This window comes from Solanum tuberosum, unplaced genomic scaffold (genome assembly GCF_000226075.1).
Source record: "Solanum tuberosum cultivar DM 1-3 516 R44 unplaced genomic scaffold, SolTub_3.0 scf00630, whole genome shotgun sequence".
In the NCBI taxonomy this organism is placed as follows: Eukaryota; Viridiplantae; Streptophyta; class Magnoliopsida; order Solanales; family Solanaceae; genus Solanum; species Solanum tuberosum.
In genome coordinates, this window is record NW_006239566.1 from 117,951 (window position 1) to 179,261 (window position 61,311).

The 61,311-nt window shown below is 34.7% G+C and overlaps 4 protein-coding genes across 5 annotated transcripts; 2 read left to right on the forward strand and 2 right to left on the reverse strand.

Annotated features, from left to right (window-relative positions):
- Positions 1–18,363: 18,363 nt before the first annotated feature.
- On the reverse strand, positions 18,364–24,720 carry LOC102578763 (small nuclear ribonucleoprotein SmD3b-like). Its single transcript, XM_006366504.2, has 5 exons — positions 24,452–24,720; positions 19,580–19,632; positions 19,432–19,498; positions 19,290–19,346; positions 18,364–18,689 (listed from the first exon to the last, which is right to left on the reverse strand). The coding sequence occupies exons 1-5, from the start codon at positions 24,608–24,610 to the stop codon at positions 18,627–18,629; spliced, it is 399 nt and encodes a 132-aa protein (XP_006366566.1). The 5' UTR covers positions 24,611–24,720; the 3' UTR covers positions 18,364–18,626.
- Positions 24,721–26,979: 2,259 nt separating this feature from the next.
- On the forward strand, positions 26,980–32,519 carry LOC102579091 (peptidyl-prolyl cis-trans isomerase Pin1-like). The gene is made up of 2 exons (XM_006366505.2): positions 26,980–27,469; positions 32,096–32,519. The coding sequence occupies exons 1-2, from the start codon at positions 27,211–27,213 to the stop codon at positions 32,218–32,220; spliced, it is 384 nt and encodes a 127-aa protein (XP_006366567.1). The 5' UTR covers positions 26,980–27,210; the 3' UTR covers positions 32,221–32,519.
- A 4,275-nt stretch (positions 32,520–36,794) lies between these two features.
- Positions 36,795–44,382, forward strand: LOC102579421 (nucleolin-like). Of its 2 annotated transcripts, none has more exons than XM_006366506.2 (11): positions 36,795–36,972; positions 38,486–40,413; positions 40,490–40,579; positions 40,737–41,201; positions 41,528–41,624; positions 41,718–41,882; positions 43,160–43,386; positions 43,496–43,586; positions 43,673–43,725; positions 43,805–43,898; positions 43,997–44,382. In XM_006366506.2, the coding sequence occupies exons 1-10, from the start codon at positions 36,846–36,848 to the stop codon at positions 43,880–43,882; spliced, it is 3,321 nt and encodes a 1,106-aa protein (XP_006366568.1). In that variant the 5' UTR covers positions 36,795–36,845; the 3' UTR covers positions 43,883–43,898; positions 43,997–44,382. The 2 variants fall into 2 exon arrangements, with proteins under 2 accessions (XP_006366568.1, XP_006366569.1); XM_006366507.2 differs by having other exon boundaries at positions 36,796–36,972; positions 43,163–43,386.
- Positions 44,383–53,577: 9,195 nt separating this feature from the next.
- On the reverse strand, positions 53,578–56,479 carry LOC102580172 (BURP domain-containing protein 3-like). Its single transcript, XM_006366509.2, has 3 exons — positions 56,396–56,479; positions 55,638–55,749; positions 53,578–54,619 (listed from the first exon to the last, which is right to left on the reverse strand). Exons 1-3 carry the CDS (start codon positions 56,429–56,431, stop codon positions 53,820–53,822), a joined length of 948 nt encoding a protein of 315 aa, XP_006366571.1. The 5' UTR covers positions 56,432–56,479; the 3' UTR covers positions 53,578–53,819.
- Positions 56,480–61,311: the final 4,832 nt, after the last annotated feature.

The window sequence follows — 61,311 nt, forward strand, 5'->3', positions numbered from 1 at the left end:
AAAAACAAAGAGGCATGGACTAAAGCCATACATCTAGAGTATTTTGTAACAAAATATAGGAAAAACAGATAGACATATCTCTGAATTATTGAAAATAGTATACGTATATCCTTTGTTATACTATCGAGACATCAGAGTTCTTACCGTCCAAAATGTGAAATACTTTCTGTTGTGCCGTAATTTTCCTATTTTCTAGAAAAATCACTTTTTGAAATGTTCTAAGTATAAAACAATTTTTGAAAAATACTTAGAAGAGTCGCCACTTAATTTTTTAAAGAAATTAAGAAAACTTATAATTTTCAAAGATTTAAACAGAAAAAATCATTTGAAAATACCAAAGAGGGTTCGGGGTTCAATTTACACTTCGAGAAGGGTTTAAGCATTCGAAGTGTCCGCTAACATGCGGTTGACCTGCGACTTGACTAAAATATATTTTTGACTATTTTTTAGAAAAGGTGATTTAACATAAGAAAGAATAACTTACAATATTTGGTTAAAAAAGTTAAATAAATGACACATTTTATTTTATTTTATTTTTTAGAGAAAAAGGGAGTCAAAATGAAATATTTGACTTGAAAATAAGTGATTAGTATATTAATAATACTAGATTAATTAAAATTTATTTAATTCATTTTGACATAATAATTTAAACCAATTGAATAAATTAAATCATGAATGTCATTTTGAATTAATTGAACAACCCTTTTTGAGAAAATGACTTAAATAAGTATTTTATTTTTAATTAATTGAAAAGGCATTTTAAAGTTTATTTGGGAGAAACCTTAATTTGAAACAATTTTAAACGAACTAAAAGTGTGTTAAGTGAAAAATAAATGAATTAAATAACGCTTCTTTTTAAGAACAAAGAGTTTTAATTCAATTAATGATATAAGATCTTATTAGTAAAATAAATGAACACAAAAAAAATATTAAAAGTAAACCAACACAACAAAAATAACTCGTCTTTTGGGGAATCTAATTAAGTTAATTAAGAATTATAAAGTCAGAATTAAACAACAATAAATAATCGCAATTAAATAATTAAAGAGTAAGGGAGAAATTGAATTTGGGCCTCTTTTTGGGCCAAATTCGCGGAAATTTTGGGGTTTAATCCTAAACCCGTTTTTGGTATACAGCTGATGTATATCAGTGTATATCAGCGTGTATATCAGCCCTTTTCATGTATTTCTTGCTTCGAAACACATGTATTTCCTCTAAGCCCTGTATTTTCATGTATATAATTTATGTATAGCAGTGTATACAACATGTATACAGCTCTTTTTTGGAGCTTTTGGAGGCTTGGTCATCAATTTCCAGCATGTATATTGCCTCCATTTCACTCGATCAAGATGGTGCTGACTCGAAGAATTTCAACTCGGAAAAATGCAAAAAAAGGGAGTCCAAAAGGACTCAGGTTGATGCACATACAAAGAAAATGGAAGCAACATTAGCCAAGTCGCATGAGAATATTCTAGCAACGTTTCAAAGAGTAAACTATACCAGAAAGCATTTTACTAAATGTTTTCAGACATATCTTAACAAGAGTTTCTTAACACAAGGACATGTAAAGGACACGTATTTCATTAATTCAAACAATTATGCTATAATCAAATAATAAATTGTGAAGTAGCAACATTCACCAAACTAATCAGTAAAACATAATTGGAATCACAACAAGAGGAAATTAAATCTAAAAAAAAGAAGCAAATGGATCAAATTGTTGCCAATATTTACACGGGAACACTTAAGGGAAAAAAAAACCCACTACATGAAGCATATGTTTAAAGGAGAGAAATCACAATAAATATAAAGCTAATTAGAATCAAGCCATTCTGCAATTTTAACAAATAGACACTAATTACTATGTCAATTATTTAAAGCCAACCTTCTGTAACTTAAAGCAACAATGAGATATTAAAGCATTATTTAACATGATAAGGGAACGAAAAGAAAACACTAATTTAAACCAATATTTGTATCCTATAAGGCAGTGAATGTCTCATAACAAGAAAAATAATAAACACAGAAAAGAGAGGTAACAAACTTGAATTAGCCAATTTATTAATCCATTTCATACTTAGAGCTTCACTAATCTGGACAAAACTTCAAAATTTTAACAAAATCAACACAAGCTTGGGTCCATAATGTCAACGATATAGTGAGGAACATGATAAAGGCATTTGAGACATGATGAAATAGTGATGTTAGAGATCAAATTCGATACTTCAGATGCGCAAATGAGAAACTAAACCACAATGAAATCCATAATGGACTAAATGTCGAGAAGCCACTAAACAATAAGAAATGTAATCAACAGAGAACATTAAAACAGAAGCAAACCAAAACTGAACTCAAATCTACGAACTAAACAACATCTTGGCTAAGATAGATTAAGATGTTAAACGGAGTTTACCTCCTTAGGAGCAGCGAATCCGAGACAGAACGAGCAGAGGAACGACAACTACGAGCGATATCACCACCACACCGAGACTTTGCCGAAAAGCTTGGATGCAAGCTTAAAACTCTTTTACTATCTAAGTCAATTTATAAATCAATATTTCTCTTCTATCTCTCCCCACTTCTTCCTTGCTTATGTTCTCTCTAGTGTCTATTTTTCCTTTTGTTTCTTGACAAAAAAAATTTCAACTTTTTTCCGCGCCCCACAATGAAGAAGAAGAGAGTTTATATATGGGAAAAGAAAATCTTTTTTTTTTTTTGGGAGGAAATTGGATGGACAGGACGTATTTGAATTTGAAATTCAAGTTCCCTTTTGGATAAGGTTGCTGAATATCCGCAATTTGGTGGGATTTTCTGAATTTTCTGGGATTTTTGCTGAATTTCTGGGTTTGTTGCGTGAAGAAGATGATATTGGGGTAGTGGGGTCGCATGCTGGAATTGGGAATGCTGATGGGATTTTGTGGGCTGGGAAATAAAGGGAATATTGGGCTGATGGGTTGGTCTCATGGGACATGGGCCCAAAATTAGTTTGGGCTGCTGGAAAAGGTAGGAAAGGGGCCCAAAACTTGGTCTTAAATAGGTTTAAGGTTAGGGTAGAAATGGGCTAGAATTATAAAAGGGAAATGACCATTTGAGTTTCAACTATAGCCAATTTGAATTTAAGTAACAAAATTGGCTGAAACTTAAATAAAATGAATTAATATAATCAACTAACGAACTTCTTAACAAAATAAATAATTGAATTATAAACTAATAACTCGAAATTATGACTATAATTTATACTAAACTAATTTAATAAAATACTTACTAAAAGTTTAAAATCTTTTTGAGATGATTTTCGAAATGTTTATAAAATATACTAATTATATACAAATTATATAAAACATATATGTTACATAAAAATTATAAAAAATGATGAAATTGATTAAAAGTAACTTGGAAAACATTTTGAACTTTACAAAGTCAATTATTTCAAATCGTTTGGAATTTAAGAAACTCGATGATTAATATATATTGTGGAGGTCCAAAATTGGGTGTCAACATTCGGTGCACCTTTTTGTTGTATGCACAAGTCATCCTTTGCTGATAAAGCTGACCAAAACAGACGGTCGTCAATCGCTTCTCATCTATTAATGTGAGCTGCTCTAGTCGTGTTTTGACCCATTCAGTATCATCAATTTCAGCCTCGACAATAATTCGAAGAGATGGAATTTCGACTTCCGCAGGTATCAAAGCCTCAGTCCCATACACTAACAAATAAGGAGTTGCACCAATCGAGGTGCGCACTGTTGTGCGATATCCTAAAAGTGCAAAAGACAGCTTTTCATGCCATTCTCTAGTGCATTGAACCATTTTCCTGAATTTTTTTTGATATTCTTGTTGGCTGCCTCCACAGCTCCGTTGGCCTTTGGTCGGTCTGAAATAGAATTGTGATGCACAATTTTGAACTACTCACATACCTTCTTCATCAAATTGCTATTAAGGTTTGCAACATTATATGTGATGATAGTTCTTGGGATACCAAAACGACAAATGATGTTTGAATGGACAAAATTCACGATCGCCTTCTTAGTGACTGCCTTGAAAGTGATTGCCTCCACCCATTTAGTAAATTAATCAATTGCGAGCAAAATAAATCGATGTCCATTAGATGTTTTTGGCTCAATTAGTTCGATGGCATCCATTCCCCAGGCAACAAAGGGCCAAGGAACGGTCATGAGGAGCAACTCTGAAGGAGGTGAATGAATGACATCACCATGAATTTGACATTGATGACATTTTTTCACAAAGCGAAAGCAATCCCATTCCATGGTAAGCCAGTAATATCCTGCTCGGAGTATCTTTTTCGCAAGGACATATCCATTCATGTGTGGTCCACATTCCCCAACATGTACTTCATTCATGATCTTCTCGGTTTCTTTAACATCTACACATCTCAATAAGTTCATATCTGGGGTGCGTTTATATAAAACTTCCCCGCTCAAAAAGAAACCACTAGCCAGACGTCTAATAGTTATTTTTGGGCTTCTATTGGCATGTTCAGGACATTTCCCTGTTTGCAAGAAATTCTTGATGTCTAGGTACCACGGCTCACCATCTGATTCTGCTTCCACAGTCTTACAATAACCATGTTAGTCCCAAAGTTGAATCTCCAAGGGAGTAATACAAGTGTTTCCAGGTTATGGAAGCATTGAGGTCAAAACAGCCAAGGCATCTGCCAATTCATTATGAAATCTGGGAATGTATCTAAACTCGATGGTCCTAAACCTTTTGCTAAGATCTTCCACACATTGTTTGTATAGAAGAAGCTTGAGATCTCGAGTTTTCCATTTTCCTTGAGCTTGCCGAATAAGCAAATCAGAATCTCCCAACACAATCAATTCTTGCACACCCAAATTTATTGCCATATTTATTGCCCCAATCCATATTCCCTTTCTGTTGATTGCTCCATCAAAGTATAATTGCCAGGCTTGATTTTCATCTGGATCTACTTCTTCAACTGAGTTAATCTCTTCATCTGGAAAATATGTATATAATGGTTCGTAGTCGCCATCGACTGAATTCTCTGCCAAGTGGTCTGCCAGAGCTTGAACTTTCATTGCAGTTCGAGTGACATATAAAATGTCAAATTCAGTGAGCAAGATTTGCCATTTCGCGAGTCTACTAGTTGGCATTGGCTTCTGAAAGATGTACTTCAAAGGATCCATCCTAGATATGAGGTAAGTTGTGTAGGACAAAAGGTAATGCCTTACCTTTTGAGCTACCCAAGTTAGGGCGCAACATGTCATTTGCAAGAGGGTGTACTTGACCTCATAACTAGTGAATTTCTTGCTCAAGTAGTAGATAGCTTGCTCCTTCCTGCCTATGGAATCGTGTTGACCGAGAATGCACCCAAAGAAATTATCTGTCACTGAAAGATATAGAAAGAGAGGCTTATCAGGTTCAGGCGGGACCAATACGGAGGTTTGGACAAATATTCCTTGATGTTTTCAAAAGCTTGTTGACAATCCTCCGTCCATCTGACAGCAGCATCCTTTTTCAAAAGTCTGAAAATGGGCTCACAACTAGTTGTGAGTTGAGCAATAAACATGCTGATGTAGTTCAACCTCCCAAGTAGACTAATGACTTCAATCTTATTTTTCGGGGGTGGCAAATCTCGAATGACTTTTATTTTGGAAGGATCCAATTCGATTCCCATTCTACTGATAATAAAACCCAGAAGTTTTCCAGATGGAACTCCAAATGCACATTTTGTTGAATTAAGTTTGAGATCAAATCTTCGCACTCTTTCAAAGAATTTTCTCAGATCTGGCACATGGTCAGCTTGTGTTTTAGACTTGATGATTACGTCATCGACGTATACTTCGATTTTTTTATGCATCATATCATGAAACATGGTGGTCATAGCCCTCGTGTAAGTTGCCCTAGCATTTTTAAGACCGAATGGCATGACCGTGTAGCAATTTATCAGCATCCTCTTTGTCCATCAAGATTTGATGATACCCTGCATAGCAGTCCACAAAAGATTGAATTTCATATTTGGCACAATTATCAACTAGAATGTGGATATTGGGCAAGGGAAAGTTGTCTTTTGGACTAGCTTTGTTCAAATCCCGATAGTCAACACAAACTCTTGTCTTTCCATTCTTTTTCGGCACAGGAACAACATTTGCCAACCAAGTAGTATAATTAATGGTTTGAATCACATTTGCATTTAGTTGTTTCATGATTTCTTCCTTGATTTTTTCACTCACGTCCGGTTTGAATTTTCTTCTTTTTGTTGGACGGGTGGAAAATCAGGATGAGTAGGCAACTTATGGACCACTAAATCAACACTCAAACCTGACATGTCATCATAGGACCAAGCAAACTCATCTTTGTATTCAAACTAAAGTTGTATTATGGCATCCCTAATTTCCTTCTTGACATGAAGACTTATTTTTATTTCTTTGACTTCCTCATTACTTCCCAAATTGATAGCCTCAGTTTCACTAAGATTGGGCTTAGGTTTGTGCTCAAACTGTTCCAATTCCCTATTAATTTCCCTAAAAGCCTCTTCTTCATCATATTCAACCTTCCGACTCGATGATTCAAGAATAAACAACTCTGGGAGATCTGGGAGTGAATTCCGCATGCATGTCATTATCAAAGTCGGCATTTACAGAACTGAAAAATGGAGAACAATAATTAGGGGAGGGAAAAGACAAAATTTTACTATGAAACTGGAATTTCATTTCATTGAAATTAAAAAAGGATAGAAAGGTTGACATTAAAACAAAACACTTTTAAATATTCGGATCACAACCTTGACATCAACAAAATACAAAAGAGTAGCAAAACAAATTACCAAAAATCCTTCCTTATGGGGAAAGGAGTGGCTTCCCAATTGATTAGCTCAACACATGAGCCCACGAGCTGCACATCGGCATGACTTGTACCCTTCACCAACTTGAACCATGTTTACTTCACAGAACAACTGGATGAGATCCTGAATAACTTCTTCAATGTCTTCATGAGTAAAGGAAGCTTCCATTTCTGGTCCCTGAGGCTTGATAAAGGAATGAGAAATATGGGGAATTGATTGTGGCAGCGCCCAATCAGTCCTTTTGTGGTTCTTAGCCTTGTCTCCATTTCTCTTGCTTTGTTTGTATCCGAGGCCAGAGGTGTCTTGGTTATCTAAAAGAGTAATGGGATCCACAATTCCTTGCGAACATAGTCCCAAACCTTTACCAGGTTGATAACCATATTTGAGCATTGTTGTTGCTACCATTGAAGAGGAAGAAGAGAGACATGGTTGGATAATGGGGTCTCCTTCTCTAAAGCGATCGACTGATACAGCCTCAAAAGACTGGTAAACAAAGGAATCACATCCTTATTTTGCCTCAATATATGAAATGGAGGGATCTCTGTAAATAGGTAGATCATCTTCCCCATGCACAATGATTTCTTGATGGTTGTGTTCAAACTTAACAACTTGATGCAGAGTTGATGGGACTACTCGAGCCATGTGAATCTATGGCTTTCCCAATAGAAAATTATAAGATATGTCCATGTCCATTACTTGGAACACAATCATAAATTCTACCGGTCCAATTGTCATGTTTAACTTGATTTCATCAATGGTATGCCGCCTTGAGCTGATATAAGCTCGGACAAATACATTGTTAGGGCAAATTCTGTCATGGTTAATTTTCAAGCTTTGCAGCGTAGAGAGAGGACATATGTCTACCCTTGATTCCCCATCTAGCATGACTCTCTTTACATAGTGCCCTTCACATTTCACTATAAGAAGCAAAGCACTGTTGTGTCCAGCTCCCTCCGTGGGCAACTCATCATCAGTGAAAGTGATGGTGTTCGACTCAAAGATGCGCTTGGCCATTTTCTTTAACTGATTTTCCGTGATCTCCTTCGATACATGTGCTTCATTCAAAATCTTATTCAACACACGACGATGTCCTTCTGAGTGCAAAAGTAGAGACAACAATGAAATTTGTGCCGGGGTTTTCTTTAATTGTTCCACAACAGAGAAATCTAGAACCTTAATATTTCTTAGAAACTCTTCTGCTTCTTCCTCAATAACTGTTTTCTTCAATGGTACTTGGATGTTTTGAGTCATCTTCCCTTTTGTTTATTCTTCTGGAGAATAACATCTTCTAGAGCGTGTCAGCCCTCCTGCTTCATCAACCTCTTCAACAATATCCTTTCTTCGGTAAACCACAGTGATTTTGTTATAGTTCCAAGGGACAGCTTTGAATCAGTTACCGGAAGTTGTTGGACGGGCTTAACAAAGATAGGTCCATTCAACTTTGCTAAGCAATTTTGGTTATGTTCTGTTAATGAAAAACCCTTTGATACATACAACTTCGGCATACCTGCTCGAACTTCAATCCCCTTCAAAACCCCTGGGACACACAAAACTTTGGTATCAAGGTTGACACATTCCACACTCAAAGATGCAACTGGTTCTAAACTCTTTATCGACTTGTCTTCCTCTCCGATCTTCCTAAAAGACTTTCCCATTTTGCCAAGGAGTTTGTACTCTTGATCATCCCAGATCATACACACTAAATTGTTTTGACTTGAAAGTGGGTTATTAGTCACATTGGGAGCATTTTGATCATCCGTCACAACGACCACTCCATGATCGATTAGCTTCTCTATCTCCCCCTTCAAGGTCCAACAATTATCAGTGTTGTGTCATGGGGCCCCTGAATGATACTCACATCTTTCATTGGCCTGGAAACCTGAAGCAGTTGGATTCAAACGATGTGGTGGGATAGACCCAATCACTTATATCTTTCTTAACTTTTGAAACAAGCTAGAGTATGACTCTCCCAATGGAGTGAATTTCCTTTTCTATCCCTGATCTTGAGCATAATTTTACATAGGATGAGGGTTGTAAGGGACCTGATAGGGTGGTAGTTGTGGGCGAAGGTTTCCTTGAGTTGGGGCCCAAAAATGTGGGCGATTGGGAGGATGCACATATGACTAGCATTGAAGACCGTGTATGGAGATGGAGATACTAGAAATTGAGAAGGGTAGTAATGTTGAGGATAGCTAGATTGTCCCTGAAGTGGTGGGTAAGAACAGTTAGAATTCCTTTGAGCCCCCCTTGACCCTGATGCTAGCGAAGAAATTTCCTCTTTTCTTTTCGATTCCCAAAACTTCCTGAACCACCTTGAATGGCCTGTGTGGTAGCTTTGATTGCTGACTGGCTCACAATCCTTCCTATTTTGAGACCACTTTCAACCATTTCTCCAATTTTGATTGTTGTGTGAAATGGTCTTCCCATTGCGGCTGTCAGGTGGTGAAAGTAGTCAGGATCTTGAGCCTCTATGAAGATATCAACCAATTCTTGCTCATCGAATGGTGGCTTGACCCGGGCTGCTTGTTCCCTCCATTTGATAGCATACTCTCTGAAGCTTTCATTTGGCTTCTTTCTCATATTAGAGTGTGTATTGTGATCTGGCATAATGTCGATATTGTACTGAAATTGTCTAACAAAATCTTGAGTCATATCATCTGAGATGTGCCAGTGGGAGATTTCTTGGTCTATAAACCATTTTGAGGCAACACCAGTCAGGCTCTCACCAAAATAATCCATGAGCAGTTCCTCTTTACCCTCTGCACCTCTAAGTTGATTGCAGTATCTCTAGAAGTGGGCTATGGGATCACCGTGCCCGTCATACTTATCAAACTTAGGGTTTTTAAATCTAGGTGGCAGGTGGACATTTGGGAACATACACAAGTCTTTGAACGCGACATTTTTGTGCCCTCCTACCCCTTCCATACTTTTCATGTGTTGCTCGATGCTTTTCTTTTTCTTCAACATTTCCTCTTGCTCTGAGCCTTGAGTTTGTCTCTCAACATCAATAGGGGAGCCGAATTGTACAGAGTTAGGGCCCCCGAATGTTATCCCAGGAGTATAGTATTGCTTTGGATGGACGGTGTACTGTCCCTCTTGAGCTGCTCTTTGCGTCACAGTTGGTTATGGGAGAGTATAAACCGGTGCAGCTATCGCGACAGTGGGATTATTCCTGAGTGGCATGCCTTGAGGGTGTGTTGTTGATGGTCCGGCCCCCACAATTATCAAATGGACCATACCCCGGAGGAAAGAAAGGATCTGATATCGGGACCTGAGAAGATGAAGATCGGATACTAGTGATCTCAGGAAAATAGGGAATAGACGTTGGTGGTTCTTGGCCATTGGCCCAGGCTTGCCACAACATGCCTCAATGTCCGATTTTCTTCAACAGTGGCTGACTCTCTTGTCGTTAAATCAACTGGAGTATCCACTGGGTTAACCACAGTTTCAGTATTGCTTGTCATTGATGCTCTTACCTTAGACCATGTAAAGTACGGGTGTTCTGCCAGTTTACCACAAACCAACCACCGAAAGCTTACTAAATTAAAGAGAAATGAACAAACTTGTTAGGGGTTAGACAATTTTACACATCAATCACACATTTGTTAATCACACAGTAACATGAGTTCAGAAGGCCATTGTCTCCTCCCAACTTTGCTTTGGTCATTGTCTTCCGTTTTGGAAAAAAAAAGTTTTGATCGAACCCTTTAGAGGTTGCCTACGTATCATGTCGCCGCATGAATCAGATCATTACGTAGTTCAGAAATTTAGACAGCTCAACAACATTAATTTAGACAAGAAAAATCCAACCCTTTCATTCATTTCCAAAAAACTTAAAGCAAAACGACAAAATCAATGGGTTTAAACACAACCATGATCAACATGATCTCTTTGAACACCAAACTTTAAACTGAACCACTGAGTCTTAAACAAAACAAAATGAAACAAACAAACAACTAAACTCTTCTTCAATCTTCATCATCTTCCTTGGGCTTTTTTTGTCCTCTCAAGGTCTCATACAGATTCAACAACACCTTCGGTAGATGGGGAACAATGGCCCGTGCTTGCTCAGCCACTTCAAGATCATTCATACGACGATGATTTTTAATAACATAGGAGGTTTGTTCCGCCAGGTAATGAACTTGACGCCTAGCCCTTCCCATATTTTCATAGCAGTTATTCAACCAATCCTGATGATCACCAAGATTGTTCCTTAAGAGGACCTCTCGCTCCTCTGCTGCTTCAAGTTGATGGCGAAGTGTTTCTCTCTCAATGATCATTTGTCTTTGCCCCTCTTTGATATCAACACAATGACTGATTTTCCTTTTATGTTCTTCTTACTGTGCATTAAGTTGATCATGTAAACGCATCCAACATGACCTTTCTTATTCAAATTTCTCCTCCTGCCGCTTAAGTTCTCCCTTTTGGTAGTGCACGACTCTTCAGATTCCACTAAGTCCCTCTTTAATCGAAAAATTTCAAAACTCTGCTCCTTATTTATCTGTCGGGCCAAGTGAATTCTACTATCCAACTCTTCCTCTAACCGGGCAAATTTCCCCTCTGCATGTTTCAATTCCCCTTCCACATCTTGTAACTTCAACTGGTGATTTCTTCCTCTTTGGACTTGAACTTCTTGTCGGGCAATGGTGGCTTTGACCTTCTCCAACTCTTTTTCCAACTGTCTTATGATGTGCTGGTCTTTTTTTTTTTGCTGGATCCTTCAGGAATGTCACCAAATGTTACTGGATCACCAAACCACGATAGGTACCCAAACACCACTTTTCTTTTATCTTGCTCCACAACCATTTTACTTCACTTAGAAATTATACTCCCAAACCAGATCTTCAAAATATCAGTGTTATCAAAGGCAAAACCTGGCGGGGTGTCAAATACAAATCTACTCATATCATCATTTGGTGGAATTTCTTGAACTCTAGCTAGCTGACGTATAACCCGAAGTGGGGCATAGGGTTGAACATCTCTAAGCCATTAACACAAGAAACCAGATACCACTAGACATGCAAATAACATCCTTAGCTGGGAACCAGTAATAATTCCACACTATTTCATCAGACGTGATCACCGAAAGTTTCTCTTCACACGCTAAAATTCCTTTTGGAAAATTGATTTTTGCTTCTCTTTCCTTATGGGAGGAAACATAATTACACCAGTCTGGAGTGAACCTGGGTGCACGATCATGGTGATAAAAATATTCCAAAAACCATATTTGCAACAAGATGTTGCAGCCTTCAAAGTACATTTCCCCATTTATCCATTTAGTCAATGCACGAAACATATTAGTCAGGATCATAGGTATAATAGTAGGACTTTTCATTGTGGTCAACACCTTCACCGCCCCAGCCAGACGAATATTGATATGTTTGTCTCGTTTGGGGGAAACAATGAGGCTCTAAAACGCGACCATGAAGGCAAAACATTCATTCGCCTTCCAAGCCTCTTCACCCTCTTGGTTGCTAAGTTGGTTCCGATAGTTTTTAAATCCATCATTTTGGCCGTACCTTTCGTATAGAAAGTCCAATGAAACCCACCCATCTTTCAAACTCTCCTTCTCTATTTGATTGATCTTGAGAAGTTCCATGAACTTTTTGGCATCAACATTCTTTGGAATTATAGGTTTTTTACTGCGGAGATCAGCACCCCGAACACTGGACCCCTTCCCCATGAAGCTGGCGATTTCTTCCAGAGTTGATGTCATCTCGAAGTCAAAAAATCTAAACACATTATATTTTGGATCCCATAAAGAAATCAATGCCTCGATCACATCCCTTCTAGGGCTAATCTCCATTAGATGCACTAGATGTTCCAAATGTTCCTTTACTTTCCTTTGCTCATGATTCCCCATGTACATCCACCATCGCCATAAATTCCTTGGTATTGTGTCAACGATCATGAACTCTAGAATTCCTTCATTTCTAGGCCTTTTGGAACCCTATCCTTTGAATAGAATCCTATTAATGTTTTATGACAAACTCTAATCGAGGGAGGAAAGAAAAGTAAAAAAAGATTATTTTCAAAAACAAAAAAAAGACAAAATACCCTTTTTTACAAACCGAACCCGAAAAGGGATGCCTACATATCTCATTTTAGTGAGAATTCGGTGTGTGTAGTTCATACAAAAAAAAAAGACTCACACTTGAAATATCACCCTTTTTATTAAACATCTTTTTTTTTAAAGAAAAAAAATGAAAGATAAAGCTATTATAAAGTTGGTCAACAATGTAAATACCTTCTGAATAAATTATTTTCACGTATCACATAAAATAAACATATTGGTCTAGAGTGGTACATAGCTTAGATTTTCTAAGTCAAATGCACATTATGCAAATAAACATAGCCTACCATGGATAGTTTTGCTAGGTTTAGCACTTTATATTGAAGGTGTCTAGACTGGCTTTACTCGAGTGGACAACTCGAGCTGGGGAGGGTCAACGTATCGGTAGCAGAGCTATTTTGGCTAAACTGATGATCCAACCCCGCCTAACATGTGTGACAAACCTAGAACCAGGAGTGTAACCGCACACTGGCTCATCCTAGACAAAAGTCCCATGAAGTTTTCTTCGCACACACAATGTATAACAAAAATTCTAGAGACTCAGAGGGTATGTGAGAGAAAGCAATTTATATATAATCACACCATATAAAAACAATGATTCATTGAAATAGCGCAATTAGCCAACAAATAAAAAAAATTATCCAAATAATTAAAATAACCAAATATAGTCAATGTACAAAGCTCGAATTCTAAAGAAACTCACCAGCGGAGTCGCCAGATCTGTCACATCACTTTCCTTTTTTACAATTGTTAAGGATATAACGGCTTTTTTAAAAAAAAAAAAAAATTCTTAGTCGCCACTTGAAATTGGGTTTTTTAGATGTTTCAAGTCACCTGATAATTCCTAATTTAAAAGAGGAAAATTTTTATTTTTTATTTTTAGTCTACGAAAATAAAGATTTGGTAAAAAATTCTATTGATCGGAGGGAAGGTGTGAGGCACCCCCGAGTCCCGTGGTTCTAGCACAGTCACTTAATTAACTCATGTTTGGCTAAAATAATTTTGGATAAAAAAATAAATTTGTGTTAGTTACTAAATTTTATTTTTTTTAATAAAAAAATGATTGGCCTACGAGCTTAACCGCACAGAAGACCATTTTTTTAGAAAAAATACACACCAAGGATCGTAATCGAACACATTGTGGTATTTAATATATATATTTATTTATTTTTAAAAATACTGATAATTAATGAGTCAAAATTTATTTAATAATGAGAAAAAGAATTAATAAAAGAAATGAACTTGTTGCAACATGTAGATACGAAAAAAAAATTTGTTTTTTTTTTGCAAATTGCTAAAAGTTATTAACGATTTAAAAAAAAAAGAATCAAATAAATATTAAGTATCACTACTTGACGATAACAACAAAAAGAAAAAAATAATAATAATGACTAAGCTCATTTTAAAGCAAGTAGTGATATACTAATTTTATTTTATTTTTTATATAATTTCAAAAAATGACCACTTTAGTAAAATATTCAGTTTTACACAAAATGGTCATATGCTCTTTTGAAAGAAAATTGCAAAAATAGCTAATTTTATCTAATAGTTAAATTACTAACCAAAGTTAGCCGATTTTGTATTTTTGTTTCAATAACCATTTCATATATTTATTTAAGAGGAAAAAAAACAGAATTTATAAAATGATCAAATTTTCATTTTTTGCAAAAATGATCAAATTTACATTTTTTGTAAAAATGACCAGATTTACATTTTTTTTTTTTTTTTTTTGCAAAAACAACCTCTTTTTTTTTCTTTTCTTAAAATGACCAGAAACTAAAAAAAAAAAAAAAGACTTTGAGATTGTTGGTTTTTTTTTTAGCAAAAGCATAGGTTATGTATCAACTTCATAATGATAAATATATAATTAACACCTAGTTTAATAATATAACACAAATATAGAGAACAACCAAATACCCTCTCAACCTATTAACCAATTTTCAACTACACACCAATACTTTACGGAGGTCCCATTAACCCTTTGAAGTATTTTAAACAGAGATATTGACACCCTTAAGTATTGATATGGCACAGCAAGTGTGTTCACTTTCCTGAAGGCAAGTGTAAGACTAATAAATAAGTCAAAATTAAATGATTAAACAAGTGTCATTTTTTAATTGAATTCAATATAATTAATTAATAAATTTAATTAATTACAATCACATACTCTCTCTCTCTAACCATTTCCCTCCTTCAACATTTACACCTCTGCAATTAAATTTTGTCATGGCTGCCATGGCAAGCACCTATACAACATTTTATTTTTCATTTTTTCACTTTAAATCCACAATGAACTATTTCATGACCAACCCCTTCAAATCTTTCCTAAAAATAGACAATATAACTAAAAGAAAGTTAACGATAATCCTTTAATTTTTTCACATCAATGGAAAATACTCTCAATCCGACATTGAAAAATGATATTACAGCTTCCGCTAGAGAAATCTTTTCGATTATTGTAGCAACCCGAGTTTCTTGATTGGAACTGAAAGTGGGTTTTAGAATTTGAAATTTGTGAGTTTCTTGATTGAAATTGAAAGTGGGTATTAGAATTTGAAATTTGGCAAGAAAATTTTCATCTTCAAATCTATCAAAACAAAAGCAACGGATGCAGAACTAGACCATAATGGCAGTAAAATACCATAGTAAAAAGATTCAACATTCATGTCAAATTTATTGAATTCAACAATAACAAAAAAAAATTGTGTAAATAAATAATCGAAAAGATAGAAGAAAGACGTAGGAGGATGGATGTGATGGAGATGGAGGTGGAGTGGAGAAGATGAGACATTTGGGAACAATGGAGGAAAAGGGGATGATTTAGGACGATGAATGGAATGGTGGAGAAAAACTGAAAAACAGCTAATGTATTTTGGTGATGATTTTTTAAAAAAAAAATTGACTGAAAAAATAGGTGTGTATTACACTTAGCAACAAAGATTTGGGGGTGACATTTTAAGGGGTGTCAATATCTGTGTTTAAAATACTTTAGGGGGGTAATAGGATCCCCGTAAAGTATAAGTGTGTAGTTGAGAATTGGGTAATAGGTTGAGGGGGTATTTGGTTGTTTTCTCCACAAATATATAATAACAACAAAACATAATTTAACTGATTCCAATAAAGTTATGTATCACTTTATAATGATAAAGATAGAATTAATACTTAGTTAATAATAGAACACAAATATATAATAATAACAAAACATAATTTAACTAATTCTAATAAAGTTATGTATCACTTCATAATGATAAAGATAGAATTAACACATAGTTTAATAATAAAACACAAATATACAATTAACAATGAAACATAATCATATTAAGTATCATAACATATTTAACTAATTCAAATAAACTAAACATAATAATTTAATCAAAAATAATAAACATGCTTCATTATTTTTTGAAGTTACATTGCAAAATGTAAAGAAAGAGATATACCACTAAAGAGATGATAACAAAACAATGATGAAAGCAAAACTTAATTGAACTCCCAAAGACCACCAAAGATGAATTTTTTTTTTCTTTTAGAAGTTATGATTTTCCCTCTTCTAATTTTCTGTTCTTGTTCTTTTTTTTTCTTCCTCTGAAATGAAAGAAGAATGTATTTAAATAGGTAGTGAATATTAACACTCATTCTTCTTGAAAACTTAAGAGTCAATGCATGCAATGTTGGTTGTTTCCCCCTACGTGTACTTGGCACTGGTATTAAAGTAAACTTTTTCATCTGTTAGATGGAAAAATATAATCGTGTAATTGATAATGCTCCCGTTGACACAATTTCAAATTTGTGTGTTCCTGTATGTAGAACTGGCAGGATAAAATTAACAATGCCATAATTTGCAGCAACTTTTGAATCGTGTAAGAGATTTCACATCAAGCTTAAAGAAGATGGAGTTGACAATATCTCCAGGCAAATGGGGGAGGCCATCCATGTTGGTGATAGGTTTTTTCTTTTTTTTGTTTCTACGCTATAATTATATAGTACTTACAATTTAAACAAACCTAACTCTACTCCAAGTAGTAGAAGGTAAGTTGGACTCTACAATTAAATTATGAGCTTGTTTACCAAAAATACATTTGTATTTTCCATTCCTCGGTTATGCATATTTTACTTCATCAACATTATTGAAGTAAAGAATTAACAACGTAATATAATAAAATTGGCAAATTCCGTAGTTGATCCTTTATAGTTTCTCAAAGTAAAAAACTTTTGATTCTTTTTAATAGCCATTAAAATTGATGAACACAACATGTATTGATTCAACGCCCTCCTTTAAAGATATGTTAACCCCCAATATTCAAGCAGCGAAAACCAGAGTGCCCCGCCCAATTATTAATTATCTGGTGAATCAGATTGTTGTGGTGACATATTCCTATACTAAAATGAAATAAGCAGATAATAAGATAACATAAATAAAGGCATGGTCTATGAATTATTGATGGTGGAAGGAGAAAAAGTATTGAAATGAAAAATGACACAAGAACTTGAAAATACTGGTTAACATTAACTACTCATCATAGAGTGAGTTGCTGTAAGTATTGGCTATCCAGCTCCCCATTAAACTTTCACATCATTACATAACGAACTACTCTTGTTGGAGCCCTTTTGCAATTTTTTTGATTTTGAATGGAAGGGAAAGGTAAACTCATTATATAATGTCTGTGGTATAATTCACATTCAATGCTATTCCAAATATGTCATATTGCTTTCTCCATCAGTTTTTAATTTATGTGAACACCACATATTAGATGTGTTATATCAGTTTATATCCAACAAGTTTCCAAATGAATTAGCTGACTACTTTTGGCATGTAAGGAATTGGTTACATGAGGTTTTGTAATTGCCTCGTATATGGAGGAACTTCTTTCGAAAGAATTCTAAGACTTAGCTACGCAGAAGACCATTGTGAAGGACATTGAGGATTTCATTCCTCGACTCTATCAATAACGTCATTTGCTCTATCATATCGTTATTTTACTACAAGTGTTGTAAAGTATAGTTGATGGGAAAATAATAGTGTTGTAAAGTATGGTTGATGGTTAAAGTTTTTTTAAGTGGAATTTCATATTCCTTATGTCTATTAAGTAAAAATTGAAATGTTGGAAAATTATCCTGCATTCAAGGGGTTGTTAAATCATTCCTTCTGATCAAGAGCTTATACAAAAATGTTGGGTGAGAAGCTTGTACAAAAATGATGTTTGAAAATGATTCCAATGCCAATCATGTACTCTATTCTTTTAGTTATCTACTTGTCAAGCAACCTTTTTTCTAAAAAGTACTATACTACTATCAAATTGAAGCCATTCTTAAATGAAGTTAAGCATGCCAATCTCCTTGGAATTTCTAAATGATTAATTTGCTGAGATGGGGGTTAATTGGTTATCGGTAGGTTTTACATACACAAGTGTTGTATACAATTGTTGGTATCGTTGGGGGACTTTTCCCAACGAGATGAGTTGTAGTATTCATAGAGACTTGTGGACATTCACTAAACTGAGACACATCAAAATACTCATGACTCAATAAATGTTTTAAGAGCAACTAGACCAACCATCCGAAAGTCACTCAATTTATCAGCTTCTCTCAAGTCGTATCTTAGACCAGGAAGTTGAAATTCTAAACCAAGTGTTCCTTACTTCTTAGATTACAAGGGAACAGAAGTGTATGCCAATACAATAAACATAAGATATCTCAAAACCAGATCATATGAAATCCTGCATGGGTCAATCACCTTCTTACAGGGGGTACAACACCCCGACCAGGTGCTGCTCCACGACCTGTTGCCTGAGCCTGCAAACGAGATATAATAATCAGGTACATTTCATTTCTTCACTACAAGTTCAATTCTTGGCTAGCTAAAACACAACAAATACTTCATGACATCCTCCTATTTTTTTTTAGTAGCAATTCTACATAACATCCTTTCCAGGCGGATGAGAAATCCCACTTGAGTTCTTGGGAGGATCACAACTCCCAAAATCTAAAGCAACCAACAACAGACTCTTTTATAATTTCGGTGAAATAGAGGGTAGAAGTAAATGTATCAGGAGTTGACAACTTTCTTAAATTGGAAGAACCAAGAGATAAATAAGTAGAAGTAAGGAACATAGTAGAAGTAAATCAATCAATCTCACCTCCCCTCTCCCTTTTACCGTCAACTACCCCACCCCCCATTCAAATCTCCCTCCTTTTTTTGAACCAAACATGGATAATGGCCCCACCATTTTGCAAAAATAAAGCAATTGTTTTTGTTTTTTTTAAGGAAGTGCAAAAAAAAGAAGCAAATTAACAGCATATACCTAAATTCTACAAGAGATAGTATGTGGTTAAGTTTCAGTAGTTGGCCTCAAACAGAAAAAAATAAGTAGAAGGAATAGAAGCAACACTCACTTTAGCTCGCATTGCCATAGCACGTCCCCGTCCAACACCAAGTGATGAACCTTTGCCCTTTAAAAGTGAAATTAAACATAAGTGAAACACTTCAAATAAATGAAGAATAAGGATAAAACAAACATATGCTTCAGTGAAGTACCTTAATTCTAGCTTCTAGACGCTTGAACATGGGAGCATTCTTAAGCATATCTGGAATTATCATGAACCTGGTAGAAATTAAAGTTCAGTTATGCTTTTACCAGGAAACAGCCAAAAACCATGCAATAAGAATCAATAATTTTATATACCTGACTTTACTGCCTCTGATAAAAACATGTTCCAGTTGTGACACCCTCCCATCCTGCAGAACAAAAAACATTTTAAAATAGCCCATAGAAGGAAGGTCCTATACTGAAACCTACATTTCTTTTTCTATGAGTAACTGGAGAAAGAAGCTATTACAGCTTAGAAGCTGAATTATTTGTCCAATATCAGTCATGCAGTAACAAATGCAAAACAAATGACGTATTGCTAAATTGGCTTTTCCCGGCTAATTATTTGTTTACCAAATATCATCAACTATCCATAGGAAGCTTCAACTCAAGGATTGCAAAAATCACTCTTTTTCTTTGGCAAAAGTTCAATAAGATTTGGATGCTTTATGATATATCGTGATCATTTTCCTCACAGACAACGTTAAGAAAAATATCAAGTACAGGGACAGCAGTGTAAGACCATAGTATTGTTCACCTGTTATGCTAATGCAATGGAGAGCAAGTTGCACCCCACAAGAAATTGGAAGTGAAGACACTAAAAACGGGTGAACTTTTTTTTTTTTGAGAATGGTAACTTTTTCTTCTATTTATCCACAGGTATACTACATCAAAGTAGCCCCTCTCCCAAAAGTATTACAAACTAGACTGACTCCATCTATGCTTTTTGTCACAAATAGTCTAAAACATCAAAAAGTTCTTCTGCCTGTACTAAGACTTTCTGTTTACACCAAAAATAATAAAGAGCTATACAATTCATCTTGAAATTCTGCACATTGTTCTTCTTGCCCTCAAAACATCTTTGATTCCTTTCTTTCCATACTGTCCACCATATACATGCTGGGACAATCCTCCATCTCTCCTCCTTAATTGTAGTATTGCCAATATTGATCCAACAATTTAGGAGTTGTGCTATGTTTCTTGGTTTCACCCAAGTGATCTTTCTAAGGCTGCTGAATATTCTCCATAATTGATCTGTCCATTTGCAATGCAAAAAGAGATGGTTGACTGTCTCTTCCTGTTCCTCACACAGATAGCATCTTGAGCATAGTTGGAACTTCCTCTTCTTTATATTCTCTTGTGTCAGCACTGCTTCCTTTGCTAGTAACCATGTGAAACAGTTTACCTTGTATGGGATTTTAGGTCTCCATATCATCCGCCATGGCCATAGCTCCATCCTATCATTTGAATTTGATTGATTAAGATCTTTGTAAGCTGACTTGACACTGAAAACCCCTTTGCTACCAATCTTCCACACAACCTTGTCTTCTTCCCTAGTCAAATTGCTAAATTGTGCCATTGTATCATGGAAGGCCACTATGTTCCCCATCTCCCAATCATTTAGATTCCTCCTAAGATGTAAGTTCCACCCCTGTCCTGTCCACATTTCAGCCACAGTTGCATTTTGTTGAAGGCTTAGTGTATATAAGTCTGGGAATAATTGTTTCAGGGTTCTTTGGGCTATCCATCTGTCCTCCCAAAATGACACCTTCATTCCATTACCCACCTGGAATCTGATTCTAGAAAGAAACAGAGGCCAAAGATTTCTTATTGATCTCCAGATACCACATCCATATGGTGTAGTTACCATCTTTGTCATCCACCTATTCTCCATTTCATATTTTGCCTTGATCACCTCTCTCCATTGCATATTCTCTCCTGACATAAACTTCCAAAGCCATTTTAGCATTAGGCTTTTGTTTTGTTTCTTCATGTTCCTGATCCCTAGTCCCCCCTCTTTCTTATTTTTATGACCTCTTCCCATTTGACTAGATGAAACTTCTTTTTATCTTCATTTCCCTGCCAAAAAAAACTTCTTCTCAAAGCATCTATCCTCTGTATGGCATTGTCTGGTGCTGGGGTATTGCATCTAGGACACTATTAACCATGGTTAATCTACCTCCCCTAGACAGATATTGGCTCTTCCAGTTGGTAAGCTTCTTTTCGCATTTTTCTATCGCTCCATTCCAGATCCCTATTGATTTGCTCTTCCCCCCCAATGGCATACCTAGGTATATGGTTGGTAGTTCCCCTACCCTACCACCCAAAACCCCTGCCAGACCCTCCACCTGAGCCACTTCATTTATGGGATAAATGAAACTCTTCCCCCAATTGATATGTAATCCAGAGACTGCTTCAAAGATGATGAATATTACTCTTAGGATCAACATTTGCTCTGTCATTGCTTCACAAAAAATAAGGGTATCATCTGCATATTGCAGATGTGTAATCTCCAAGCCATTTTGTGCACTGCTGTCCACCCTAAAGCCCCTTACCCAACCCTTCCTCTTTGCTGTGTGAATTAGGTTACTCAAACCTTCCATTGCTAAGATGAATAAAAAGGGTGACAGGGGGTCACCTTGTCTCAGTCCCCTTCGAAATGAAAAGAAACCACTAGGAGTTCTATTAACTAAAATAGAAAACTTGACTGTGCTTATGCAGAATTTCACCCATCTAATCCATTTGGCTCCAAACTTGAGAACCACAAACTGGAAATGCAACAAAAACATGACAGCAAAATGTCACAAATTCTTAACCTCTTCTTAGCACCTTTACTACCAGGAATACACAGTTAATCAAATAGAACATCAGAAAGTCAAATAAATAACAAAAACCTCAAAAACTAGAAGTTAGATATACGAACCTTTACTAGTTTTGTGTTGTCATTTATGTATTAATTATTTACAATAGGATATGTCCCATTGTTATAAATGGATATGGAAGGGGGTCATATGGCTTTGCGCTAGGTAAGACCGCAACATGTGATGTGTAGGTTAGGTGCACATCACCGGCTTCAATCATGTTGCAGACAAAAGGGCTAGTATTTGAGTGGGAGAAGGATAGAGGGATGGACCAATGATACAGCGAGTTTCAAACAATGTACCAATGACCCTCTGGGATATCTTGATCATAAAATAAATAAATGGATATGAAAGGTGGTGGAGAAATTTCTATTAAATGTGCCCTTATTGTTTAGGACTAAGATCTAGTTATATTCATTATTTAGAAACTGATAACTCTGTACTCCTCAGCATTAAGAGCTATGTTGGCCACCTCCAAAAGTGTTAGTTACACAAAAAACAAAAGAACAGAAATACTTGCAGAGCTCCTATGAAATCCACTGGTTGAATTTATACCATTATTGTGAGGTATCTGAGACTTTTTTTTCATGAAAATCCGTGTTTTCATGGTTGGGTTGTGTTGGAATTCATTTCCTCGAGTGTGATGCGAAATGATTTGTGTTAGCATGTACTTTAGCCTTGTGGACTGCAAGTTCGGCTAATGACTTTTTAAGACCCATATGACTAGAAAAAGTTGTGATTGGAGCAATTTTAGCCACTATTCAATCAAACTATAAAAGGGTGACCTAACGACCAATGAAACTAAGAAGGATCATGAGTTAACAAGGTGCAAATCTCGACAAAAGACAAAAAGTTAAGTGATCTGTGCACACGGAGATAGCAGGTACCTGGATGGGATAAGTGATTAGTTGGGGTGTGTGCGAGCTGACTTACATTCCACCATATGAAAAAGAGGAGAAAAAAAACTGCTATTCTAGTGTCTCCCCACTATCTTGGTCTAAATTAACCTGCTGACCATGGGCAATACAGTATCAAATATTAGATTTTGGTAAGCAAAAGTTTTATGGTATATCAAAGCCCTCATATAATTAATTTTTTTTTTTGAAATTGTAATGGAATATTTGATAATCTAAAGAGAAAGGAAATTTTGGTAGTATTTTGTAGACTTCTCCTTGTCTTCAGCTATCCTTTGCCAGGAAAAGCGAGGATTTTGGAAAATCTGTTCATTAATAAAGGGATCAAGTTCCTGAAAAATCTTGGAAAACAAAGCTTGGAAGTTGTTTTTTTGTTATAATGAGAGCATGGGGGTTATTATCATTAATAGGTAGCTAGATACAAACTTAAACCCATCTATCCTGCCCTTACTCTCTCCCCTGCATCCCTCCCTTTATCTCTTAACAACCAATACGCCCCTGACAACCTCCAGTATGGGCATCTTTCCCCACCATGAAATATTTTTTTAAGGCACCATCACAGAATAGAATGAAATAACATCTCAGCTCTAACTCTATTTCATGCCTTTTTTCTCGAGATTTGTTTATCATAGGAGTAAGGAGAAGCTCATCAGTTTACATGGAATTGACAGAAGGAGGAGCACCAGATTATTTTCTACATTTACCTTGAGAAAAGATCCTGCAACAGCCTAACTACTGTCTACTTGTCCCACTTCCACGGCTCCATCTCTACTTGACATCCAAAGGCTCTCATTACTAAAATCAGATAGGTTTAACAGATGATTTATTTCAAGTGCCAAACTAAGCACTGAAGAAGCCATGGTGGAATTCTTAGCTCATTACACGACTAGTCATGATGTTATCCTTGTAAACACTTTCCAGTATTCTCTTATGGCTGGTAATCAATAAAAATGATTTGAACAATAAAAAACATATGCATTGAAAGTTTCTGCTTCTGTTTAGCTAATGGAAGATGATTGGAGATCATCCGGAGAGCTATTTATACCAACAACTTTTCCAATAATTGCAGTGTGAAAGGATTAAAAAAATCATGCATTTCTCGAAGAAAGAAACAGAAAATATTTCAATAAACCAAACAAACCAAAAGGTTTTTCATTTTCATAAAATAGAGTTGTTTGGCAGTAAATACACTTAAAAGCACAACACAATCCTTCATTTGAACACAACATACATTTAACAGAAAACAAGAGATTAACTTAAATTCTCTAGTTTAGCATGATCAACACCTAATTTTTCCATCTGAATGCAGAATAAATCGGAATCACGTGAAATTACAAGAACTAGGGTTTTAGAATATAGGAACAGCAAACACGGCATTGACAAAAAGTTAACCTAAAAGGAGAAATCCATACTTTAGCAGTGTAAGTGATGGTTTCGAGCTGGCAATTCCAGTTGTCCTCGCACTCGACCATACTTCCTCTATAAAGCTCGCCGCTTTTCATCTCTACAGTCACTATATGCCCTGTTGCCTCGTGTAGAAGTTTCACCGGTATGCCTAAGCTCCGACTCATCGCTGTACTTTCTTCCAAAAACCTAATGCTACCACAAAATTGTGAATCTGTATCGAGAAATCAAACAAGTAGAGTGCCGCCAACTTATTAATAAAACTTTAGGGCAAATTCTTCCAGCTCCTCTGCCGATGGATCGAGTTTGATCTAACGGTTCTTAAGCTTTTCTTTTCTTTTGTTGAAAAAAAAAGACCAAAATTGCCCTTATCATTGCCTTAAGTAGGTGGGCATAAATATCGGAAAATTAAAAAATCGAATCGAACCAGACTTATTCGGTTTATTGGTTTTGATTTTTCGGTTTGATGTCAATGTTATTTTTTCAATAGTTTGGGTCTTCAATGTAAGGGTCTCAGAACTTCGGTGCACCGAAGAACCGAACTTTTATTAAAATATTTTTTATAAAAAAATCAACTAACAATTAAATCATTCATGCACAAATACAATTCAATAGTTAACTTCAAATATTAATTCCCAAGAGAAACCAAAACAGATTTTTATCAATGTACGTTATGTAAAGGAATTTGTCTTCGTTCTTATTTTTATCGAGAAGTAGTTGGAGGCACAATGTTCTTATCAAAGACAGTGGCGGAGCTAGACTTTTTATGAAGGGTGTGCAATTTTTTTGAAGGCAACGAACAAAATTTTCTGGTATGGATTTATATCCATCTTGTTCTACCTAACGACTTTACTATCAACATCGTCAATAAAAAAAATTCCACTAAACACAACGTCTGAAAAAAAAATCTCTAATTTGGTTTGCTTTCAAAAATACATGATAAGTTATATCAATTGAAATAATAGTTTTATAATGAATGGGTCGAGATTTTATTGAACACATACACATATTCAAAAAAAATTTATTAATTTTTACTTAAATTTAAGGTTACTTTTCAACCTATCGACTATGCTACTTTTTTTATTTCAATGTATGTATATTAAATTTCTTTTATTCTAATAGAAAATGTGTGAAAATTCTAATTAAAAGTTCCAAATCTCCAAATTCAATTATGAAACTATGAAAAAATTAACCCCTTATGAATTATTTTTTTCAAACCTCCGGATGACCTACTTAGAGGAAATGGAGAAATGTAATTGCATATAACCTTCTTTTCTAATTCTTTAAGTAGAAACTCATTTAAACTATTATTTTATATTTACAAATATATATATCCAAACTAAGGTTTGAGTTAAATTTATTATTTTTCCTTTTTCAATTTATGTAGCACACTTAAAATTTTGAGATTCAAATTTTTAAACTTAGACCGTGAATTCTAAAATAATAGCTTTTGAAACAAAATTTATATATTTATATATTTAAAAATTAAATAAAAAAATAATATAAAGCACAATAATTATCAATGTCATATAAATTGAAATGGAGAAAATAAATATAAAATAAATAATATGTAATGACTCCTAAATAAGAAAGTAAATTATAACTTTAATTTGCAAGAGTAACTTGAGATTAGGTGGACCCACAAAGGATTGTGTGATTTTGACAAACAAAAGAAGTAAAATAATAGCAACAAGATTCGAACTGGCAACCTCAGCATTCCTTTTGAACACCCTTTCCACTGCGCCAAAGGCTCTTTTAATGTTAAGGTTGTGCAACATGAATTATATATTTGTATTTAATAATTTTTTACTTACGTAAACAGTGTGATTTTTCGACGAAGGGTGTTCACGTGCACACCCTTATCAGGCTGTAGCTCCGCCCCTGATCAAAGATAAATATAGCCTTTTAGTTAGCACGGTAAGTGTCTCATTGGCAAGACACATCATTCCTCAACATACTTTTAAACTTTTAAGTATCTTATACTTTAGTTTTGTCCTCATTAATTTATTTTTTTATTCACACCGAAAAATCAATTTAAAACCCCGAACTAAATCGACGCAGAGTAGAAAAAATTGAACCAAATCAAATTAGTTTGGTTTGCTATATGGTGCACACTTTTCTAAAACCAAAAATTGAAGAACCGAATCGAAGTTTAATCAAATCAAATCGAAAAATCGAACGCCTTAAGACTCAAAATTATCCATATCTTTTCACATAAAGTATTACTCCTAATAGTCTTCTTTTTTTTTGTAAAAATAAAGCTACTACTATGACAGATATCACTAAGCCTAAACCTTTCGGGAAACACGAGAACACTCAACTACATATTAATCTTCTAGCATAATCTGCAACCTTCGTACCCTCGTATCCAAGATCATCTCAGTCTCGCTTTTCTCATCTTATCCATCATTAAAGCCACTCACATCTTTGCTCGAATATCTTAATTTCTAATTTTATACTCATATATTCATATCAACATCCTAATTTACGCAATATAATATTATTAATACATTCTATAAACTATAACACTACGAATTTGCTTTGAATAAAAAAAAAAACTATATCTACTGGTATTTGCGATTCCCCAAAACCTTGTCAAGAATCAGACAACAGCATAGAGAAACCCCAAATACTCTGCAATTCTCAGCTTCCACCCTTTGCAAAATCGTATATCAAATCTGTAAAAATAGAGTCGGATCGGAAGAGGAAGAAGACATCGATCTCTTCTGCAGATCGACCGCCGGATAAGCACAAGAAAAAGTCCAAAATGCCCTCATCATCTTCCCGCTCCGGCGCCGGCGGAGACAAAGTGAAGGCGTCTCATATACTCATTAAGCATCAGGAGTCTCGTCGCAAGTTCTCCTGGAAGGATCCGGAAGGCCGTGTTATCTCCAACACCACCAAAGAAGCTGCCGTTTCTCAGCTGAAATCTATCCGTGAAGACATTGTCTCCGGCAAAGCCAAGTTCCAGGATATAGCCGCCACTCATTCTCACTGCAGCTCAGCCAAACGCGGCGGTGATCTCGGTCAGTAAACCCTAAACTCCCGCAGCCCCTTTTGCTTCCGCTTTTCACTTTTCTGCGCTCCTGTTTATGTCTTATTGTGCGCGAAGTATGGTTTTTTTTTTAACTAAAATAAATTATAAACAAAATTGGTGAGAAAAAATAACAGTAGTCGAAATTATATGAGAAAGCTTGTTTGTAGTCAAGGAGAACTGTTGGACTTTGTAAATAGTTATAGTGTCATATATACTTGCTTAAGGCTTCATGATCAAGTAGTATATCTGAGTTAATTCATTCTTAGTAGGGTCATCTGTAGACGCAAGTGATGATTCTTTTAGTTCAGTTACTCCTAAGGAAAAGTAATATTTGTGTGTTTTGACTTGGTTGATTTAGTTTCCTAAATTGTCATGGCCGGTCATGCATTCGTGAAATTCCTACAATAGACTTTTTGCTTATCAAAAGAAGAACTTGTCATGAAAAATTGCAAAGAGAAAAAAGTCAAACTCATTCTTTGAGCTCCATGATGACATATATTTAGACTTTAGAGATCCTCATTCTCCTTGTGTAATATTGTTCTCTGCAGTTTATACTTAGCTGTAGAGGGCAAAGTTGGACACCACATTCTTTCCTTTTCTTGTCCTCCACAGTGCCCCTGCCATTATATTCTGAATCAGATCCCTGTCTTTTTCTTGTGTACTTCCCCATAAGAACTAATGCAAACAACACGAATAACTATACCTCCATCCCAGACTCATTTTTTTTTAAACTTGTTAACTTTGTATTATATCACTACAGGGCTGTACTGAAACCTTATATACAAATGAACTCCAAAATTCACTGTTCTATGTCTATAACTCTATATTGAGTCTTACTGAAACCTTATATACAAATGAACTCCAAAATTCACTGTTCTATGTCTATAACTCTATATTGAGTCTAAACATCAATTATAGAGACATCATTTGAGTATAATTGGTTACACCAAAAACATACCAAAATGCAGTTAAGTTTAACTTTATGCACTATATTCTCTATGCTCTCAAAACACCTAGAATTCCTCTCTTTCCAGATTGCCCATCATATTGAAGCAGGGATAATTCTCCATCTAGCTCTGTCTTTAGCATGTACACCTGCTTTCTCCCATGTTTTTAGAGCTTTAGTGACTCTCCTAGGCATCGTCCAGGAAATGCCTTCGAGACTAAACAACACCCTCCATAACTGTTGAGTATATTTGCAGTATTGAAATAGATGGCTTACAGTTTCTGAGCTTTCCCCACATAGGGAACATCTAGAGCATAATGTTATCCCCCTTTTCATTACATTATCCTGCGTCAGAGTAACTTCCTTAGCCAGCAGCCATGTGAGGCATGGCACTTTATAAGGAATTCTGCACTTCCAAATTTATTTGCATGGCCAAATTGGGTTCTGTTGACTTGGTTGCTCCATCAACCTGTAAGCTGGCCCTACTTTAAATACGCCTCTACTGTCACCTTTCCACCATAACACATTCTCATTTATCTGGAGTCCATTAAAATTTCCAACAATGTTGAGAAATTCTGCCCCATCACTTCCCAGTCATTAATTGTCTCCTGAAGTTGAAGTTCCATGGCTAATTTCATTTCAATACTCAAGTTGTCTTATAAGACATTATTTTGTGGTTCTCTAAATCTCAAACCTATCCTTGCACTGTCAATTGTCATGCACAAATCTCCAACCAAAAAGAATAAAACCCTTTCTAAAGGAAAGACTGACACACTAGCAGATTGGTCTGATCTAAAATCCTCCTTAGGAAGTCTCCTAATCAGAATCTAGGTGGCCTTCTTCGAGGAATAAATGAACTTAAATGCAACTATACCACAGTATCTCACTTTTTTCTTAACATAGGCACGTTCTGCTTCATAGAGCCTGTCTACTGATTCCTACTGAAGGATTGATGAATGAAATGAAGACAAGCAACTGTGAATTGATGGATTCTACTCGAGTCATTTGATATTTAGGGCCTAAGTCTGTACGCCTCGTCTCTCTTGCACGCAAAAAGCAGTTCCAGTTGATTTTTTATTGTTCAATTCTGCCCATCTACCTTATCTATATTCTTGGGAGCAGGATAATCATCACTCTCTGGCCAGACAGTCTTATGCTTCTCGATAAATATCTTTTTCCAACTTTGTTAGAAACTAACAAAATGACGAGGTGGGGAAGCCACAAGAGCTATACATATACTTTGCTTCCTCTTCTACCTCCCTCTTTTCTTCATTAAGTATGTTAGCATTGGTTGTTTCTGATAAAACATGATCTTAAAGGAATGACATTTCCTGTCTTTCATGAATCATCTATTGCTTCTAAATGCTCAGTACCTCATGTTCTTCAGTATCTTGTCTGCTATGTGTTTGTTGGCAAAGTTCAATGATAAACTGTGTGAAATCTGGAGATAATGGTTTTTGAGCTCATTCTTAAGGCTCTGTTTGGTTTTATGCGGTTCATCTCCATGTGTGGAGCTATAAATTATAATACCTTTCATATCTTAGTATTTCAAGTGTTCTAAATATTTTTGAACTCTCCTTAGTTTATGTGTCATTAAAATACTTTATTTTGTGGTTCTATGTCTTATGTCTCTTTTTTTAAGAAAAAGGTTTCTTTTTTTTATAAAAGGTTCTGTCTTAAGACTCCTGCAGCTTTTAGATGTATTCAAATGTTTTTCCGTAGATTTTGTTTGAATAATGTGGCAATTAAAAGAAGAAATTTGCACAAATTATTTCATTTGAGTTTCTTAGAAATATGTTTAAATAACAGGTGAAAATGTCATAAGGTAAGGAGGTCATTGTAAGTGTAAGATAATGCAAAGCAATAACTCTCATATGTTTAAATATTTGAAGGTTGTGATTTTGTCACTAGAAAATAGGTCAATATCTGTAGAAACATAATACAAGAATAAGGTGGTAATACAAAATGGAATTGAGGGAGTATTAATCTTATCCTCACAAGGATTGAAAATCCAGCAATCAAGATGAAAGAGTTATCAATTGAATGTATTTCAATGTTCATAGCAAGCTGCTGCCAACTTCATGATTGCAGAGTTCTGTTTAAACTTTAATGTGTGTTCATGCTGCAGTTTTATTTGATGAATAAGCACTCTTTTTTGCTACGCATCAGGGATGCTGTCTTAGTTAATCTTGTTTCCTGGGGAACTGTACAGTAAATCAGAATTGTGGCATAACTTCTATTCCTTGTCTGACAGTTTATATAGTTTGGTGTCATGAAATTCTCTCTTTCTTCATGCACAGACTTCCGCTGCAATTTCCTAGATTTTCTAGCTGGCTAAAAGCTTGAAACCACGAATTATGCTGTAATTTTTTCACTCTGCCTACAGCATAGTATGTCTGAGGTTCAGGAAAACTTCCACAGTTTGTTATATCTGGACACTTTGGCAATTAGCTGTTTTAACTAAAAACTTGATTGCTATTGGAAGTCCTGATTTTGCATGCACTGGATTCTAAAATATTTTGCCCAATATAGCCATTTCCTTTGAAAGAGAAGCAACAAACTGAGTTAACAGTGGGGCTTAAATTACTCCATCAACATCCTGTGACTTCCTTTTTGATTGCACTTACAGTCTTAAGTTTAAAATCATAATGAATCGATAGACAAATTGGTATTTCATTTTTTTAAAATTTTTTTGAGACAAATTGGTATTTCCTTCATATGCATAAACAGGAAAATTTAACATACTAATGGTCTCATTGTGACCTAATCCAGGTCCCTTTCCTAATGGTTCCATTTTGATTCTTGTAGTGTGTTTGTTGGGTTAGTGTGCTGCTTTAAAAAAAGAGGCATTTTAAAAAAGTCATTGCGACTAAGGATTAAGAGCCCGTTTGGATTGGCTTTTGGCTTATTTTTGTTATTTTAGCTTAAAAAACTATTTTGGTTTAAAAGCACCTAAAATAAGTCAATCCAAACAGGCTCTAACATGTTTCTATGATTCCTATGAGGGTTTATTAGAAACTAGCATTCCCTGCCTAGTGAAGTGATTCTTTGGATATAAATCTAACATTGAAAGGCTTTGAGCTTCTAGAGATGCGGAATAGAGCAATCTGATACATTTGTTCTTACCAACTGTATGTTTGAAAGATGGCAAATGAATTATTCACATTTGTCAAAAAAGAAAAGGAAAAAATCATATCCAGATTCACCATCTCAAATTTTGTATAGTAGTTTTCTCTATAACATATTGCCATTTGCCCGATTAAGCAGCTCAGAATCGGTCAACTAAGATCATTGCAAGTGTTGATAATGCCTCACTTCTTTGGGTTCTTATGGCTTCCTAGAGGCCACAAATTTGTAACTTTGCTTCTTGGTGGATAACTTATTTCTGAATCATCATATATACTTATAAAAGAAATATATAGTTCTGATTTCTGAATCAGTAGCTGTTGCATAGGTTGCAGCACAATCTACTAAACAAGCACATACACTGCTATATAACACCAAAAGGATGTGAGTAAAGGCTTTTATCGCCAATGGTTTTAATGGACATGCACATTTCCTTAGTTTCTTGAACAACAATGAGTTCTGGTTTGTTAATGATCTTTTGTGCATTGGAAATACTTGTCCTGGTTAGCAAGTTATACTAACCTCTGAAGAATTCACTTTCAGGTTCATTTGGCAAAGGTCAGATGCAGAAACCTTTTGAAGAAGCAACTTTTGCTCTAAAAGTTGGCGAGATAAGTGACATCGTGGAAACTGAGAGTGGTGTTCATATCATCTTGAGAACGGCATAATGTGAATGTGATACTTGCGGAAGAATGATTACCTGAGTGGTGCAATACTCACCCAGAAAATGCTCATATTGATACTTATGGACTATTAGAAGATCACACCAAGGATATTTTTTCTTACGCCCTTCTATTCCCTGAGGTTGTGGTGAATATTTAAGAAAACCAGAAGAAAAAAAAAAGAAAAAGGAAAGACATGTGTTTGGTTATTTGGTTTTCTTTCAGTTGGTACTTTTGGGCATGTTTTATATTTGCCAGAACCTTTTGACCTAATTTTGTGTGTTTATGCTTGCTTTTGATGTGTTTTCTCTTTCTTACAAGCTTCTCTATAGTCGTAACCGACCCAAACCTACCCGTGAACACCACTAGTCATCCTTATTCCATAGCTATTTGTTATAAAAATAGGTGGAATCATCGGCAATCCCCAAAAATTTATTTTGATATATCTGTCATTAGAAATTTGTAGAACACTATTAGAAAACCTTATGTAGAAAAAAATTACAGATGGTTGAGATATGATAAAATGATTGAGGTATCTTCAGCCTAATAAACTAAGTCGTTAGCTTGGTATTAAAGAAAAATATTTTCTTGAAATTCTAAGTAGTTTTTTTATTTTTTATGTTTTACGTAAGAAAATAAATATTTAAGATATTTACATGTATGTATTCTAGGGAAGCCTGATGGGATGAGAACTAGGGGGCCCACAATTAGGTTTGAACCGAAAAGTTGATTGAATTAAAAGATTCAATTTATTCAATTCGATTATTTGAACGTATTTTGTTTAAATTCTGTAACTTTTTAATTTTTGATTTGATTTTTGGTTTCGTAAAATATAATTTCGGTTAAACTGAATAGTTTGAAGCCAAATTAAGCTTCTATATGTTCTGTTTAAAGTTGAATATGAATCATTCTTTATTTCATTGCTCAACTCTGAATGAAGAGATACACATTTTTGAGGACTAATCAAGTGGTAAATGTATTGTTTTCCACTAGATTCTTTATTTTAGTTCTATATTTTTATTCCATCAAATATATATTTTACTCTTCATATGTCACATTTTTAGTAGAATCATAAAAGCACATCAATCAAACTTTACCATTTATAGATATAAAAATAAAAAATATATACATTTCCTCTTCAAAATTTCTCTTTTTACTTTTTTCTAATACTTTGAAAAGTATACTTTAAAATTAGACCTTTTTGTCATACAACTTTTTTCTCTCTAGATATTTTATAGGAAAAAGGGTTTGAAAAATACTTCAACTTTGGCCGAAATTGTTGTTACGATATCAAATTTTATGGAGGACCTTTTACCCCTCTGCATTATTTAATAGTGTATTTTAAAGGTATATATGTGTTCACGTGGACACGTTACTATTTATAATGATGAAATATTTATGATATCCACGTGGACGCATAAATACCATTAAAATACACTATTAAATAGTGCAGGGGTAAAAGGTTCTTTTCAAAGTTTGGTATTGTTATAACAATTTCGGTCAAAGTTCGAATATATTTCAGACCTTTTTCCCTACTTTATAATATTCAAAATACTTCTACAACAAAATTTATACATAAAAATCTATAAACAAATTAGGTATCCATTTTTAAATCAAATTTGAATTATATATATATATATATATTACAACTTCAATCTTATTACCATGTATATAGCTAAGGACAATTGAATTAGTTTAATTTATGTTGTCGTAATTCACCAAATATTTAGACTTAAAAAATAATAATCACAATTATTCAAATTTTACTACTCATCATGAATTTTGATTGCTCCCAAAAGGTAAACGGGAAGTTATGACACTTTCTAATTCTTCTTGAGCGAGCATATTATTCACAAGTTTTTCTTTTATAATATTATTTGGTAAATTATCGGTGCTTCACACGGGATTGAATGATCATTTGATAATATTCATATTTTCAATACATACACTACATTGTCAAGAATATTTTATCTTCAGGCAAAACGTTCCTCAAAAATCTTAAAGTGCTATATTTTTAAAATTTTATTTTTGTTATACAAAAAATTATGAGTCATAGAGAGATTTTAAGTATAAGGAAAAAGTCTATGAAAATCTCAAAGGAAATAGTTTGTCAAAAGTAACGAAATTTTCTAAATTCCAAGAAGTTATAAAGAACAACATTATATGTTAAAGAGGAGACAAAAAAGTCTCGAACAACAACACTCCGAAGTAAAGTGAGACATCACGTCCATACAAGAAACATAATTAACTAAATTCAAATAGAAGACTTTCTGCTCCTTTCTTATGAACCTCCATCAATCTCTTTTTTATTATATATTGAAAATGACCCTAAAATTGTTAGTAATAAAGGTTTTTCCTCATTGTCTCAGAATAGTCATTACTAATGATTAGGTTTCATATCACCGGCCCTAACATATATGGAATTGAACCAAAGTTATTGTTATGGTTATAGTATGCAGTAACAAAGAATTAATGCAATGATCAACCACGCAGTAGGTGACATCTGAAGGGAACCGTTCATAACTAGATATTCTAAACCAAAATTTTGATACATCACATATTAAAATCTCACAGCATAAATTGTGAGCACTTGAACTCACAAATATCGACAAATTATAATAAAGACGACGTTACTTTTCCTAACAATCAAGAAGGAAAAGGCATGTTGCTTAACATATTTTCAAAAAGATAGTATGTCGGGCTGTATATAAGTTTACAATTCACAAATTTAATTGAAAGAATCCAAAAGAAAGAGTTATCACTACAACAAAAATGATCTTTAACGGTAATTTTTAGCTTAATTGCCGCTAAATATGTATTTTCAGAGGTAATAAATACTCTCTATAAATGTCCCTAAAGTCTATAGAGACATTGAATCTAATGAAAATTAATTAATTTCGGTAAAGGTTCTAGCACTCTTCGTTAATATACATATTTTTTCCAAAAAAAGTTATTTTTGTTATAGTGTATTTTTGGGCATATGTTAATTTCAAGAAAACGTGATCTCTTATTATGCCCAAAAAGAAGAGAGGAAGAAATATGGAAAATTAGTCAACTTGCAATAAAAGAAGTGGACTAATTGTCTTTATACTAATATTCTAGGAATAGTGCAATGGCATACAAAATATTTGTACCTAAGATAAAACAATCAAAATAATATACTAATTGTGGCAAGTAAGAGAATAACATGTTTGGTTCTTTTAACAAACTTCACCATTGATTTCGTATTAGTTATCAAATATTTGTGTTGTGTGCTATCAAATATAACATATCCCACAAGCAATTGTCCCAAAAAGTATATGAAGAAACCTGTAGAAAGGGACAAAAGAGAAGATCAATTTTCAATCATCCTTACTGGAATTGTTAACAGAGTTAAAAAAAAGTCACCAAAATAGCAAAAAGAAATTGCAATAGTTACATGAATTTCTATGACCTTCATGAAATAGGAAGGAGAAAACTTTGAGAAAAGAAACACACTTCATAAGCTTAATTAATGTATTTGAATTCGACTCCCCTATAACGGGAAAAACCTACAAATAATAGTGGCAGAAATAAAAGTTTGTTTCCTAAAGAACCAAATGTAATGAATTAAACCATTCAAGTAATTGTGGACTGAGTGGTGCAAAAGTAGTAATGTCACATTGCAATTGAAATTAATTTTCTTTGTTTATTCTTTGTTCTTTTGGTGCCTTGAAATTAAGTGTTGGGTTTTAAAAGGTGTAAATAAAAAATGAAGAGCTGTGACTTTTGTGAAAATTTGTGACTTTTATTAAAAGTTGTGACTTATGTGAAAAATTATGACTTTTATAAAAAGTTATGACTTTTGTGAAAAATTGTGACTTTTATGAAGAGTTTTGACTTTTCTAAAGAGTTGTGACTTTAATAAAGGACAAATAAAAATTCTGATTTGTGAGGGCGCCACATAGTCGGATCCACTGTTGTAAATAAGCACAACGTTTATGAAGAGCGGCAAGAGTGATAAAACAATGAACAGGAGAAGCGGTTGTTGAAGGCTGAAGTGGAGTTCTTATTGCAGAGGGGAAGGGCAATGTTGAAAATAAATAAATAAATAAATAAATAAATAAATAAAAAGAGAATCCTTGCTTCTGGTGGCGCCACATCACCGGGTTGAGGATTCTCTTTTTTTTTATATATATATATGATATGATTAGACCTTTGCATATTTTTTTGCCTTTCTACCAATTTAATTCCAGAAAAAAGAATAAATCACAGTTTTTTAAGACCAACAAAAATTTGAAAAATAAAAAAATCAAATCAAATTAATTTCCATTCGGTTCCAATTTAAATTCTTGATAAATCAAAATAAAAAAATCGAGCCAAGCTTTTTAAAATGCCTGCCCTAATGAGTACAAAATAGTAAATTGATAATAAGTAATAACCATCCAAACAAAGCATTTCGTTATTTCTTTGGCAAAAAACATATTTTGACCAATAAAGCAGATAGTACTAGAAAAAAAAAAACAATTTCATTCAGAAAATAAATAAATAAGTAGTATTTGTGTGAGGGTATTCGTGTCATCTTCCATTGCCTCCGCGTTGCATTATCGACTCTACAAAACTTCACTTCATTTTTATTTTCCGTTTCCAACTTTTAATCGAATCAATCAATTATGAGAACTCGAAGCGCCGAAAAGAGGTCTGCCGGAATAAATCAAACCCCGCCGGCCGAGCCGAAGCGTACGCCGCCATCTAGGGCTAAGCAAACTAGGAACGTTGGATCCAAAAGCTCACCTGCCGGTACTCAAAAAGCTCTCTTTTTTATTTGTTTTATGTTATTTTATTGTTTTAGGGGAGGGATTATGTTACCCTCGCAATAAAATGTGAAATTTTAGGGAAAAATTGATACTTGATTGATGTATATCTGAACTTGTTCTATGTTGAGTTCATTTTGCTTATTTGCCCCCTTTCTGCTGTATGTTTTGGGATATCTATTGGTCTTTTTTTTTTAATTGGGAGTTAGGGGAAGGGAAAATGGGGAGGGGATTACAAGGTGGGGGAATGGAACCCCTCACGGACAAGGTGAAGTTGAAAGCTCTAGTAGCTAACCAACTGAGCTACTAAGATTCATCCTTTATTGTCCGTTCTATTGATTCAATAAGCAATTTTTTGTTGTGTGTGAGTGTGGGGTGCACAGATATAGAAAAGTTAATATTGCTTGCCTGTTGCAAGCTTCATTGCAATAAAATGTGAAATTTTAGGGAAAAATTGATACTTGATTGATGTATATCTGAAGTCGTTCTTTGTTGAGTCTGCATGTTGTTTCATTTTTCTCATTTCCCCATTTCTGCTGTATCGTTATGCTTCAAAGGGAATGGTGGATTAGGTTTTGGGATATCCATAGGATTTTTGTTGGTCCTTTTCTTTAATTGCGGGTTAGGGGAAGGGGAAATGGGGACCAAGATTCCTCCTTTATTGGCCGTTCTATTACTTCAACAAGCATTTTTTTGGGTGGTGTGTGGGTGGGGTGCACAGATATAGAAAAGTTAATAGCTTGCCTGTTGCCATCTTCATTGCAAAAGTTCAAAGATGATTTTGTTAGTTCCAAGTGTCAACCTTTTTTCATTTATTTATCTTTAGATGGAGGTAATGGCTTGCTAAGAGTACAATATATCAAATTCCAATTTTTTGCCTTTTCGACTTTACAAACTGTACCTGATTGAACATTACAGCGGCTTAGAGGGTGTTTTGGTGAACTTATAGAATTGGTCAAACTAGCTTTCTAACTTATTTAAGCCTTTGGTATACACCCAAAGTGCTTATAAGCTAAAATCAACTAATGATTTTCCAGCTAGTAAGCAATTTTAGTTGACTGAATATTTTATCCCTATATCTTCTAAAATTCTTAAAATAATTCTCTTTCACTCCATCATTCGTTCTTCCCCTTGTACAGATACTTTTTGATTTTTGATAATTACTTTTAAAAGACTTATTAGTCATTGTAACAGAAAAATTGCTTATCAACACTTTTTTCACGAAATACATCAATTGCTTATTATTAGTTTCAGTGCTTCTACCCGAACACATAACTGCTTGTTTATAACATTAGTTTCAGCACTTAATGCTTATCATCTACTTCCAATCACCAAACCAAATGAGCTTTTAACCTCCTATATATGCTGATGAAAGCATGCAAACTATCTATTTAATTGTCTTTGGTGTGGGGGTTAGAGTCTGTTAGATACATGATTAGTTATCATGTTCTCTATTTACCCAAAGAATGTTATCATGTTTTCTATATTTTTTCATGCAGCTGAAGAAGCAAAGGCTTCAGATGCAGATGGAGCTGTTCAATCAACACCAGTAGCAAAATCCGCTTCAGGTAGGAAAACTACTCGAAGGGCTGTGAAGAAGGTGGTAAAGAAAAGTCCTGCTTCTTCTAAAACTACCTCGGATAAAACACTTATATCAGAAGATGCTGGAACGGCAATGCTCGAAGATCCTGTTGAAGAGAAGGATGCGAAGGACTCAAAGGAAGATCATGGCAATGAGAAAGATGCAGCCGGATCAACAGAATGTGTCGAGGAGGGAGATACAGAGGACCCGAAGGAAGATCATGTGAAGGAGGAAGATGCACAGGAATCTATCAAGGAGGGAGATACAGAGGACACAGAGGAAGTTGATGTCAAGGAGGAAGATGCAGAGGACCCAAAGGAAGATCCTGTCAAGGAGAAAGATCTACAGGATCCCAAGGAAGACGCTGCGAAGGAGAAAGGTGCAGAGGACCTTAAGGAAGATATTGTCAAGGAGAAAGTTGTGGAGGAATCAGAAGAAAATGGTATAAAGGAGAAAGATGCAGAGGAGTCAAAGGAAGATCTTGTCATGGGGGAAGCTGCAGAGGACTCAAAGGAATATCATGTGAAGGAGAAAGATGCAGAGGACTTAAAGGAAGATATTGGTGAGGAGGAAGATGCAGAGAACTCAAAAGAAAATGCTATAAAGGAGAAAGATGCTGAGTCAAAGGAAGATCTTGTCATGGGGGAAGCTGCAGAGGACTCAAAGGAATATCCTATGGAGGAGGAAGATGCAGAGGGTTCAAAGGAAGATGTTGCGAAGGAAAAAGATGGAGAGGAGTTGAAGGAAGATCTTGTCAGGGAAGCAGATGCAGAGGACTCGAAGGAATATTTTGTGAAGGAGAAAAATGCAGAGGACTCAAAGGAAAGTGCTGTCATGGAGGAAGATGCAGAGGACTCAAAGGAAGATCCTGCAAAGGAGGACGATGAGTACTTGAAGGAAAATCCTGTCATGGGGGAAGATGCAGAGGATTCAAAGGAAGATCCTGTTAAGGAGAAGGATGCAGAGGGCTTAAATGATGCAGGACCAACACCCATGTATGAGCCAAATAAAGAAATTGAAGAATCTTCAAATAATTTAGTGTCCACAGTTAAAGATGTTGGTGATTCCGTGGCGGAAGATCAAAATGGAAACAAGGAGGAACATGCAGGTGATGCACAGGGGGAACCAGCTCTAAATACTTTAATGTCTCTAGATGAAGTAACTGTTGTCTATGATGTGAGATTGTCAGAAAAAATTGGCCATGATGTGAGAACTTCAGAAAATCAGGGACCTGCTGTTACATATGTCAAATCTCAGGAGCCTATTATTGAGGATATGAAATCTTCAAACAGTCAGGAACTTATTACTACAGAACTGAAATCTCAGGAGGGCGAAGGATCTAATAAAGGAAAAGAAGGACTGGAGTTGAGGGGAGAAAATGACGATGGTTCAACTCCTACAGGGGATAATGTAAATGCACAGTGTGCAGAAGATAGAATGGAGGAAGATACAGATAGGAAGATGAAAGGAAAGGATATTTCTCTTGACGAAGCTGGTGAAGATAAAATAGAGGCTTTTGCTGATCAAGAAAATAGTGAAGAATTTGTGGAAGATGATGTGCCTGAGCACTGTGAAGAAGCCGAGACGTTGGAAGATGAGCGTGCTCAATTGAATGCTCTTGCAAAGGAACGAAAGAAGAGGAGGGAGCTGGAAGTATTTGTTGGTGGGTTAGACCGTGATGCTGTGGAGGAGGATCTGAAAAGGGTGTTCCAGCATGTGGGGGAGGTTATTGATGTTCGAATGCACAGAGAGCTGTCAACAAACAAGAATAAGGGATATGCCTTCGTGAAGTTTGCAACTAAGGAGCAAGTTAGCCGTGCTTTGGCTGAAATGAGAAATCCAGTTGTATGATTTTTTTCCAATTCATGTTTGAATACATTTGGAATTGCACTATTAGTCTAATTTATCCTTTTGACATCAGATACGGGGAAAGCGATGTGGAACTTCTCCAAGTGAGGACAATGACACCTTATTCTTAGGAAATATTTGCAACACATGGACAAAGGAAGCCGTAAGTGATATAACCAATCTCTGCTGAATCATGTTTCTGAATAACTCTGTTTAACTTCAACAGTGCAGGAATTTGATTCTGCAAGATTGTTAATATTCAATGTACACAAATGGGTTATTAAGTATCTCTAGTTAACTATGATATGTGGTTATGACAGGTGAGACAAAAGCTGAAAGATTATGGTGTAGAAAGTGTTGAAAACATTAATTTGGTGGCTGATCCGAAACGTGAAGGTTTGAGTCGTGGTTTCGCGTTTCTCGAGTTCTCTTGTCACACTGATGCCATGACGGCATACAAAAGACTTCAAAGGCCTGATGTTGTTTTTGGTCACTCTGAGAGGACTGCCAAAATAGCTTTTGCCGAACCTTTACGCGATCCAGATCCAGAGGTAATGGCTCAAGTGAAGTCAGTATTTATTGATGGACTCCCTCCTTATTGGAATGAAGAACGCGTCCGTGAGAAATTCAAATGTTTTGGGGAGATCACAAGAATTACGCTAGCCAGGAATATATCAACAGCAAAGCGGAAGGATTTTGGATTTGTTGATTTCGACACACATGAAGCTGCTGTTTCTTGCGTTGAGGGCGTTAATAACACAGAGCTGGGTGATGGAAATTTGAAGGTATTCTTGACTTTTATGTTGTTTGTCAGTGTTTTGCTGGCTGATGTCATACTTTATAGCTTCAGAATATACAGAATGCTTCCAGTTTGTGTATGTGGCTGAACTTCTATGCATATAACCCTAATGGGTTTTCTTACTAACATATATTTTGCTCGAGTGGATGGTGGTCCTTGTAGAAGAGCTATAAACTGATGTGGGACTGTTGCTATTCAGTTGTGTGTGTATTGGTTAAACATGCAAAAACCTTCCTCCTCACATAAGCGATGATTTTGATGTTATGTCTTTACTGGATTGGTGAATGCTCACAGTTTTGTTATGTTACTTAGGCAAAAGTGCGAGCCAGGCTTTCAAATCCCCAACCAAAAACTCAGGCTGTGAAAGGTGGAATATCTGGAGGGTTCCGAATTAGCCGTGGTCCCATGGGTAACTCTATCAAATTCTATATTTCTTTATAAGCTGCTCAAGAAATTTTCCTTTGTGCCTGACCTAACTGCAATATGCACCTTGCTTTTTTAGGAAGGGGCCTTCCGCGAGGAGGACATACTCTTGGTAGAGCTAATTTTCCGCGTGGTAGGGGCTTTCACCCTCGTGGACCTGGTCATGGTGGTAGAATGGGCTTCACTGAACATGAGTTTGGTAGCCCTTATCCTCCTTTCCGTGGACGGTCAAACTTTGGACGAGGTAATGAAAATAACTAACTTTGTTCATCTTCATTAAAAATGAAATTTGCAAACTTTATACCTCTTTCTCCTTCTCCTCTGTCTCTCTCTCCCATTTATGTTGACTGGTCTTTGGGCACACACTTTGCGCGTGTACCACATATTAATGAGTACAGAATTAAATGAGTCACAGAAAGATTATTACACACTATATTTGAGTTATAAAATAAAATATCAAAGAAAAAAGTACAAGTTCCTGAAAGTAAGAAATGTTGATACTATTAAAGTATCTGAATAAAGGAAGAAACCTGCCCCGCAGAAGTCTTCAAATGCCTATTATAATTTCCGGCTTTCCCCTGAATGTCTTATTGTAATTTATGACTCTGCCTCCAATTACCAAAGTTATTGATTATCTTCTTACTTTTTTTTTGGGATTTATTAGCAGAATATACTTGATATGAAGAAATTAAATTATGAGGTTGTAGTGCCATTGCTTCTTTGGTGTCACACAATTCCTTATTATTACAGCTTTTGGTGAGAGAGACTCTTATGCCTGGACTATACATATGTAAAAATAATTTGATAGCCAGTTTCGCTATCTCTAGATGTCTTCAGTATTCAAATCACCATAATTTTATACATCCAACAACAACAGCATACCCAGTATAATCCCACAAGTGAGGCATAATTAATTTACATTCAAATTACCATAATCTTACATTTTGTACTCTCGATCAAATATATATTTATGAGTTAAAAATCTTATCTAAAAGTTTTCTAAAAGATCTAACAAGTCAAAGTTGAAATTTGAGATGATGTGATATGTTATTTTGTGAAATTTGAAGTTAACTTGGAAAAACATACAGGTATTGGATACATCCTCCAGAATAAATTCTCTAAACATTAATTAATAAGCACTTGAATATTTCAAGACTAATTTCTTATTTACATTTTGTTATATTACATTTTTGTAAATGTTATAGAAGTAGTTTAATTGAAGGGCAAAAAGGTAACTCAACTTTATGTGGGCATTTTGGTCTTCCAACTTTTTACTTTTGTTTCCTACTTTTATAATAATAATAATATGTTTAATGTATGTTACCTGCATAGACTAGATCAAATTCTATGTCTTCTGATGTGGTTGACTTTAAGATAATTGTAGATCTCAGTAACCTATCTGCTTTAGCTCTTCCCATCCATTTTCCAAGTACATCACACTTTCCCCTTTTCATGTCTCCTTCCTATTTTGACTTATATATTCCACAAAATAGATCTCAGTAACATATCTTACTAATTTAGCAGGTGGGAGGTGGAATTTCAGTGGTGCTCATCCAGTAACTAGTGAGGGTCCAATGTTTGTTGATAGAATGAGGCATGGAGATAGAGGTCACGCAGATGATGCCTTCTTTAGGAGACAACAATTTCCTATTGAAGGAAATAACCGGCCATCCATGGATAGGCACATTGAGGACCGTTTCGGTTATGATAATACTGACCATGGGTTAAAGAGGCCCTTTTCCATGACAGTAAGTTACATGAATTTTCTCTGTTGCTCCTTCCCCTGTTACCATCTTAGGTCAAAGAGCATTAGATGACTGACTGTAATAGATTACAATTGATCCTTCTACTCTGTAGGTCCCGAATCCGGATTACTTGGGGCCTAGCAGACGTCCTCGGTTTGATCATCCAGATTCTGCAAGTTCTCTTCAAGGGGATCGTTATAGAAGTATGGGGTTTATCTGCAGTTTTTTTGTTAAGCTGCTTGTTTGTTAGATCAATTATTATTTATGTATTTACTCTCTTCTATGTTAGATAATGTTCCTCCAGGTGGTGATCAATACTCACGTGGTTATTATGGCTCTGATGTGAGTATGATGTTTCACTTTATCTTTCTTATTGTTATTCAACCCTAGTTGTGATATTTCTTTCTATGTAATCTTGCAGTATGGGAGAGGCCAACATCCATCTTTTTATGGAGGTGGTCATCCACATGGGCGTGGATATGGTCGTGGTTATTATTAGTCTTGATGAGCATTCGGTAATTTGGATAATCGGATGCTTTATTATTCTTTATTCATACTCATCTTACCTCATATTGTTAGTCTGATTGACTTTTCTGTTACAAAACTATTTCAGGTGTCTTCAAATGGTAGAATGTTCTTCTTGACGATGGAATGAGATTTTTGTGGTGCCGTATAAAAAGGAAAGAGAAGCTGTCTTTTAACTTCTTTTCCTATGCATTTAATGTTTATCTCTCTTTTTGTTTCCCCCCGCTGTAATGTTTCGTTTTCGGCTGTCCAAAGTTCCATCTTTCTTAGTTTAGATTGTGCCTGTTTTGGGGGCATCAATCCGGACATGGTATTATGTCTGTTAGATGGAGTTTGACTAGTAACGATCTCCTTCTGCTCTAGATAGAAACAGTGTTATGGGGTAGTGGATATGACTATTAAGATAAGGCAACTTTCGTACAAGCGTTCATTTTTGCTGGAATAGTTATATGTGTTGAGATCTTCATTGTGAAAGATTTATTTTTGGGTGTCTTACTATATTTAGTAGTTAGTGGTATTCACATACATGGAGAGGCAAATTTGCAGAGTCTTTCAAAATAATGATATTGGGGATATTACCTCGATGGTATTTGTGGAGATTTTATATATAGGTTCAAATATTCAGCACTATTGTTATGGGAAAGATCCTCCTAAGGTAGACTCTTGTAAAATTCGTCATGGAGCAGTGGTAGTCATCGAGATATTTCAGCCTTTCAAGAGAAGAAGAATATCATTTGGTTTCAATTATGAACAGTATTTATGAATTGCAATGATGTATTGTCTTGGAAGGGATTTGCCTCATCATGGTGATGCATTATGAGTGACTTGTCTACTATCATGGCTTGTGGGATCACCTTTGGCTCAATGTATTCTCATGGTTGCTCTGTAACAGAAATATGATGTGGTTATAGGCCATTTTATACAACTGATGAATCTGGTGTATCTAGAGAGCCACCTAAGCTTTTATATCATATGATCAGGTTTCTCCAAGTTGAATAAAGTATTAAAAATTTTACTTTTGAAGTGTCAACAAATAGAGCGCTTGGTTGGCTTAGTGTAGATTCTATTTTCTTTTTTTTTTTGATGGTGGAAAAAGGGTGTATTACCATCAATATTAGGCACTGATGGTTTGGTTCTATAGAGTTTCTCTTGTACTTTTGGTAAATGGATGAATGTCCCTTCTGAAGCTTGAGATGGAAACTTCTAGCTCCCAAGATAAAGAATTTTGAACTATCCTTGGGCCTTTTCTTTTCAATGGTTGCAACAATTTATGTAGCCTTTAAGGACCGTTTGGTTTGGGTTCTAGGAGATATCAGATATGATCTCCACATAAAGATCAACATAAATTTATACAATTTATGGTTATAAATTGAGGAGATTTATCTCCATGTAGAGATCAACGTTAGTTAAATACAATGTTTGGTAGATCCTTTTTGTTTAACTCACAAATAATACCTGCATGAGTTTTGTGATAATCTATGTATTATTTAATGTTGGGTAGAATGTGGAATAAGGATGCACTTATTAGTAGTATAGGATTAAAAATGCTAAAATGACCCAGCTAACCCAACCCTCATAATAGTAACATTTTTATTTTATTTTGTTCAAAAAGTAGACAAATATTTTAAGTCATACATTGTATACTAATATGTAATATATCAAGCTAAGCATTCAACAAGTTTTGAAGACAAGTATATTCTGTACAAAAAGTTAAGTTGAATTGTATTTTAAATTTTCAGTTTTGGTAGATGATACTGAAAATAATCTTAGGGTTTGTTTGGTTGGGGACAACTAACTGAAAATAATCTTAGGGCTTGTTTGGTTGGGGACAAGTTGTCCTAATCCCAGGATTGTTATCCCACCCTCAATGTGGGATAAAAATAACACTACAATCTCGGGATAAGTTATCCTGCGATTTTATCCCAATCAAAATTGAAGGATAACTTATCTTGCGATGTTTTAGACTTCCTGTTGGCTCCAGTTACTGCATTATTTCATGGAAGTAAAGAGACTAAACTTACAGCTCCTCTATCATCTACGAGGAGCCTAAAACATCAAAAATTGAATCATGATATTCTACACATGTTCCTTTACACCAAAAATGCAAAATACCACACACTTGTACTTTATCTTCTGGATATGACTTGATTTATCTAAAATCATCTTTTGTTCATTTCTTTCCTTATTGTCCACCAAATACAGGCTGGAATGACCTTTCATCTCTCCTTTGGGCTTGAGTTAGCACGTTCTCTGTTCCCACTTGCTAGAACATCTACAATGTTCCTAGCAGGGCCTGCTTCAGTATGAAGCTACTCAGCCAAGGCTTTTAGCAATTATAATTTTATAGTCATGTAGATTTTTTGTTTTAAAATTATTGAGTACTTTTAATATTCTTCCTTCTCATATTAATGTTGTGGTAGATCCAAAAAAAAATCATTTAGGAATTTAAGATTAAAGTTACATTTGTTTCCAATTATATCATTAACAATAAAGAAGATTTAAATACTGCTCAATCCTAAAAAAGAGAATCTAATTATAGGAATAACTTAGTAAACTATACCCTATATTTATTATTTTGCTTAATGGACGCGAGGGACAGAGGGAGTAGAAAGGTAAGAAATATTTCAATTAGATATGAAGATCTTATCATTTTCCAAATGCGTATATTGCTTATAGAGTTCCTATAACAATTGTCTCGGCTGAAAAAAGTTCCTTGAAATTAAAATTGAAAAAACCGATCATAAAACAAATTTATTTATAATTTGCATCTCAAAAAGCTATAAAAATAAAATTTAAATAAAATAAATATATAAAATCTTTTTTTCTTGAGAATAAACTTAAGGCCTCATTTTAAAATTTTGCTTTAGGTCACGAATCATATTGAGCTGCCCCTGGTTCCTAGACATTGCCCAACTTATACCCTGAAGCTGAGAAACATTCTCCATAACTGCAAGTCACTTAACAGTGCAAAAAGAGGAGATGCAGAGTAGTCTCCAACTCCTCTCAACAAAAAACACACACATATATAACAGAGAGGATATCCTCTCTTACTAAGGTTATCCTGGGTGAGGACAGCAACCAGGTGAAAACATGCAACCTTGTAATGTATTTTTACCTTCCTTGTCAACTTCCATGCCCACTCTTCAATTTGAAAGTTGGAAGTATTGCACTCTTTCTAAGCAGATATGACAGTAATATTGCCTTGTCTCTCACCATCCCACCTTTAACTATTCTCAGCAGTAGAAATATTCTTGAATTTTCCAAAACTTTTTAATAACTCTGTCAAAATCTTGATTTCCCAGTCATTAAGTGGTCTCCTGTAAATGAGGTTCAGCCCTAGGATTCTCCTAGATCAGCTACAGTTTCCCCCTGCTGTAAAGAAAGTACAAACATCTCTGGGGAACTCTGCTTCAGAGGTCCTTGGCCTAACCAATTGTTCTCCCAATATAATGTCTTCCTTCAGTTACCTATTCTGATTGAAGATTTCTCCTTGAGAACTGGCAAAAGATTTCTGATTGATTTCCAGACTGATCCTATATGAACCATTTAAGTCCATCTTCCTTCTCTCACATACTTGTGTAGAATTGCCTCTTTCCAGCTCCTCAGCTGCAAATTTCTACAACAAGCTATTATTTTGGGATTTAAGGTTCTTGATACCCAATGCCCCTTTCCTTGTGCTGCACAAGAGAATTCCATTTTAGCTGATGAGACTTTTTCTTGTGACTGTTTCCGTCCCAGAAGAATTTTCTTCTGATAGAGTCTAATTTCTTGCTCACATTAACTGGGATAGGAAATAAGGACATCAAGTAAGTAGGCATGACATCTGATACAGAGTTTATCGGAATTAGTTTACCCCCAGGGACAAATAATTACTCTTCCAAATAGATAATTTCTTCTCACATTTGCTTTTGGCTCCCAAAGGCATCCTTAGATACTCAGTAGGCAGGACACCAACTTTTCCTCCAATGATTCTGGCCAAAGAGTGTAACGGGATTACTCCTTCTACTGGATAAAGATAAATTTTGGTCCAGTTTATGTGTAAACCAGATATATTGCTTCGAGCGAGAATAAAAATGATCCTCAGCATTCTCACTTGGTCACAAATTTGCCTCACAGAACACCATTATGTCATCTGCATATTTTAGGTGTGAAATCTTCAGAGTACTATCCACCCCTGAACTCACCTTGAAGCCCCTGACCCAATTCCTCTCCTCAGCCTTTCTAAGCATATGATGAAGTCCTTCCATAGCAACAATGAAAATAAAAGGGGACAAAGGATCTCCCTGTCTTAAGCCCCTTTCTGAATGGAAGAAACCAGCTGGAGAGCCATTAACAAGAACTGAAAACCTTCCTGTGCTGATGCAGTATCTGATCCAGCCTATCCATTAGACACCAAAGTCCAATTGTCTCAAAGTATCCAACAGGAAATTTCAGTTGGGATGATAATAAGCTTCTCTATATCCAATTCGTGTAGTATAGGCTCCTCACTCATTGTTCTAGTATCCATCACCCTCATTAGTAATGAAAACTGCATCCAGGATTAGCCTACCTTTTATAAACGCCATCTGCTGATTATCTATCAACGTGTCTATTACTTTCTTCAGCCTCTCATCAGTCAAGTTTGGAAATGATCTTGTAAATACAACCTATCAAACGAATAGGTCTGAGATCTCATAACTCTGATGCACCCACTTTCTTTGGAATCAGAGCTACAAAGAAGGTTTCGGACACACCTTGACCATAGAAGTTTCGGACAGAAAACCTATCAGGTCCAACCTTCTCCTACTTTTTCCAGTTTTAAGTTTGGGAGGTTCCTAGTCCCCCGCCCGAAACCCCAAACTAGTTCTAATACCACCTTTTGCGACCAACTGCAGTTTTAATTAAGGCAGCGTTGGTCGCATACCAATACTGTTTTGCACCTGATTTTTCTTTTCTTAATACTATTCTTATTTTCCTTTTCAAATTTTATTCCACCATCTTCTCCTCAAACCAAACCTGTAGTTCACAAAATCTAAAAATCAAAGCTACCACCAAATCACCCTTATCTTCTCAAATCAGCCACCATCAAACCACCACTAAAATTGGTCCACCAAATTACCTTTGCACAAAATCGGAATCATTGGACAGGGGTCCTTGCCGAAGAAACTGAATTGTCAAAAAGGAAGAAAGAGAACAAGAAAATAAAATAAAAGAGAAAGAAGGTGGTATGGATTAGCAGAACACGAAGAAAGAGAAAAAAGAAAAGTGAGGTGGTGGAAGTGGCATAGGATGCGGTAGGGAGAAAAAATGAAAAAAGAAACGACAAGGGAAAGGAAAAAGAGCTAAAAAGATTAATGAAAGAAATGGTAAAACATTACTTTGGGGGGTGTCACGCCCCGAGCCTACACCCAGGACGTGGCCGGCACTCGGAGACCATTGCTGGCCCCAAGCGAACCCTTTGCCTGGCTTACTTAACTCAGCGGAAGACTTAACTCAACCAAATAAACTCATGTAATAGTTTAAATGATAACATCTTAGCCAATTGGCAACTTCTGTCTCAAAACAAAGTATCTGCAAATACATAGATGCGAGACTCATAACTACTGTCTGACTGTCTATGAAGCCTCTATAATACTGAGATGGATGTTGGGACAGACCCCACAACATCCTAATAATGAAAGACTTAAAGCAAATAAAAGAGTCCTCCGGAATGCAAGGAGGCTCACCACTAACTCTGAGTGTTCAACTGGATCAACGAGGCGCTGGATGCTGATCCTGGTTACCTGCGTCTGCATCATAAGACGATGCAGGCCAACTGGCATCAGTACATTGAATGTACGAGTATGCGAGTATTTATGCAGATGGAGACATTTTCCGCTCAAAACAAAGGGTATCATGCAGAGACGACTGTAGTTACTTATTGCCGGAATAAGAAAGACTGTGATGACAGGTCAAAGCTTAAGATCCTTCTTGTAAGTTTACTTTCTCTGGTCCGTTATTACCTTTATTCATGTCTAGTAGAATGGAAATATATGTTGTACTACCTTCCCAGGGTTTCCTAGTTAAGATAGTTAACTTCTGAGGAAAAAGGAGAGAGGAGGGGAAGTAGAGTGGTATCTTTTTTACACCCTTCGGGGTGGCCCAATGGTTTGAGCTTGGGACTTTCATGTTGGAGGTCTCAAGTTCGAAACCCCTTGCCAGCGAAAGCAAGGGTTTTGCCTTCTGGGTCGAGCTCGTCGCACCAAGCTTGCCTAGTGCGGGTTACCTCTCCTATGTGGTTTGCGAGTTATTGCATAGGAGTGGGGGTTTTACCCTGTGCGCACCCAAAGGGTAGTGGCTGCCGGTTTCCCTTGTCATCAAAAAAAAAAAAAGTATGACCTTTACTACCCATGATGGCTACATGGTTTATGGAGACTTGAGTTAATATGAACTCGCATCCCCATATCAGTGCTCAATACTACTTTCAAAATATACTTAGCTCATAAGTGTTTTAAACAACTTAGTTTCTTTGATTTGAGATAATTACTCAAAGCTTAGCCTAAAGGCTCTCTTGGAATCGATGTTCCCTTTTCTTGCTCAAATGTGTAAAAACATTTATAAACTCTTAGGGAATACTTAGTTCTCTTATAACTTTTGAGAAATGAACTCAACTCTTTACTCTTTGCTTAACTTGAAAACTTGAGTCTTAAAACGTAGTTAAAACATTGTTAAAAACTCTTGATATCTTTAAGAAACTTTACTTTGACTTGCTTCTTAACTTTTAGATTTGACTCTTAACTTCTTTGACTTTGATCTTAACTTTCCTTGAATTGGATTGGATTATTGATTCAAGGTTCATGATCTCATGTTTATGGATGATTTCATGATGTTTAGATGTACCTTAGAGTGTTGGAATCAACTAGAAAACATAGGTGCATTGCTAGGGAACAAGTATGAAAAGGTGGGGAACGAATGGGGAGAACTGGCGTCCCTGGCGCTCTGAGAGGCGTGGGGGCGCCAGGCCCCAAACTTCAGAGAACATGTTAGGGCGCGCTGGCTGGTGCGGTGCCCCAAGGCCAAAACTTCAGACACTGCTTTGGGGTGCGCTGGCTGGCGAGGCTCCCCACCCCTTTTACCTAGAAAATTCCGACTTTTCACCTTCGTTTTTCATCTCTAAACCATCCAATCTTCCCTAGTTCTTTCCCCAAACACTTAGGGTCATTAGTACTCTCAACTTACAACAGATCTAACTCGAAAATACACCCGGAAACACGAATCAAATCAACACTAGGCATTCAACAATCAATAACCCATCACTAAAAGATCTCACATACCTTGTAGGGATCACCCCCGACGAATTCCACTCGAACCGCTTGGATGATCTTGGCGAATTCTTGACTTTTTCTCCTGTTCTTTCTTCCTTTCTCTCTTCTCCAAGCCCTAAGCGTATTCTAATTTTTCAAAACTGAATTAAGTTCTGTTTTTGCCCCAATAAACCCCTAAAAATGAATTAGGAAATTAATTAGAGAAAAACTAGTTTGCCCTTCCTTAAATCCGAATTTGGACTTTCCTCAATCCAACATCCCAACTTCCGAAAGGCATAACTCACTCATACGATATCGAAATCGCGCAAACTCGGCGGCATTGGAAAGATCTTCCCAGTGGCTTTCCAACCATATCAAGAACTACTCCTAACTCATCCTGAGGTAGGAGTTATGGTCGTTTGAAAATGACTAAAACTCACTTTTCTAACTTAGACAAATTTTCCAGATTTTTCTTATTCTTTTCAAAAATAAGTATTTTCAGATTTTAAACTCTTCTAGTCGTTTCTAGGTGCGAGAAGTTATAGGGGGCTTCTCCCCCACGCTCCTATTTTCATGCAAACACTGCAAGTGCTAGGTCTCGAAGTAGTCAGGCTACTAAGCTGAAAGTGTGTAATTGAAACTCAGGGACACGTTTGAGGGGACCTTGTGTATCTTTTTTTTTTTTTTTTGGGTTGCTTTGTGGTGGGAGTTTATAAATCTAGGTTACAAGATCAACATTTGTTTTGAAGTGCAGGAAAATTTGGTTCATGATGTGAGCCTTTGGAGTTTTTGGTGCTGCTCTCTGTGTTCCTCCAGTCTTTTTTTTTTTTTAATTTTATAAATATGAAGGTTTCCAATTCGAGATCCATTCTGCTGATGTTGTATACACATCATTGTTGGTTCTTTAGTCCAGTAAAGCCAAAATTTAGTGCATCTCTATTGTGGACGAGAAATTTTAGAGTATATGTTTTCTGCAATGATATTAATTACTTCACTCTGTTAAAGCTGGTCAGTTTGCATATATCATCTTTTCAAAGTTCATGTTTGTTTCGGACTGTAATGGGAGTAGATTTTTAGTTGGTGTCTGTCTCGTTAACATGATTTAGTTTCAGATGATATTGATTAGATATTGACTATGAGTAAGTTGAGGGTTAGCGGAGGTGCTTTGGATTGAAATTTTTGGGCTGTGATGGTCCAGTTTAGTTCTTACATCTCTTTTTCGAGTCTTAAAGTTAGGTGAGATTGCGTTCATTGTTTCCATGAAATTACAGGTGATGCAATTCAATCCGAGTGGTCCAGTCTTGCAACTTCTATTTACTCTCTTTTTGGTTGATGCATATGTTAGGATATTTAATTAGAATAAAGCAATAACTGAGGTTTGTTATTGATTGTAAGTAATTCTTTTCTGCATTATTGTAATTCTAACTATAAGTGGATTCAGTTTTAGTAGAATGCTAAAGTTAGTGAAGGAACTGTAGAAATCCCATTCAGCTTGTTAAATATGTGTTCTTGATTGCGTCATTATTGTGTGTTTTTTTAGGCAAGAGATTAAAATGTCCGAACTAGACATTTATGAAAGCATGTGTAGGGGAACGTGTTAATGCTGATTAGTGCAAATGTGTTTCTTTAAAAAGATGACATGGTAACTGGGGAAAGCATTAACGTAAAAGCCACAAGGGAATACTAAGTGGTTGATGCTTAGGAGCAGTGTTATAAAGACGAGCGACACACTGGGTGCAAGTCTAATAAAATCATTATCCTTTCTATCATCGTTCTCCACACCTACTAATCCTCTTGAGATACTTTTTAAATGAAATCAACATTCGCTTTATTATCGTGCAAGTCTAGAACACACTCTTTTACCTCTGAGGGGACTTTATGGATTTATTCTTTTCATCTATGTGCTGGAGCCTATTTGGTGCGCTACGCCCTGCTTCGGGACTCAAAACACTGCATATGACGGAAGACGAGTGGGTTGAGGGGTTGGAGTACCACATTCAGTTTGAGCTTATTTGCTCTAATCTTTGGTGTAAAGGATTATTCAGCACTTGTGTTTGTGGGCTGTACTGGTTATCAGCAGGGGGAAAACAAGCAAGTTCGATTTTATTGTCATTAAGAATAGAAAAAAGAATAAAAACCTGGTGTTAGAAGTTGAAATTATGATTTAACGTCTGCCAAGTGAAGAAACAAAAATGAATGTAAAAAGTTGCAGAATCTCATCTACTAAACAACCTGTTTTCCAACAAGTAATAATATATTCTTATACAAATATACACAATCTGGTAAAACCATACAATTGGCAAATCAATATATGTATATATTTTTATAAAATATATACAATATAGCAAAAACATACCATTAGCATATAAAAATACAATTGTATAGCATGCATGTATGTATTTTGTACATTGGACGTATAAATAACACACGCTCGACAAAATACCAACATGCAAAAGTTGAGCAATCGATTAGAAAATCTAAAAATGACTTTTTGCAACATGTTGCCAAAATCATGATTTCCATTTATTATTGTAAAAAACATACATTTACAGGAAAAGACATAGGTACTCAAAGGCTATAACCAAAGTATTCTTTTAAGGGCAATCTAGGATTATATATATTTACCTGCACTCGATACTTATATTGAACTTATGAAACAAAAGGGAGAAAAACGATTTGATCATCTTGAAGGTAATGACAAATAGAGGGAGCACCAGGCTTAGCATTAAGCACTACAAAAGGCAATCCTTTTGGATTCCAAAGAGATGTATCTTTGTGACATATTGATACTGCTTTAACCTTTGTTCCATCAACACCGATCATCGATACCATATATGTCTTTGTACCTCCTCCACCATGACAAAAATGCACTGCATACGCGTAGTTAAGTTTGTGGCATATCATGTTAAGTCCATCAGCCATGAGTTCGACTTCTTTAATGGTGTATTTTTGCACCATTTGATTTTCCCCTTGAACCTCTGTTGCAACTACCTTAACATTGTTTGTTCCAAGCATGAATATCCCAAAATCTACCATAGACTCTAAAGAAGTTGCACACTTTCTTTTCTCTCCTTTCATCGCGGGTTCTTCACATACTTTGACTGTTTCCTCAATTGTTTTAGCATCTTTTGAGTTGTTATTTATTGAGAAATAGTTTAGAATTTGTGGGATTTTTTTCGATGAGAAGGGAATGGATTCCACAAATTGTCGAGGCCAAAATGGTGCTTTGTTTTTGTTCTTTAGAGAGGGAAAGTTGATGACTTTCCCTTTCACTAATTCTTTTTCGAAGAAGTAAGGTTTGTAAAGGAAATTATCTTGATGATCGCTTTGGGTAGGGGTCTCATTTTTTATCTCGTGAATCTCATCCTCGGTAGCAGCATGGAAAATCCAGGCTCCATGTTGGTGTAAACCATAGTATACTTTCTTCTTTGTGTCAAGAATGCCATCATCTGTAGTAACATATAAATAACAATCAATTTTTTCAAATTCTTCATGAAAAGAAAAGTTGGATAGTTAACAAAATATGGGCAGTCATCTACCCAAAAAATTAATACTTGTACGGCTCATATGTGTAGTTAAATTCGTCTGTTTCAAATTGGACTAATGGTGTGTTCGATACAGAGGATCATGTTTGGTTGGTCAAAAATTTTTGAGAACATTTTTTTTTTTAGAAAAATAAGTTTTTTAAAAATAAGAAAGACGACTTTCCTATTGGACAATGGAGGAGCTACATAGAACAAATGATAATCAGTTGAATACTCTTTACCGAAAAATTATATTTTATAAAAAGAAAATTATACTATACATATCAAAGGATGAAATTTCTGGTTTCGCTATTGCTAGTGAAAGTATGAAAAACAAGTTTCACAAGTGATATTTCACACATAGATTGCGTTTTCTCCATCCTCCATTACACCTCATCGCCCGTAGCGCCCCACCTCCCACAATATTTTTTTAGATTATATATATATATAATATTTTTTTGCCAGAAAACAGTAAGAAATTCAATTATTTTCTAAAAACATCTTCCTTTATTAGGAACATACCCTACTCTATAATATCTGATGAATAAATTCTACATGAAATTGCATAGGATTTAGATGCATGCATATAATCTGAAATATTTAAGGAACTTTTATCCATACTGATAGTACGTAGCTAATTAAACCCAATGGTAGAAATAGAATTGTGCATTTTTTAAGACATATATGTGAAACATGTAATAATAAAATTAGTACTTAGTTAATTTGATGTATAATCGCTGTAACTTTTTCACTATACTATAAAATCATAAACTTCTTTTTGTCGAAGTATGTGAACTTCATTCCTAATTTATTTTAGTCAGACAAAAACTAATCATGATTTTACTATTACAGAGGACAAAATTAAATAACAATTTTGCGATCTTATAATATATCTGACATTAACTCTATAAAACAATATCCATCGAAACGAATTACAACTAACCTGCTTGGGGAAGTAAATCTTTGATCACTTTGGGAATTTGAGCTTTAGGCAATTTTATTTTCCAATAAACCTCCGGAGATATAGCTGCATGAGTACTTGCTATAAAAGTAAGCTGCACGTATATAACAATAAACAATTTTTTTATCAGTATCTCCCCTGATTAAGTCAACAATAAGGCGGATTCGGATATGATTTCAAATTATGATTTGGAATCAGTTATTTAAAAATGAAATTGAATTTTTTTTTGAATGTGTAATTTAAATTTTTTAAATTGTATTTTTTTTTTCATAAACATAAAAATCTCAAAATTTGTAATGATTATCAAGAACTTTCTCAATTCTTATCAATTTTACCAAATGAGCAAAACATATATAATTCATAAGCAAGACATTTGAACATTCTGAAATGCCGCATTAATAAATCACATATCTCCATATTTTAATTAAGAAATATTTGCTATTACATGTTACTACAAACTTTTAAATACACATAATTATGTAAGGATCTACTGATCCAATAAATCAACAACAGTAGTAAAGTTATTTGTTTATACATTACTTCCACATGACACGTACAATTTATTTAGGTCAAACATAAACAATATTTCTTTTGTAAAATTCAAAATGATTGATTTTCTTTTTATCAAATATAAATTTATAGATTAAATTTTACATTTAATAAATTGAAATCACAACTTGAAATGTAAATACTACTAAAATATTAATTTAGGATTTCAAAATCATAAAAATACCACTCACCAAGAAAATGGTAGAGTAGAGTAGCTGCAACTTCATTGAATTTTTTGTTTGTTATAATAAATTGTGAATAGATTAAAAAAACTCGAAAAGAAAAACCTTGGATGAACAAGAATAGAAACTATCCTATATTTATAGGCATAGAATACTGCTATTAAATATTTGTGCCCCTCTTAATTAATTATTAGAGCAATTAATGAATTTCTATCAACAATGGTCATAAAAATATATGTATATTTTGTACGTTGAAACCTCTATAGTGTGATGAATTTGAATTCCTCTAGAACTATTGACCATATAAATAAACGTGGGAGGTCCATGATCTGTTAATAATATTTTACTCGTCTATTTTTTTTATTTGTCTATTATATTAAAAATAATTATTTAATTTTAAAAATTAAGAGATAATATCAAATATAATATTATTTATTTACTAACATTAAGATGGTTTATAATTAATAAAAATGATATAATTAAATTATTATTTTTAAAAATGTACCGCATCAAACATAAATATAAGAAATTAATTTTGTTTTTAATAAAAATTCTGACTCAGCCGTTAACGGTGGACGGTCTTTATCAAACAAATATATTGTCTCTTACATTTTGCGGCTTGAGTTGAAATTTGCTATTAATAAAATGGCTGCATAATTAAGGTTTGAATGGCAAATTGGAATATCCCTATAGTGACGTTAATAAGTTTAATTATCAACTATGAACTACTTCATAGTATATTACAAATTTGTATTTCTCAACTTTCATATTGGCTGCAGTCAAGCGTCGTATGCGGAATATGTAAGCGTCGAATTTCTACGATTAATTCGGACTAATTTAGATAAGTTTCTAAAAATAATTTGAGTTACACGAAATTCACTTGAATATAATAAAATTATGAGAAATATATTGATATAAGTTGGAGTAATAAATTATAATTTTTCTACTGATATATTCTTTTAGTCCTTTTTGAGTTGTCATGTTGCGCTTTTTGAGAATCCGTTTGATTAATTTTCAAAGCTAAATTAAATTACATTAATTTGATATTTTAAAATAAAAGGAAAAAGAGTCATATTTGTTTTTGTACTCTTAGAAAAAGGTTATATTTATTCTTCGTCGTATTTTTTTGATATATTTGCCCTTGTCAACCGACTTTGAACACATATTTCTCTTTGGGTATTATGTTTGCCCTTGGGCACATTTTGCCCGTGACATCATACTGATGTTTTAGGATGAGTTTGGGGGAAAAGTTCAAGATTGTTAGGAGTTTGGGTAGGTCAGATTTTATTAAGTAAACTATTAAATAGAAAGTAATTTTTAATTATAATAAAAATATATTCATACGTAAGCGCAACGTAAACGTTAAATAAAAGTGGTGACATGATACTTAACTGTCCAAGGGCAAATATGTGCCCAAAATTAGATAGCAAGGGCATATATATCAAAAAGTATGATGAATGGTAAATATAACCCTTTTTTAAGAGTATAAGGACAAATATGACCCTTTTCCGAAAAAATAATAATTAGACATTTAAAATCTATATGAAAAGTATTATAAGTTGCAACTTTTTTAATATTAATATGATAAAGAAATACATTTTAAAATATTAATCAAAGTTTATATCATTTTACTCTAAATTTTTTTATGAGAACTAAAAAGGACCTGTGGGAATAAGCGTTTAAATTAGTTGAATGAACTAATATTATTGCATTGCTTCGAATCATTAATTAGTAATAATTGAGAAATAATTATGTGAGTAATTATTCAATAATGATTAACTAATCATTGAAGTCATTATGGGAACCAAGGATTAATTAGCAAAGTGAGAAAACAATGGGAATAAGTGACAACAATAGTGTTTGAGCATAGATTTTTAAGGAAAAATTATTTTGGCCATAATTTGGTCAGAATGGTAAAAAAACATGTTTACATTATAAATTAGTTTATTTTTGGACATTTTTTCCCTTTAATTTAAATATTGAATATATTCTTCAATTATATTTCCAAGACATTGAAAATGATTAATGAGATTAATTATTAATGATTTCATAATTAAACATGAGAAAGGAACCACAAAATTCATCAAAGAAAACATAAATCTCACCCACTCTAAATTAAAAAAATAAAATTAAATATATGACAGTAGTAGTAAAAAAATATAAAAAAAAAATATATCTTTTTCAATTTCTAAATTTCCTCCTTTCTACTTATTCTTTTTTGTTTATTTATTTTTCATTTCTTATTTCTTAATGAAAAAAAATAATAAAAAGTACAAAAGAGGATTAAAGTGTAGGCTATCTATTTTACTTTATAATTTCTAAACGTGAAAAGATAAATTATATCTAAATTTCAATATTAAAAATTTATATCTATAATACTCAAATTAAAAATATGAAATTCACCAAGTTGACAAAACAACTACTCTTATTTATTTAAAGGAGTTGTTGTTATGCATGAATTTTCTAGAAAAAAGTTAAATGATACAAATATATTTTATCCGATTATACTTAGACTGTATGTGAGTGAAATATGAAGAAAACTGAAATTACCATCATGTTTCCTCCATTACGTGATTAACGTATATGAATCACATCATACACAAATAAAGACTCATTAAAATTAATGAATCATATTATAACACAAATGTTGATGGTGCTTCATTGAAAATTATAATAACTAGGAAAGGATATAGAAAATTCTTTATGATTTCAAAATATTTTTTTATAAAAAAATATTGAAATACAAACATCTTCATAGTTCTCTGGTGATAATGACAACACAAATTTGTTAAACATGAACTAGATCAAAGTTTTTGCACACATATATTTTTCTTTATTACGACCCATTTGGTCGTTTTGATTACTAGAGCTTTGTAATTCATAAAAGACTCTTTTGATAGACTCTAAATGGGTATTTTGGACTGTTCGAAATTACAATTATGAAATTAGTGGGGTAATTTTTATAATTTATTTAGTTGGTGGTTAAGGAAAATAACATTAGAATTAATAGTGGGTCACTTCTACCACTCCCAAAATTAGGCTTAAATAATAATTAGGGGTTCCCTAGTCCCTAGAAACTCAAGAGAAGTTCAACTACGGCGATACAATTTGCAGATCAGGTAAAATCCAATATGTATTTTGTGAATATGAACAAAGGCTTTATGATTATTATTATTATTATTAAATTATTGTTATTAGACGGGAAATTGAAAAGAACGACTTTTCAGTGTTAGCGTTAGGTTGAATTTTGGTGATTAATGGCGTTGGGGTGTGGGATTGTTGGAGACAAATTTGTCTCCCACGGATTGGCTGATTTCCAGTGAGATTATTTAATTGAGTTAGGAAAATTGCCTTAGGGGTAGGTCATGATAATGATAAGATGGGTCACTTTATATTCTAAATAAATGATTGAATTTCCTTTAAGTTTAGATGTTAGTTCTTAAATCTAGGGGACAAACTTTGGTGGGTAATTATTGGCCATTTAATAATCCAACATTAGGAATGAGGTGTATTATCATAAGTAAGATAGTCTGCAATTTATAAGTGTGTGCATATTGATATGACTAATGGAGAAAATAATCAGGAACTAAAGTAATTGGGGCCAATGGTTAGTTGATGGTTGGTTGGTTTGATTAAATTATTGTGAAGTACTAAAACAATAAGTGGTAAATTATTGTTTATTGAGTTAAAGAGTGAATTGCAGGTGAAAGTTTTATAGAATAATTGAATTGTCACTGTTATATTCATATTTTGGAATGGGTTACATTTGTTTTCTTTGGTTAGTTTATTTTGTGATTTCATGTGTTGGCTGCCACTGGTATCGTGACCAGTGGTTTCAGTTTTACCATATTATAAACTAAAATTTGATATATTGAGATATGTAATTAAATATAAGGTATAGTAGATTATATGAATTACATTAAAGTTATGCTAATGGGAGGAATTAAGACTTACCCTTAGGTTTGAACTTTAGGAAATTGATTATAGAATTATGTGAGTTTTTGGGTCTAGGCTAGACATAGAATAATATGAGTATTTATAGGCTTGTTAACTTACAAATTATGCATATATACTTGATAGATTGGAAAGGTTCGGAACTATTGAGGAAAGGAAAAACATTGGAGAAGTAGTTGCTTGACTTCGGTTCTTCGGTGGAGGTAGGTTATGGTTTATTCTATTTGATAGATAGACTCTTAGTAGTGATTGATATGCATTGAATGATATTGTGAAGTTCTCTATGTACTTGATTGTGTGATTGTGTAGCTTGGTTGTGTGGTTTGTGATTGGTCTGAAATCCTGAGATCGTGAAATTTATAATCTTGAACCCTCTCTATCGAAGTGATGTCTTGAATAAAGAAGGCTTGATGAAATATTGTTAATGAATTGAAAAGTGGTGATAATAAATGATAAATTAATGATATTATTGGATCGGAGTGTCATGTTCCGACACAGTATAATTGGATCGGAGTGTCACGTTCCAACACGGTATTATTGGATCGGAGTCACATTTTGACACGGTATAATTGGATCGGAGTGTCACGTTTCGACACGGTAATATTAAAGGAAAAATATATTGAATTAACTTAATGTATTCAATCTCAAAGAACTCAATTCCCAAATTAGTTTGGTTTGGAGGCAAGAGTCCTCATGTGTGATCTTGATATTATTGATTGATTATATACTTACTTTAGTGTGGTTGACATTGGTTCATGTGTTTGTTGTTTGCCACCTGCTAAGTGTCATAGTTGATTTTATACTATTATTCATTACATATTAGTTTCTATTTTGGGTTGGCCGATGACACCTACTCAGTACATGTTGCTCCGTACTGAGCCCTACTTGTGTCTTTTTTTGTTTTCCTTTTATGGAGTGCAGCGAGTGTACCAGCGAATTTGACTCGCCCTCAGCTCTAGCCAGTCTCAGCA

Excerpts from the sequence above, each read along its gene's own strand:
- LOC102578763 (XM_006366504.2), bottom strand. The coding sequence starts at position 24,610 with ATGAGTCGGAGCTTAGGCATACCGGTGAAACTTCTACACGAGGCAACA. Across the intron at positions 19,633-24,451 it reads CCATCACTTACACTGCTAAA|GATGGGAGGGTGTCACAACT; the intron begins GTATGGATTTCT and ends TTTGTTCTGCAG. Across the intron at positions 19,347-19,431 it reads GTCTAGAAGCTAGAATTAAG|GGCAAAGGTTCATCACTTGG; the intron begins GTACTTCACTGA and ends TCACTTTTAAAG.
- LOC102579091 (XM_006366505.2), top strand. The coding sequence starts at position 27,211 with ATGCCCTCATCATCTTCCCGCTCCGGCGCCGGCGGAGACAAAGTGAAG. Across the intron at positions 27,470-32,095 it reads CAAACGCGGCGGTGATCTCG|GTTCATTTGGCAAAGGTCAG; the intron begins GTCAGTAAACCC and ends ATTCACTTTCAG.
- LOC102579421 (XM_006366506.2), top strand. The coding sequence starts at position 36,846 with ATGAGAACTCGAAGCGCCGAAAAGAGGTCTGCCGGAATAAATCAAACC. Across the intron at positions 40,414-40,489 it reads CTGAAATGAGAAATCCAGTT|ATACGGGGAAAGCGATGTGG; the intron begins GTATGATTTTTT and ends TTTTGACATCAG. Across the intron at positions 43,387-43,495 it reads AGAGGCCCTTTTCCATGACA|GTCCCGAATCCGGATTACTT; the intron begins GTAAGTTACATG and ends TCTACTCTGTAG.
- LOC102580172 (XM_006366509.2), bottom strand. The coding sequence starts at position 56,431 with ATGAAGTTGCAGCTACTCTACTCTACCATTTTCTTG. Across the intron at positions 55,750-56,395 it reads TCTACTCTACCATTTTCTTG|CTTACTTTTATAGCAAGTAC; the intron begins GTGAGTGGTATT and ends ATATACGTGCAG. Across the intron at positions 54,620-55,637 it reads AGATTTACTTCCCCAAGCAG|ATGATGGCATTCTTGACACA; the intron begins GTTAGTTGTAAT and ends ATGTTACTACAG.